The 72,089-nt window shown below is 40.5% G+C and overlaps 1 long non-coding RNA gene across 2 annotated transcripts; it reads right to left on the bottom strand.

Annotated features, from left to right (window-relative positions):
- Positions 1-16,327: 16,327 nt before the first annotated feature.
- On the bottom strand, positions 16,328-48,356 carry LOC309868006. Of its 2 annotated transcripts, none has more exons than XR_014313448.1 (4): positions 48,135-48,356; positions 47,584-48,031; positions 16,720-16,839; positions 16,328-16,629 (listed from the first exon to the last, which is right to left on the bottom strand). It is a non-coding gene; the product is annotated as an uncharacterized lncRNA (long non-coding RNA). The 2 variants fall into 2 exon arrangements; XR_014313449.1 differs by having other exon boundaries at positions 47,633-48,031.
- Between the last annotated feature and the right edge of the window lie 23,733 nt (positions 48,357-72,089).

Raw genomic sequence — 72,089 nt, 5'->3', positions numbered from 1 at the left:
ACAATCTGAGGGGTTTGAAGTGGCGTGGGGGTGGGAGGTTGGGGTACCAGGTGGTGGGTATTATAGAGGGCACGGATTGAATGGAGCACTGGGTGTGGTGAAAGAATAATGAATACTGTTTTTATGAAAATAAATAAATTGAAAAAAAGAATCTCAAATGCTACATACAATTAAAAAAATAATAAAAGGGAACTACAGACCAATATCCTTGATGAACACAAATGCAAAAATTCCCACCAAAATACTAGGCAATAGGATTCAACAGTACATTAAAAGGATTATTCACCACGACCAAGTGGGATTTATTCAAGGGCTGCAAGGTTGGTTCAACGTCTGCAAATCAATCAATGTGATACACCACATCAATAAAATAAAGAACAATAGCCATATGATACTCTCAATAGATGCTGAAAAAGCATTTGACAAAGTACAGCATCTTTTCCTGATCAAAACTCTTCAAATTGTAGGGATAGAGGGCACATACCTCAATATCCTCAAAGCCATCTATGAAAAACCCACCGCAAATATCATTCTCAATGAAGAAAAACCGAAAGCTTTTCTGCTAAGGTCAGGAACACAGCAGGGATGTCCATTATCACCACTGCTATTCAACACAGTACTAGAGGTCCTAGACTCAGCAATCAGACAACAAAAGGAAATTAAAGGCATCCAAATCGGCAAAGAAGAAGTCGAACTATCACTCTTCACAGATGATATGATACTATATGTGGAAAACCCAAAAGACTCCACTCCAAAACTGCCTGAACTTGTACAGGAATTCAGTAAACTGTCAGGATAGAAAATCAATGCACAGAAATCAGTTGCATTTCTCTACACCAACAATAATACAGAAGAAAGAGAAATTAAGGAGTCAATCCCATTGACAATTGCACACAAAACCATAAGATACCTAGGAATAAACCTTCCCTATTACCCAGCCATTGCACTCCTGGGTATTTACCCCAAATATACAGATGTAGTAAAAAGAAGGGCCATCTGTACCCCAATGTTTATAGCAGCAATGGCCATGGTCGCCAAACTGTGGAAAGAACCAAGATTTCCTTCAACAGATGAGTGGATAAGGAAGATGTGGTCCATATACACTATGGAGTATTATGCCTCCATCAGAAAGGATGAATACCCAACTCTTGTAGCAACATGGACGGGACTGAAAGAGATTATGCTGAGGGAAATAAGTCAAGCAGAGAGAGTCAATTATCATATGGTTTCAATTATTTGTGGAGCATAACAAATAGCATGGAGGACATGGGGAGTTAGAGAGGAGAAGGGAGTTTGGGGAAATTGGAAGGGGAGGTGAAACATGATATTCTATGTCTCTGAAAAACAATCTGAGAGTTTTGATGGGGCAGGGGATGGGAGGTTGTGGTACCACATGGTGGGTATTAAATTAATGAATACTCTTATGCTAGAAATAAAAAATAAATTATAAAAAATTATTACAAAAAAATGGAACAAGCATCAGATGAACAAATTCATGCCAATATATCTTCTAATTGTAATCAGGAGACAAGCAATAAACTTAAACTCTCAGAAATGAAGAACCAGCATCTTGGCATATTGTGAATGCAGATCCGTGATAAAAAAATAAACTGTCACAAGGTTTAGATAGAATATTTTATAAATTTCTTGTAATCATGTGTACCAGAGGTGTTATAGGGTGAAGTTCACCAAGACCATATTATTAAATCAATCCTGTCCTTGTCATTTCTATCCTGTAGGATGGGGACAAATCATAAAAAGCCTCCCCATACCTGGCTGGTCCTGGAAGGATGGGAGGAAAATGATTCAGAGCAGGAATTCATGGAGATCCATGCATCCTGAGTCCACCACAGGAACAAAAATTTATCTGCAGAAGAAGCCCTCAGAAGAAACATCCTAGGGTCACAGGTGGAGCCCCATAGGATCTGAGATGGGAACAGATGTCACAATCTCAGTTCTGTTGAGGACTACACACACTTTTCACATGGAATGAAAACCTTAGTCTTCAGGGGAAAGTAGAGAAACAAGAAGCTGGGGACACCCAAGACCTCTGGAGCTATGGGGGGGTGGGACAACCGGGAGGAAGAGAATAACTGTGTACCCAGAGACAGGCAAGAATACATGGACTTGGACCACTGGTGGAGGAGGCAGTGACACATGCAGGACTCCCCCGGCCGAGGTTCCTGACAGCACCCGAGGCTAAGGCTACATCATCAAGTCAGTGTTCTTGTAGTCTGAAGGCTTCCACCACATTAGCGACTGTCACCTGAGTAGCAGGTGAGTACTGGAGAGTGGAAGTAGATTCTACATGGGGGAGCTCAAGGCGATCATGGTGCTGATCAGGGAACAGAAACAGATCTCTGGAGGAATCTGAACTCTTGTGTGGCTACAGCAAAGACACATTTCACTGCTGCTACCAAGACAGCCCGTCTTCCAGTGGGTACAGGAAGAGAATCACACACTCCACAGTGTAGGCCTCACAAAGAGAGGGTATGATCTTCTACAGGAAGCATAAAACATAACAATATGATACCAAGTGCCCTTTTATGGTAGACATTTATGAAACCCCACCATAATTCCAGGGGCTCTGTACTGTTAGGGAACCTCTCTGTTCCACTCACCCCTCTATTCTCTTGTGGTTCAATTCCTGGATGTGCAAGTTTGGCGACAGCAGCTCCATGTACAAATCATATTGAAATTTGTCAAAGCTGGGTCAATCTCTTGTATTTGGTAATTCAGAGCTGCTCCATACATCATCAGTGAATTTAACTCCCCCCAAACACCTTCACTACCAGGAATGTTCACGTGTAAAGGACAGAATAGGATGACATATCTGTCATATTTTGTCATTGCTCTAATCAGTGCCACCACCCTGGGAGCATCCTCGGTGAACCATCATCACTCCCTGACACATTTGCAAAGTGGTGCCTTCTCTTGTCCTGCAATGACACTTCACACCTATGTGACAGGGGCACACCTGTGTCCTCATCACTGCACTCCCTGATTTAGATCAGTGCTCTGTGAAGACCCTTCTCTCAGTATCTTCATGAATAGAGCTGTGGATGTAGGATCTTGTCTCCTGGCTCCCCTGTAGGTTGTAAATGTGAATTACATAATAAATACACTACCAGCTTGATAGAGGCATTGAAGACCATGAGTAGTTGGCGGATCCAGTTATAAGGACATATCTGGATGTTGTGTTAGGGTCTGGAAGAGGGGACTGACCAGCTTGGCGACTGCAGAGTGTAAAAGACATGCACAGCACCGATGTTCATGGGAGTCTCAAACTCACGGGTGTTCTCTGGGCTTTTAATCTGACCAGACTGATGTCAGTGTCCACCCTTTCTCCAGGGTGTGTGTGGACCTGGATGGAGACCAGCTGACTTCACTACTCAGAGGGAAGGAAAGAAACAGGAGTGATCATATTTTTGTGAGTGTGGGTGAGTTCCTATGGTTTTCCTATGGTTTTCTCATCACCAAGAACAAAACACCTGGCATGTGGGGGTCACAGGTGTCTGTGACGACATTGTCAATGACAACTCTGGCTGGATACTGGGACGTGTTCAAAGACCCATTTAGAAAAGGCTTGCATCAAAATCTGAGAGAAGAACACAGATAGTAACCTCTTAGATCCTCATATGCAGCAACCTCTTGCAAGGTGGGTCTCTAAAAGCAAGGAAAACAACCAAAAAGGAACTTTGGGGACTACACCAAGATAAAAATCTGCAATGAAATATAAACAGTCAACCAAACTAAAAGATAACCTATGGAATTGGAGAAGCTACTTGCAAATGACACTACAGACAAGGGGTTGATATCCAATATCAATAAAGAACTTACCAGACTCAACACCAAAAAAACAAATAATCCAGTCAGGAAATGGGCAGAAGACATGAGTAGACACTTCTCTAGAGATACATACAAATGGCCAACAGACATATGAAAAAATGCTCCACATCTCTTGTCACCCTGGAAATATAAATCAAAACCACAATGAGATATTAACTTATATGAGTTAGAAAGGCTAAAATTAATAATACAGGGAAAAACAAATTATGGAGAAGATGTGGAGAAAGAGGAACACTCTTACACTATTGTTGGGAATGCAAGGTCATACAACCACTTTGGAAAACAGTGTGTAGGTTCCCCAAAAACTTAAAATATTACTTTCCTATGACTCAGCAATCGCACTATTGGGTATTTATCCCAAAGATACAGATGCAATTAAAAAGGGGGCACATGAACCCCAATATTTACAGGATTAATGTCCACTATAGTAAAACTGTGAAAGGAGCTGAGGTGTCCTTTCACATATGAATGGATAAAGAAGATGTGTTCCGAGAGGGGGGACAAGATGGCAGGGAAGTAAGAGGAGGCGCCTTTTCAATTTGTACCTCAAAGTGAGCTGACTACCTACCAAAGAACTCCAATCACCCATGAAATCAGCCTGAGATCAGAATTATACACGTCTGGATCTCTACATGGGCAGAAGACACCAGTGGGCAGGTAAAGCGGTGCGGGAACACGGACTGATATCAGAAGATAAACAAAAGGCGGGGAGCCACCAGAGGCGACCAGTTGCAAAGTAATACCCCAATACGAGCTAGAGTCCCTGTGTCTGGGGACCAGCATTAACTTGGAGACTGGTTGAAAGCACTCCAAAAGAGCAAAGGATAGTGGGCGGAAATTGTGGGAATCGGGACAGCTGGGACAGGGGCTTAAGTCTCCAGTCCCAGGACAGCCTCCCCTGGCACTGAGGCACAGAGAGTGCGGCGGAGAAACCAGATCTTGGTCCCTAAGCTACCAGCGCGCCTGAGAGCGTGCGGGGTCCATGGGGTCAGTTTCCTGTGTGGGGATGGGAGCCACGCTGGGCGGCAGAATGCCAGAGCCCTGCTATAGAGCCTGAGATACTCCACTGAGAGAGGTATAGATACCCAGCCGGTGCCCTTTGATATGCGCCTTTGTTTCAGAGCCTGCACCAAACTCTCCCCCCAGAGAGGTGTGTGAAGGCCCAGCCTGGTTCTCTCGGACCTGCACCCCATTCTCAGAGCCTGAGACCCGCGCGCGAACCTCAGCCTCCCCTGAAATTGGTGCCGGCAAGCCAGGCACTCTTAGACCCAGAAAGACCAGGCACTTCCAGCCCGGGCTAGCAGGAAAATCTCAGTGTGCACTTGCTGCTTGGAACCTCTCTGGCAGTCTGGAGCTGCCCAGACAGCCGCCACTGCCTTGGCTTTGGGTGCCCCCAGGGACCAAGACTTGGAACCTGCTCTGCCAGCGGCCAAAGGGGAACTTATTTAGGCTCTGCAGCCAGACTGAGGCTTCTCTCTGAGAGGGAGATCAGGGTGTGGTTTGTTTTCCTCTAAAACTACAAAAACCATCAAAAGCGGTCAAAGTGAGAAAAAAAAAAAAAGTGAACAAACATAAAAACCACCAGAGAAAAAAAGCCTGAAAAAAAAACAAAACAGATTCCTCAGACTTAAGTAAGGAACATCATAGACTGGCAATCCATGTGGCAGTGGCAGGCCCCTCCCCCAGAAAACAAACCAAGAAAGAAAAAAGAAAAAAAGAGGAAAAAAAAAAGGACTACAAGATAACAACCACTACTTCATAGGAAAAAATATTTTTCATTTATTCCCACTATTCTGGTTCATTTTTTTTAATATATAGGTAATTTTTTTAAACTAATAACCATCACAGCGAGCTGTCTAGTACAACAAATTCCATAATAACCTTCTAACCTGAACTTTTTGATACATTCACATATTTTTTTTTTGCATGTCTATTTTTTGAATTCCTTCTTTTTTAAAAATGTTATTTTATTTTTTAAAATTAAATTATTTATTTTCAGGAAAACAGTATTCATTATTTTTGCACCATACCCAGTGCTCCATGCAATTCGTGCCCTCTATAATACCCACCACCTGGTACCCAACATCCCACCCCCCCCTTCAACCTCCTCATATTGTTTTTCAGAGTCCATAGTCTCATGATTTACCTCCCCTTCCAATTTACCCCAACTCCCTTCTCCTCTCTAACACTCCTTGTCCTCCATGCTATTTGTTATGCTCCACAAATAAGTGAAACCTATGATAATTGACTCTCTCTGCTTGACTTATTTCACTCAGCATTATCTCTTCCAGTCCCATCCATGTTGCTACAAAAGTTGAGTATTTGTCCTTTCTGATGGAGGCATAATGCTCCATAGTGTATATGGACCACATCTTCCTTATCCCTTCGTCCGTTGAAGGGCATCTTGGTTCTCTCCACAGTTTGGCGACCGTAGCCATTGCTGCTATAAACATTGGGGTACAGATGGCCCTTCTTTTCAAGACATCTGTATCCTTTGGGTAAATACCCAGGAGTGCAATGGCAGGGTCATAGGGAAGTTCTATTTTAATATTCTTGAGGAATCTCCACACTCTTCTCTAAAGAGGCTGCACCAACTTGCATTCCCACCTCTTACACTGTTTGTGGGAATGCAAGTTGGTGCATCTTTTTTTTTTTTAACTTTAGTTTAGTTTAGTATAGTTTATTCCTTTTTATTTTTATCCTCTAATATTCATGTAGAGTTAAACTTCAAAGTAATCCTGCTTCCCCAATCAATACTACCCCTATAGGTAAACTAATTTTTAATCCCCCTTTATCTTAGAAAAGTTGAGTCCTTTAACAAAGATATCAAGATACATCCAGGAAGAATCAAAACAACCTTCCTCCCACACACTGAGAATTTATAACCACTCTCCCATCTTTTTCTTCCACAAGTGTTTCTGTGTTTGTCCCCATAGTATATAAATCATACACTTGGGGTCCTTTTTGACGAGGTTCTTCCTTTATTTGCATATATTTTTTTTTTCTCTTGTCATATACATTTATCAGTCTTTTTGTTTGTCTGTTATTGTTTGTCTACTTCATAAATCTTTCCCTGGGGCCCATTTGGGCTGAACCTTCTTTTTCATCTTCCGTCTCTTTCCTGTCTCTCTCTCTCTCTCTTTTCTTTTTCTTTTCTTTTATCTCTCATTTGGTGGGGAATCCTGATTGCTCAGAAGTGTTTCCGGGTGCACCTTGACTGCACCACGGTTGATACATCCAGCTACATCTGTTCAGTCATCTCCCACCAAAATGACTAGGAGGACAAATGCCCAACAGAAGAAGAATACGGGGAATGGACCTTCTGCAACAGAGCTAACAAATATCAACATAGACAATATGTCGGAAAGAGAATTCAGGCTAATAATCCAGGCAATAGCTAAGTTGGAGAAAGCCATGGATAACCAAACATAATGGATTAGGGGCGAGCTGAAAGTGACCAGAGTGGATGTTCACAGTGTTAGGGTGGAGATTAAAGCTCCCAGGGAGGAGGTTCACAATGCTCTCAATGAGTTCCAATGTAATCTAAACTCTCTCAAAGCTAGGGTACTGAGACAGAAGATAGAATTAGTGATCTGGAGGAAAAACAGATAGAGAGAAAGGATCAGGAGGAAGCCTGGAACAAACAGCTTAGCAACCACGAAAACAGAATCAGGGCAATAAATGATGCCATGAAATATTCCAACAGCAGAATTATTGGAATCCCTGAAGGGGAGGAGAAAGAAAGAAATCTAGAAGATATAGTGGAACAAGTCCTTCATGAAAATTTTCCCAATCTCGCGAATGAAACCAGTTTTCATGGACTAGAGTTTGAACGGTCTCCACCCAAGATTATACATTCCAAAAAAAAATCATGACACCTGATAGTCAAATTGAGGAATTATAATTGTAGGTGTAATCTCTTGAAAGCCGCTAGGGGAAAGAGGCTCCTTACTGACAAATTGAAGCCCATCAGAATAACATCAGACCTGTCCACAGAGACGTGGTAAGCCAGAAAAGGCTGTCAAGATATATTCAGGGAACTAAATGAGAAGAACATCCTAACAAGAATACTTTATCCAGGAAGACTGACATTCAAAATGGATGGAGAGATATAGAGTTTCCAATACCGGCAAGGATTAAAAGACTATGCAACCACCAAGCCAAAACTGCAGTAAATATTAAGGGTGTTCTATAAAAGAGGAAAAATCCTAAGAAAAGCATTGAACAGAAATAAAGAGACAATCTACAGAAAGAAAGACTTCAAAGGTAACATGATGTCAATAAAAACGTATCTATCAATAATCACTCTCAATGTGAATGGCCTAAATGTGCCCATAAAATGGCACAGGGTTGTAGATTGGATAAAACGACAGGACCCATCCATATGTTGTCTACAAGAGACCCATTTTGAACCTAAAGATACACCCAGACTGAAACTGAAGGGATGGAGAAGCATTTTTCATGTCAATGGGCCTGAAAAGAAGGCTGGGGTAGTGTTTTCATATCAGAAAACTTAGATTTTAAACTCAAGACTGTAATCAGAGATACAGAAGGACACTACATAATCCTTAAAGGGTCTATCCACCAAGATGATCTAACTATTGTAAATATCTATGCCCCTAATATGGGAGCAGCCAATTACATAAGAAAACTGTTCATCAAGATAAAGAGTCATATTGATATGAATACAGTATCGTAGGAGATCTTAACACACCACTCTCAGAAATATAAGATCTTTGAAGCAGAAAATCAATAAAGAAACAAGAGCATTGAATGACACAATGGGCCAGATGGACCTCATTGATATATTCAGAACATTCCACCCAAAATAACAGAATATTCATTAGTCTCAAGTGCACACAAAACCTTCTCAAGAATAGATCAAATACTGGGTCACAAATCAGGACTCAACCGATAACAAAAGACTGAAATTATTCCCTGCATATTCTCAGATCACAGTGCTTTGAAACTGGAGCTTAATCACAAGGAAAAGTTCAGAAGGAACTCAAACACCTGGAAGCTAAAGCCCACCTTGCTTAAGAATGCTTGGATAAACCAGGAGATCAAAGAAGAACTGAAACAATTTATTGAAACCAATAAGAATAAAGACACGTCGGTCCAAAACCTATGGGATACAGCAAAGGCGGTCCTAAGGGGGAAATACAGAGCCATCCAAGCCTCCCTCAAAAAATTGAAAAATCCAGAACACAGCAGCTTTCTCTACACCTTAAAGAACTGAAGACACAAGAACACATCAAGCCAACTCCGCACATAAGAAAAGAAATCATCAAGATTAGAGCTGAAATCAATGAGGTAGAAACCAAAGATACAGTAGAACATAAAATGAAACTAGAAGATGGTTTTTTTAAAGAATCATTAAGATCAATAAAACATTGGCCACACTAATCCAAAAGAAAAGAGAGAAATACCAAATTCATAAAATTATGAATGAAAAGGGAGAGATCACAACAAACAACAAGGAAGTAGAAACAATCATCAGAAGTTATTATCAATAGTTATATGCCAATAAGCTTAGCAACCTTGATGAAATGAATGCATTCCTGGAAAACTATAAACTCCTAAAATTGAACCAGGAAGAAATTGCCAACCTGAATAGACCAATATCTAGTAATGAGATTGAAGCAATGATCAAAAACCTCCCAAAAACAAGAGGCCAGGACCTGAAGGATTCCCTGGGGAATTCTACCAAACTTTCAAAGAAGAAATAACACCTATTCTCCTGAAGCTGTTTCAAAAATTGAAGCATAAGGAAAACTTCCAGACTCTTTCTATGAAGTCAGCATTACCCTGATCCCCAAAACAGGCAAAAACCCTACCAAAAAGGAGAATTTCAGACCACTATCACTGATGAATATGGATGCTAATATTCTCAACAAGATCCAAGCAAACAGGATCCAACAGCACATTGAAAAGATTATCCACCATGATCAGATGGGATTCATTCCTGGGCTACAAAGATTGTTCAACATTCGAAAATCAATCAATGTGATAGAAAAAATTAAGATGAGAAGAGAGAAGAACAACATGGTCCTCTCAATTGATGCAGAAGAAGAATTCGACAAAATCCACCATCCGTTCCTGATTAAAACGCTTCAAAGTATAGGGATAGAGGGAACATTCCTGAACTTCATAAAATCTATCTATGAAAGACCCACAGAAATATCATCCTCAATGGGAAAAAGCTTGCAGCCTTCCCGATGAGATCAAGAACAGACTATGATGCCCAATCTCAACACTCTTGTTCAACATACTATTAGAAGTCCTAGCAACAGAAATCAGACAACAAAGAGAAATAAAAGGTATCCTGCTTTGTCGAAGATGAGTTGACCGTAGAGTTGAGGGTCTATTTCTGGGCTCTCTATTCTGTTCCATTGATCTATGTGCCTGTTTTTGTGCCAGTACCATGCTGTCTTGATGATGACAGCTTTGTAATAGAGCTTGAAGTCCGGAATTGTGATGCCACCAACGTTGGCTTTCTTTTTCAATATCCCTTTGGCTATTCGAGGTATTTTCTGGTTCCATATACATTTTAGAATTATTTGTTCCATTTCTTTGAAAAAGATGGATGGTACTTTGATAGGAATTGCATTAAATGTGTAGATTGCTTTAGGTAGGATAGACATTTTCACAATATTTATTCTTCCAAACCAGGAGCATGGAACATTTTTCCATTTCTTTGTGTCTTCCTCAATTTCTTTCATGAGTACTTTATAGTTTTCTGAGTATAGATTCTGTGCCTCTTTGGTTAGGTTTATTCCTAGATATCTTATGGTTTTGGGTGCAATTGTAAATGGGATTGACTCCTTAATTTCTCTTTCTTCTGTCTTGCTGTTGGTGTAGAGAAATGCAACTGACTTCTGTGCATTGATTTTATATCCGGACACTTTACTGAATTCCTGTATAAGTTCTAGCAGTTTTGGAGTGGAGTCTTTTGGGTTTTCCACATATAGTATCATATCATCTGTGAAGAGTGATAATTTGATTTCTTCTTTGCCGATTTGGATGCCTTTAATTTCCTTTTGTTGTCTGATTGCTGAGGCTAGGACCTCTAGTACTATGCTGAATAGCAGTGGTGATAATGGACATCCCTGCCATGCTCCTGACCTTAGCGGAAAAGCTTTCGGTTTTTCTCCATTGAGAATGATGTTTGCAGTGGGTTTTTCATAGATGGCTTTGATGATATTGAGGTATGTGGCCTCTATCCCTACACTTTGAAGAGTTTTGATCAGGAAGGGATGCTGTACTTTGTCAAATGCTTTTTCAGCATTTATTGAGAGTATCATATGGTTCTTGTTCTTTCTTTTATTGATGTGTTATATCACATTGACTGATTTGCGGATGTTGAACCAACCTTGCAGCCCTGGAAGAAATCCCAGTTGGTCATGGTGAATAATCCTTTTAATGTACTGTTGAATCCTATTGGCTAGTATTTTGTTGAGTATTTTCGCATCTGTGTTCATCAAGGATATTGGTCGATCACTATTGGGTATTTACCCTAAAGATACAAACGTAGTGACCCAAAGGGGCACGTGCACCCAAATGTTTATAGCAGCAATGTCCACAATAGCCAAACTATGGAAAGAACCTAGATGTCCATCAACAGATGAATGGATCAAGAAGATGTGGTATATATACACAATGGAATACTATGCAGCCATCAAAAGAAATGAAATCTTGCCATTTGCAACAACATGGATGGAACTAGAGCGTATCATGCTTAGCGAAATAAGTCAAGCATAGAAAGACAACTATCATATGATCTCCCTGATATGAGGAAGTGGTGATGCAACATGGGGGCTTAAGTGGGTAGGAGAATAATCAATGAAACAAGATGGGATTGGGAGGGAGACAAACCATAAATGTCTCTTAATCTCACAAAACAAACTGAGGGTTGCTGGGGGGAGGGGGTTTGGGAGAAGGGGGTGGGATTATGGACATTGGGGAGGGTATGTGCTTTGGTGAGTGCTGTGAAGTGTGTAAACCTGGTGATTCACAGACCTGTACCCCTGGGGATAAAAATATATGTTTATATATAAAAAAAAAGAAGGGAATCTTTCTGCCCTTCAACAGATGAATGGATAAGGAAGATGTGGTACATATATACTATGTAGTATTATGCCTCCATCAGAAAGGATGAATATCCAACTTCTAAAGCAACATGGATGAGACTGGAAAAGATTATGCTGAGTGAAATAAGTCAAGCAGAGAGAGTCAATTATCATATGGTTTCACTTACTTGTGGAGCATAACAAATATCATGGAGGACATGGGGAGTTGGAGAGGAGAAGGGAGTTGGGGGAAATTGGAAGGGGAGGTGAACCATGAAAGAATATGGACTCTAAAAAACAATCTGAGGGGAATGAAGTGGTGGGGGTGTGGGAGGTTGGGGTACCAGGTGGTGGATATTATAGAGGGCACAGATTGCATGGAGAACTGGGTGTGGTGCAAAAATAATGAATACTGTTATGCTGAAAATAAATAAATGTAATTTAAATAAATAAATAATTAAATGAAAAAAAAGAAATAAAAGGTATCCAAATTGGCAATGAAGAAGTCAAACTCCCTCTCTTCACAGATGACGTTGTTCTTTATATGGAAAACCCAAAAGTCTCCACCCCTAAATTACTGGAACAGTACAACAATTCAGCCACGTGGCAGGATACAAAGTCAGTGTGCAGAAAGCAGTGGCTTTCTTATACACTAACAATGAAAATAAAGAAAGGGGAATTAGAGAATTGATTCCATTTATCATAGCACCAAGAACCATAAGATACCTGAGAATAATCCTAACCAAAGAGGTAAAGGATCTGTACTTGAGGAACTACAGAACACTAATGAAGGAAATTGAAGAAGACACAAAAAGATGGAAGACCATTCCATGCTCTTTGATCAGAAGAATAAACATTGTTAAAATGTCTATACTGCCTAGAGCAATATATACTTTTAATGCTATTTTAATCAAATTTCTTCAGTATTCTTCAAAGAGCTGGAGCAAATAATCCAAAAATTTGTATGAAATCAGAAGAGACCCCAAATCGCTACGGAAATGTTGAAAAACAAAAATAAAACTGGGGGCATCACGTTACCTGATTTCAAGCTTTATTACAAAGCTGTGGTCACCAAGAAAGCATGGTACTGGCATAAAAACAGATACATAGACCAGTGGAATGGAGTAGAGAGCCCAGATATGGACCCTCAACTCTTTGGTCAAATAATCTTCAACAAAACAGGAAAAAATATACAGTGGAAAAAAGACAGTCTCTTCAAGAAATGGTGCTGGGAAAACTGGGCAGCTATATGTAGAAGAATGAAACTTGACCATTCTCTTAAACCATACACAAAGATAAACTCAAAATGGATAAAAGACTTCAACGTGAGACAGGAATCCATCAGAATCCTAGAGGAGAACATAGGCAATATTCTCTTTGATATCAGCCACCGCAACTTCTTTAAGATATGTCTCCAAAGGCAAAGGAAACAAAAGCGAAAATAAACTTTTGGGACTTCATCAAAATCAAAAGTTTCTGCACAGCCAAGGAAACAGTCAGACAACAAGGAGGCAACCCACGGAATGTGAGAGATATTTGCAAATGACAGTACAGACAAAAGGTTGATATCCAGGATCTATAATGAACTCCTCAAACTCAACACACACAAAACAGGCAAACATATAAAAAATGGGCAGAAGATATGAACAGAGTCTTATCCAATGAAGACATATAAATGCCTATCAGACACATGAAAAAATGTTCATCATCACTAGCCCTCAGTGAGATTCAACTTAAAACCACATTGAGATATCATCTTACACCAGTTAGAATGGCCAAAATTAACAAGACAGGAAACAACATGTGTTAGAGGGGATGTGAAGAAACGGGAACCCTCTTCCACTGTTGTGCAGCCTCTTTGAAGAACAGTGTGTAGATTCCTCAAGAAATTACAATCTGAGGGGTTTGAAGAGGTGGGGGGGGGTCTGATGTTGGGTACCAGGTGGTTGGTATTAGAGATGGCACGGATTGCATGGAGCACTGGGTGTGGTGAAAAAAATAATGAATAAAGTTATGCTGAAAATAAATAAATTAATAAAAACAAGAAATTAAAAATAGAACTTCCCTATTACCCTGCCATTGCACTCCTTGGTATTTACCCCAAAGATACAGATGTAGTGTAAAGAAGGGCCATCTGTACCCCAATGATTATAGCAGCAATGGCTACGGTCGCCAAACTATGGAGAGAACCAAAATGCCCTTGAACGGATGAATGGTTAAGAAAGATGTGGTCCATATAGACTACGGAGTATTATGCGTCCATTAGAAAGGATGAATACCCAACTTTTGTAGCAACATGGACGGGACTGGAAGAGATTATGCTGAATGAAATAAATCAAGCAGAGATAGTCAATTATCATATGGTTTTACTTATTTGTGGAGCATAACAAATAGCATGGAGGACATGGGGAGTTAGAGAGAGAATGGAGTTGGGGGAAATTGGAATGGGAGGTGAATCATGATAGACTATGGACTCTGAAAAACAATCTGAGGGGTTTGAAGTGGTGGGGGGGTGTGGGAGTTTGGGGTACCAGGTTTTGGGTATTATAGAGGGCATGGAAATCATGGAGAACTGGGTGTGGTGCAAAAATAATGAATACTGTTATGCTGAAAATAAACATATTTAATAAAAAAAAGATGTGTTCCATATATACAATAGAATATTACTCAGCCATCAGAAAGGTTGAATACCTACCATTTCATCAACTTGGATGGAACCGGAAGGTTTTTTGTCAAGTAGAATAAGTCAAGCAGAGAAAGATATTTATCCTATGGTTTCACTTCTATGTGGAACATAAGGAATAGTGAAGAGGACCACAGAGAATTCAATTATACGTTTTACTTACTTGTGGAGCATAAAGAGTAACATAGTGCATTAGGAGAGGGAAAGGAAAAGTGAATTGGGGGAAATTGGAGGGGGATATGAAACATGAAAGACTGTGAACTATTAGAAACAAAATGAGGGCTCTGGAGTGGAGGAGGGTGGAGGGATGGGTGAGCCTGGTGGTGAGTATCAAGGAGGACACGTATTGCATGGAGCACTGGGTGTGGTGCATAAACAGTGAATCTTGGAACACTGAAAAATGAAATTAAATTAAAAAAAAAAAGAAATCACAGAGGGAGACAAACCATGAGAGCTTCTGGATTCTGGGAAACGAGGATTACAAAAGGGAGGGTGGTGGGGGATGTGGTAGTCAGATGATGAGTATTGAGGAAAGGTGATGTGATGAGCACTCGGTGTTATACACAACTAATTCAACTTTGAACTCTACATCAAAAACTAATGGTGTAATATATGTTGGCTAATTGAACATTAAAAAAGAACAAAGAATTTTTTTCAGGTTTTTAAAATTTCGTTTTAGTGTTCCAGAATTCATTGTTCATGCACCAAGGAAATAAGGGCTTTGAATGACACTGGACCGGATAGATCTCTTTATTATTGGGGGGGGGGGCACTTTATCTTTTATTTTGATCAAGTTAAGTAGAGGATTCTCAGGTGTATTGTGTTTTTTCCCCCAAAGTATTACGGGGCGTGATGAGCACAAGGTTTTATACTGACCAGAAGGTATAGTGAATATTACATCACAAATCAATGATGTACTATACCTTGGCTAATTTAATTAAAAAAAAAAAGAATCAGACCCGGTTTATTTGATCCATTCTGTGTTTCTTAGTTTCTATATAGTCTCTTTCTGCTCTAATCTTGCTATTTCCTTCCTTCTGCTCTATGTAGAATTCAGTTGCTCTTTCTCTAGCATCTTATAGGTGTAATGTTAGGTTGTTTATTTGAGATTCTTCTTGCTTCTTGAGGTGTTCCTCTTTGAGGTGTATTTTTGTCTTAGGGCCACCTTTGCTGCAAAGAAATGACAGGATGGTGATAAAGGTTTTCTACTATTTTCTTAAATTTCATTTTATTTTTTTCAGTGGAGGTTTTATTCCCGTGTGTGTGTGTGTGTGTGTGTGTGTGTGTGTGTGTGTGTGGTCTTCTGGCTCCACTGGAGGTTCTTGTTATCCATCGTGAGTGTCACTGAGATTCTTATAAAGGTCTTATTGACCTGCATCAGGATATTTTTAATTTATTGGTATTTAAGGACAAGAGGAAACTAATGTAACTGACTCCTTTTTTTTTCTTTTGCATGTTAATATATATTTCCTCCTGTTACACCTAAGTATCTAAGTCAGAGAGGGAATAGGTAAACACAGAATAATGTCAAGGAGGCTTCTTTGGGGAAACTGCTCTATGGAGAGAAAACCCCAGACCCTGGCAGGAAATATGTCATAGACTCCATCTGCACCTGCTCCTGGGATTAAAGACATAATTGGTTAGGAGTGTGCACCCTCTGCTGGTATGATACCCTTGTAGTTTGAGGTTTGTGTCTGGGCTCACACTGAGGGCCCCTCACTGTGTCTCTCGCACAGTAATACACGGCCGTGTCCTCAGCTCTCAGGTTGCTCATATGCAGATGCAGCGTGTTCTTGCCGTTGTCTCTGGAGATGGTGAATCGGCCCTTCACAGAGTCTGCATAGTATATGCTTCCAACACTGTTAATATATGCAACCCACTGCAGCCCCATCCCTGGAGCCTGGCGGACCCAGTTCATTTCATTGTTACTGATGGTGAATCCAGAGGCTGCACAGGAGAGTCTCAGAGACCCCCCAGGCTTCACCAGATCTCCCCCAGACTCCACCAGCTGCACCTCACACTGGACACCTGCAGACACAAGACATCCTAGTCACATCCATGGTTTCTCTCACTCACATCCACTCACATCCTCAAAGTTTTTTGTTCTCAATAAATTACCTTTTAAAAGAGCAAGAAGGAAAACCCAGCCAAGCACAAATCCCATGGTGAATTCTCTGTGTTGTCCTGCTCAGTGAATGTAAACACCTGGAAATTACAAGACTGGGGCTCCTCTCCCAGCTGCATGGTCTGGGCTGGGCTATTTTATTCAGTGGAGGGAAGACACTATTTGCATGTCCTCTGAGTATATAGTTAGCTCCAGACACAGATTCAATTCTTTACAAGTTAAAAACAAAGATTGCATTGTTTGTAGATCACTTTTTTAGATGGCACTTTTACAATATGTAGTATTCTTTTTGTTTGTTGGTTTAAAAATTCATTTATTGGGTTGAGAGGTATGAATTTAGTGCCATTGCATTGCCTGTAAGATGACTGTTACTGTATATTGTCTCTGTTCCTTTCTGATCTACCACTTGTAGGCTCTCTCTTTGCTTAGAGGACCCCTTTAAATATTTCCTGTAGAGCTGGGTTGGTGTTTGCAAATTCTTTCAGTTTTTGTTGGTCCTGGAAGCTTTTAATCTCTCCTTCTATTTTCAATGATAGCCTAGCTGGATATAGTATTCTTGCCTGTATGTTTTTCTCGTTTAGTGTTCTGAATATATCATGCCAGCTCTTTCTGGCCTGCCACGTTTCTGTGGAAAAGTCTGCTGCCAATCTAATATTTTTACCATTGTATGTTACAGACTTCTTTTCCTGGGCTGCTTTCAGGATTTTCTATTTATCACTAAGACTTGTAAATTTTACTATTAGGTGACAGGATGTGGATCTATTCTTGTTGATTTTGAAGAGGGCTCTCTGCACCTCCTGGATTTTGATGCTTGTTCCCTTTGCCATATAAGGGAAATTCTCTCCAATAATTCTCTCCAGTGTACCTTCTGCTCCTCTCTCTCTTTCTTCTTCTTCTGGAATCCCAATTAATCTAATGTTGTTTCATCTTCTGGTGTCACTTGTCTCAAATTCTGCCTCTGTGGTCCAGTAGCTGTTCCTCTTTTGCTCAGCTTCTTTATTCTCTGTCATTTTGTCTTCTATATTGCTAATTCTTTCTTCTGCCTCATTTTTCCTAGCAGTGAGAGCCTTCATTTTTTATTTTATCTCATTAATAACTTTTCTGGTTTCAACTTGGTTAGGTTTTAGTTCTTTTATTTCTCCTGAAAGGGCTTTTATATCTCCCGAGAGGGTTTCTCTAATATCTTCCATGCCTTTTTTGAGCCCGGATAGAACCTTGAGAATTATAATTCAGAACTATAGATATGACACATTACCAATATCTGTATTGACTAGGTCCCAAGCCTTCGGCAATGCCTCTTGTTCTTTTTTTGTGGTGAATTTTTCCGCCTTGTCATTTTGTCCAGAAAAGAGTATATGAAGGAGCAAGTAAAATACTGAAAGGGTGGCAATGACCCCAGGAAAACATGCTTTAACCAAATCAGAAGAGATCCCAAATCGTGAGGGGGGAGAAAGGGGATAAAAAGAGGTTCAGACACACACAGAACAGACAATCATATAAAAAAATGGGCAGAAGATATGAAAAGTCACCTCTCCAATGAAGACATACAAATGGCTATCAGACACATGAAAAAATGTTCATCATCACTAGCCATCAGGGAGATTCAAATTAAAACTGCATTGAGATATCACCTTACATCAGTTAGAATGGCCAAAATTAGCAAGACAGTAAACAACATGTGTTGGAGGGGATGTGGAGAAATGGGAACCCTCTTCCACTGTTGGTTGTAATGGAAGATTGTGCAGCCTCTTTGGAGAACAGTGCGGAGATCCCTCAAGAAATTAAAAATAGAACTTCCCTATGACCCTGCCATTGCACTCCTGGGTATTTACCCCAAAAATACAGATGTCGTGAAAAGAAGGGCCATCTGTACCCCAATGTTTATAGCAGCAATGGCCATGGCCGCCAAACTGTGGAAAGAACCAAGATGCCCTTCAACAGATGAATGGATAAGAAATAGGTGGTCCATATACACTATGGAGTATTATCCCTCCATCAGAAAGGATGAATACCTAACTTTTGTAACAACATGGTAGGGACTGAAAGAGATTATGCTTACTGAAATAAGTCAAGCAGAGAGAGTCAATTATCATATGGTTTCACTTATTTGTGGAGAATAACAAATAGCATGGAGGACATGGGGAGTCAGAGAGGAGAAGGGAGTTGTGGGAAATTGGAAGGGGAGATGAAGCATCAGAGACTATGGACTCTGAAAAACAATCTTAGCGTTTTGAAGGGGGCATTGTACATCGGGATACCAGGTGGTGGGTATTATAGAGGGCACGGATTGCATGGAGCAATGGGTGTGGTGAAAACATAATGAATACTGTTATGCTGAAAATAAGTAAAATATTTTAAAAAATGAATAAAGAAAAATATAAAAATGTAAAAAATAGATATATATTAGATAAACTTTTTTAAAAACCTTAAAAAATGAAAAGGGTAAATGTTAAAAAAAATTAAGCAGAAAAAGAGAAAAAATTGAAAAAGAAAAAAAAATTAAATTAACTGCAAGATTAAATAATCATTGGGAGAAAGCCATGAGTTCAGTACTTTGCTTTCTTCTCCTCTGGAATTCTGCTGCTCTCCTTGGTATTAAACCTGGACTCCTTGGTAAGTGAAATTGGTTCTGACTGTATTTTTTATTGATCTTCTGGAGGAGGGGCCTGGTGTAGTGATTCTCACGTGTCTGCCCCAGGCGGAATTGCACTGCTCTTACCAGAGCTGGGCTGAGTAATCCATTCGCATTTGCTTTTGGGAGCTTTTGTTCCTTGAGCACTTTCCGTAAAGTTCTGGAGGACAGGAATGAATTTGGCGGCCTCCCAGTCTCTGGCCCAGAGGAAGCAAATGCTTAGGCCCCACTCCTCAGTGCGTCTTCGGAGAACAGCCCCCATGTACTCCCATCTGCCTGGGCTCTGGCCATGCTCCAAGCTCACCGAGCCTGAGACTGGCTCAAGGTAACTCCAAGCTGTGAGCTCACTCCTCGTCTCCATCTCTGCAACCGGCTTCCCCGTTCTAATACCTGCAAGCTATGTGACACTCAGCCATCCCCGATCCTTCTGTGACCCTGCGGGACCTGAGGCCATGCTGACCCCACGTGGGCTTCACTCCAGCTTAGCCTCTAGAGCGATGTCCCTCAGCGGAACAGACTTTTAAAAGTCCTGATTTTGTGCTCCGTTTCTCCTCTGCTTGCTGGGACCCGGCCCATCCCCAGTGGTCTATCTTCCTTTCTGTTTGGATTCACTTCTCTGCTAGTTTTACCTTTCAGAAAATGGGTGATTTTCTGTTTCTAGAATTGCTGTTCTTCTTCTCTTCCCTCTTCCATTGGATTTGTAGGTGTTTGCAATGTTTAGATAAGCTATCTAGCTGATCTCCTGCTACCTGAAGTAGTCTAAGCCTGCTACTTCTCCACCATCTTGACTCCTCCCGGGCCACATCATCTTTATCCATTTATCTGTTGAATGGCATCTCAGTACTTTCCACAGTTTGGCAACTGTGGCCATGTGACCAACTGATATGAACATTGGGATTATGTAGTTGTTTTTTGAAGCTCAGTTTCACAGATGGGAATTAGTATTTATTTATTCATTTCCTTCAGAGTGTTATGTTTAAGTATTAGTGTTTGAGTTAGGTTTAGATTACAGGAGTAGGGGATAGGGACTAAGAGTTAGGGCTCAGTACAAGTTCCGGGTATTTTGAAGTTTAGAACATCCCTAGAAAATAAATCTCAACCTTTCTTAAGATAAGAATGGTCCTAGAAGCCATCTACTAAACTGAGTAAGAAGGGGATTTGGTACTCTACATGTTTTTTTAAAATGTTGATTCTAGAGGGGGGCAAGATGGCAGAGGTATAGGGGACCTTATTTAAATTGGCCCCCTCAATTGAGCTGGTGACATACCAGAGTATTCTGAACACCCACAAAATCAATCTGAGATGTAAGAGGATATATCAGGATCTATACCTACAGAATATCTACGGTTGCTGATTTTGAGATATGAAGTGTGGAGCCATGATTCTGTGGGTAGATAACAGAAGATAAATGGAAGGGGGAGGAAGCTTCAAAGGTCCGGCAACCCTGGAGTGCAAAATTTTCCTGTGCTGCTGGTAGCGCACAGACTTACAGACAAGTAGTAGCAGAGAAAGGACTTTAGGGTAGGCGCCTTTCTGAAATATGGAGCTGCAGTGTCTTACATGCAAACTTGGGATGACTGGTTGTTTTAGAAGCACAATGGGTAGAGATGTTCCTGGACTTTGTAGCAAGAGCTAGGAATGCAGGTATGGTGTGCACAACCCAAGACACTGTTGTTTTTAGCAGCATAGACAAAAATAGAGTCATTGTGAGAGATTGAGATCTCTCAGTTCTGATACGGAGGCTGAATACAGTTATTTCTGCTTGACTCTCTGAAGAGACACAGAAAGCCACCATGAAAACTTTGAGAGAACAAAAGTCCCCCAAAACCAGCTTTGAGCCCATTCACCCCCAAGAGGCAGATCAACCCTGCCCAGTAAAGGTTGCCTGAGTAATGCTGCTGCAGATCCCTTCTCCAGAAGACTGGGTGAAAGAACAAGAGGCCTACAACCCTAAGGTCCCTATAAAACAAGTGTATTTTGCTTGGGTTGTATTCAATAACTTGGGCTTTTTATATTCCCTCAAGCCACTCAACAGAATGACTAGGACAAGGAATATTAAACAGAGGAAAAATTTGGAGACTGTGACCTCTGCCACAGAATTAATGGTTATGGATATAGGCAAGATGTTGGAAATACACTTTGGTGTAACCATTATACAAACAATGGCTAGGTTGGAGAGATCCATTAATGGCAACATAGATTCTCTCAGGGAATAAGTCAGAGATGATCTGGCAGAACTTACAAATGCTGTCAGTAAGATCTATTCTAATCTAGATACTCTAACAGTCAGGGTAAATGAAGCAGAAAAATGGGTTAGTGATTAGAAAACAAACTCATAGAAAAGAAGGATCAGGAGGAGGCCTGGAACATACAGCTTAGAATCCAGGAAAACAGGTTTCAGGAAATAAATGAACCCATGAAACATACCCATTTATACCTATGTTTCATACATAGGTATTGTATGAATATATAATTATTGGGATATATTAGGGGGTGGAGAGAGAGAGGGGGGAATAGAATATATATTTGAGCCAATCCTAGATGAAAACATCCCTATTCTGGGAAATGATATAAGCACTCATGTCCTGTATACAGAGAGGACCCTTTCAATAATCACTCTCAACATGAACGTCCTAAATGCTCCCATAAAATGGCACAGGGTTGCAGATTGCATAAGAAGATGGGACCCATCCACATGCTGTCTACAAGACTCATTCTGAACATAAACATACATCCAGACTAAAAGTGAAGGGATGGAGAGCCACCTTTCATGACAATGACTGCAAAGAAAGCTGCAGCCATTCTCATATCAGACAAATTAGATTTTAAGATAGACTGTAAAAATTGATGCAGAGGGACACTACATTGTGCTAAATGTGTCTATCCACCAAGAAGATCTAACAATTGTAAATATCTGTATCCCCAACATGGGAGCAGTCAACAACATAAGCCAACTGTTAACAACAACAAAAAGACATATTGTTAGTAATACCCTAATTATAGGAGACCTCAACACTCCATTATCAACAATAGACTCACCATCTAAGCAGAAAATCAACAAAGAAGAACTTTGAATGACCCACTAGACCAGTTGGACCTCATAAATATATACAGAACATTCTACCCTAAAACAACAGAATATTCATTCTTTCAAGCACTCATGGATGTTTCTCCAGAATAGACCACATACTGGGTCACAATTCAGGTAACTGATAACAAAAGACTGAGATTACTACATGCATATTCTCAGACCATAATGCTTTAAAAGGAGCCCAATCACAAGAAAAAGTTTGCAAGGATTCAAAATCTTGGAAGCTAAAGACCATCCTACTCAAGAATGTTTGGTTCAAACAGGAAGTCAAAGAAGAACTTAAGGAATTCATGAAAACCAATGAGAATGAAAAGACATCAGTCCAAAATCTATGGGACATGGCAAAGGTGGTCCTAAGGGGAAAATACATAGCCATCTAAGCCTCACTCGAAAAATAACTAACTAACTAGATAAATAAATGGAAGAAGAAGAAAGAAAGAAAAATCGTAAATACACCTACTATGTTTACACCTGAAGGAACGTAGAATCAACAACAAATTAAGCCTTGCCTATGCACTGGAAAGGGAACAATGAAGATTAGAGCAAAGATCAATAAATTAGAAACCAGAAATACAGTAGAACATATCAAAGAAAGTAGAAGCTGGTTCATTTAAATAATTAATAAGATCAATAAAACACTGGCCAAAGGAAAAGTGAAAGGACCCAAATTATTACCTTATGAATGAAAGGAGAGAGATCATGACTGACTCCAAGAAAATAGAAAGAATCATCAGAAATTTTTATCATCAGGTATATGTCAATAAGTAAAGCAACCCAGAAGAAATGGTTGCATCCATGGCAACCTATAAACTTCCAAGACTGAAACAGGAAGAAATTGACAACATGAGTACATCAATAACCAGTAACAAGGTTGCAGCAATGATCAAAAACTTTCCAAAAACAGGAGTCCAGGACTTGCTGGTTTCTGTGGGGAATTCTACCAAATATTCAAAGAAGAAATAATACCTATTCTCTTGAAACTTTTTTAACAAAATAGAAACATATGAAAAGGTTTCAGACTCATTCTTTGAGGTCAGCATTACCTTGAGTCCAAAACCAGGCAAAGACCCCATAAAGGGGAGAATTTCAGACAAATATCCCTAATGAATATAGATTCCAAGATTCTCAACAAGATCCTAGCTAATGACATACAATAGTACATTAAAAGGATTATCCATGACAACCAATGGGATTTTCTTTGAGCTGTGAGATCCATTCAACACCTGAAAATCAGCCAATGTGATAGAACAAACTAATAAGAGAGGAGAGAATAACATGTTCCTCTCAATTGATGCTGAAATAGCATTCGGTAAAATACAGCATCCTCTCCTGATTAAAACTCTTCAGAGTGTAGGGATAGAGGGAGAATTCTTCAATTTCATAAATTCCATCTGTGAAAAACTAACAGAAAATATCATCCTTAATAGGGAAAAGCTGAGAAATTTCCCCTTAAGATCAGGAGCATGACAAGGTTGCGCCCATTTGCCACTTTTGTTCAACATAGTACTAGAAGTCTAGCAACATCAATCAGACAACAAAAAGAAATAAATATATGGTATTATAGAGGGCACAGATTGCATGGAACACTGGGTGTGGTGAAAAAATAATAAATACTGTTATTCTGAAAATAAATAAATTAATTTAATTTAAAAAATAAAAAAGAAATAAATATATGATCAAAGAGTTGAACTCTCTCTTTTTGCAGATTACATGATACTTTATGTGGATAACCCAAAAGACTCCACCCCCAAACTACTAGAACTCATACAGCAATTCAGTAATGGGGCTGGATACAAACTCAATACAAAGAAATCAGTGGCTTTTTTATAAACTAACAATGAGCCCATGGAAAAAGAAATTAGAGAATCGATTCCATTTACAATCGCAGTGAAGATCATAAGATACCTTGGTATAAATGTAACAAAAGAAGTAAAGGATCTATACTCAAGGAACTACAGAACACATATGAAAGAAAGAAGATAGAACAACATTTCATGCTCATGGTTCAGAAAAATAAATATCATTATTATATCTATGTCATATAATATATCTATGTAATAATATGCTGTCAAGAGCAACCAGTACTTTAAATGCCATCCTGATCTAAATACTATTAGCATTTTTCAAAGTGCTGGGAATAATAATCTGAAAATTTACATAGAACCAGAAAAGGTCCTCAATCAAAAAGGAAATGTTGAAAAAAGGAAAACAAAGCTGGGGGCATCACGTTGCCTGATTTCAAGCTTTACTACAAAGTTGCGATCACCAAGTCAGCATGGTACTGGCATAAAAACAGACACATAGACCAGTGGAACAGAGTAGAGAGCCCAGATATGGCCCATCAACTTTACGGTAAAATAATCTTTGACAAAGCAGGAAAAAAATATCCAGTGGGAAAAAGAATGTCTCTTCAATAAATAGTGCAGAGGAAATTGGACAGCTATGTGTAGAAGAAGGAAACTCGACCATTCCCTAACACCATACACATAGATAAGCTCAGAATGGATACAAGACCTCAACGTGAGGCAGGAATCTATCAAAATCCTAGAGGAGAACATGGGCAGTAACCTCTTTGACATTGGCCATAGCAACTGCTTTCACAATGTCTCCAAAAGCAAGGAAACAAAAGAGAAAAATAAACTTTTCGGACTTCATCAAGATCAAAATCTTCTGCACAGCAAGGAAGACAGTCAACAAAACAAAGAGGGAAACCACAGAATTAGAGAAGATATTCACAAAATACATTACAGAAAAAGAGCTAATACCCAAGATCTATAAAGAACTTCTCAAAATCGGCACCCCCCCCCAAAAAAAAAACAAAACAAAACAGATAATCTTTAAAAAAAAATGGGCAGAAGACAGGAAGAGACTTCTCCAAAGAAAACATACAAATGGCTATCAGACACATGAAAAATGCTCATCCTCATTACCTATCACGGAGATTCAAATGAGAACCACATTGAGACATCACCTTACACCAGTTAGAATGGCCAAAATTAACAAGACAATAAACAACATGTGTTGGAGAGGATGTGGAGAAAGGGGAACGCTCTAACACTTTTAGTGGGAATGCAAGTTGGTGCAGCACTTTGGAAAACATGTGGAGATTCCTTGAGAAATTGAAAATAGACTCTGATCACCCATGAAATCAGTCTGAGATCAGAATTATACACGTCTGGATCTCTACAGGGGCAAAAGATGCCAGTGGGCAGGTAAAGCGGAGTGGGAACAGGGAATTGATATCAGAAGATAAACAAAAGGGGGAGAGAGCCACCAGAGGCGACTGGTTGGAAAATAATACCCCTAATATGAGAGACAGTGCCCTGTGTCTGGGACCAACATTAACTTGGAGCCTGGTTGAAAGCACTTCAAAAGAGCAAAGGATTGTGGGGGGGGGATTGTGGAAATTGGGGCGGCTAGGGACAGGGGCTTAAGGCCCTGATCCCAGGACAGCCTCCCCTGGCGATGAGCCAGAGAGAGTGCGGCGGAGAAACTAGGTCTTGGACCCTAAGCCACCAGCGCGCCCGAGAATGCATGGGGTCCGGCTCCTGTGAGGGGCTGGAAGCCTCACCAGAGGACAGAACATGCATGCCCTGCTATACAGCCTGAGATGTGTGCGCCCCTTATTCTCTCATGAAAGAGGTACACAAAGGCCCAGGCAGGGCTCTGTGACCCACGCCATTTTTTCAGAGCCTAAGCCGTGCGCCCCAAACTCTCCCCTGAAAGAGGTGCACGTAGGCACAGACTGGTGCTTTCAGACCTGCGCCCTGTCTCAGAGCCCGAAATGCGTGCATGACCCACAACCTCCCCTGAAAGAGGTGTGTGCAAACCAGATGCTCTTAGACCCAGAAAGACAGGCACTCCCAGTCCGCGCCAGTAGGAAAATCTGTGTGCGATCCTTGCTTGGAACCTCTCTGGCAGTCTGGAGCTGCCCAGACCGCCACCAATGCCATGGTTTTGGGTACAGGCAAAAGATCCTGCGTCCCCAGGGACCTCGACTTGGAACCTGCTCTGCCAGCGGCCACAGTGGGAACTTATTTGGGCTCTGCACCCAGACTGAGGCTTCTCTCTGAGAGGGAGGTCAGGGTGCAGTTTGTTTTCCTCTAAAACTACAAAAACCATCAAAAGCAGTCAAGGTGAGAGAGAAAAAAAGTGAACAAACATAAAACCCGCCAGAGAACAAAAGCCTGAAAAAAAAAAAAAAACAGTTTCCTCAGAGCCCACCCCCTTGAGGGGGTCAGGGGACTTAACTCAGGAAACATCATTGACTGAAAAATCACGTGGCAGGCCCCTCCCCCAGAAAACCAACAAAGAAAGAAAAAAAAAGACTACAAGAGAACAACTACCACTACTTCTTCATAGGACAAATTTTATTTTTAACTAGTTCCCACTATTCTGGTTCTTTTTTTTTTATATATATAGATAATTTTTTAACCTATTTACCATCACAGTGAGCTGTCCAGTACATCAAATTCCATAATAACCTTCTAACCTAAACTTTTTGATACATACACCTGAGTTTTTCTTCTAGATATCTATTTATTTTTGAATTTTTCTTTTTTTTTTAATTTTAGTTTAGTTTAGTCTAGTTTATTCTTTTTTATTTTTATCCTCTAATATTCCTATAGGGTTAAACTTCAAAGTAATCCCCTTTCCCCAATCAATACTACCCCTATAGGTAAACCAATTTTTAATCCCCTTTATTTTAGGAAAGTTGAATCCTTTAACAAAGATACAAGATACATCCAGGAAGAATCAAAACAACCTTCCTCCCACACACTGAGAATTTATAACCACTCTCCCATCTTTTTCTTCCACCAGTGTTTCTGTGTTGTTGTGTTTGTCCTGATAGTATATAAATCTTACACGTGGGGTTCTTTTTGACGAGTTTCTTCCTTTATTTGCATATATATATTTTTTTCTCTTGTCATATGCTTTTATCAGTCTTTGTGTTTTTCTGTTTTTGTGTGTATACTTCATAAATCTTATCCTGGGGCACATTTGGGATGAACCTTCTCTTTCATCTTCCCTTTCTTTCCTGTCTCTCTCTCTCTCTCTCTCTCTCTTTTTCTTTTCTTTTGTCTTTTGTAAGGGCGGGGAATCCTGATTGCTCAGAAATGTTTCCGGGTGCACCTTGACTGCACCATGGTTGATACATCCAGCTACATCCGTTCAGTCATCTCCCACCAAAATGAATAGGAGGAGGAATGCCCAATAGAAGAAAAATACAAAGGATGGGCCTAGGCAACAGAGCTAACAGCGATCAACATAGACAATATGTCGGAAAGATAATTCAGGCTAACAATTATCCAGGTAATAGCTAGGTTGGAGAAAGGCATGGATGACCAAACAGAATTGATTAGGGCTGAGCTGAAAGCGGCCAGAGAGGATGTTCAAAATGTTAGGGTGGAGTTAAAAGCTCCAATCTAATATAAATTCTCTCAAAGCTAGGGTAACTGAGACAGAAGATAGAATCAGTGATCTGGAGGACAAACAGATAGAGAGAAAGGATCAGGAGGAAACCTGGAACAAACAGCTTAGAAACCATGAAAACAGAATCAGGGAAATAAATGATGCCATAAAACATTCCAACATCAGAATTATTGGAATCCCTGAAGAGGAAGAGAAAGAAAGAAGTCTAGAAGATATAGTGGAACAACTTCTTCATGAAAATTTACCCAATCTTGTGAATGGAACCAGCATTCATGTACTAGAGGCTGAAAGGTCTCCACCCAAGATTCTACATTCCAAAAAAACATCAAGGCACCTGATAGTCAGATTGAGGAATCATAATTGTAGGTATAATCTCTTGAAAGCCACTAGGGCAAAGAGACTCCTTACTTACAGAGAAAAGCCCATCAGAATAACATCAGACCTGGAAGACAAGATGGTGGGGGAGTAGGAGGAGGCGCCTTTTCAGCCGTTACATCAAAGTGTGCTGATTACCTACCAAAGAAGCCCATTCACCCATAAAATCAGCCTGAGATCAGAATTATACGCGTCTGGATCTCTACAGGAGCAGAAGACACCAGTGGGCAGGTAAAGCGGAGTGAGAAGGCTGACTGATATCAGAAGATAAACAAAAGGGGGAGAAAGCCACCAGAGGCGACCGGTTGGAAAGTAATACCCCAATACCAGCGAGGGTGCTCTGCGTCTGGGGACAAGCATTAACTTGGCGACAGGTTGAAATCACTCCAAAAGAGCAAAGGATCGCGGGGGAAAATTGTGGGAATCAGTACGGCTAAGGACAGGGGCTTAGACAGGCTTAAGTCCCTGGTCCCAGGACAGCCTACTTGCTCTGAGGCAGAGAGAGTGCAGAGGAGAAACCAGGTCTTGGTCCCTAAGCTGCCAGCGTGCCTGAGAATGCGTGGGTTCTAACTTTTGTGAGGGCTTGGGAGCCACGCCGGTGGGCAGAACACACGAGACCTAATACAAAGCATGAGATACGCGCACACGTCCCTCATGCTCCCCTGTGAGAGTTACAAAGGCCCGGCCAGCGCTCTTTGACCCGCACCATTGTTTCAAAGACTAAGCCATGCACCCCAAACTCTCCCCTGACAGAGGTGTGCAAAAGCCCAGCCTGGTGCTTTTGGACCTGCACCTTGTTCTCAGTGCCTGAGACGCGCTCATGACTCATAGCCGCCCCTAAAAGAGGTGCACATGAGCCGGGCACTCTTGGATGCAGCAAGACCAGGCACTCCCAGCCCAGGCCAGCGGCAAAATCTCAGTGTGCGATTGCTGCTTGGAACCTCTCTGGCGGTTGTGAGCTCCTAGACAGCCGCCAGTGGCTTGGCTTTGGGTACAAGCAAAAGATTCTGCATCCCCAGGGTCTGCAACTTGGAACCTGCTCTGCCAGCGGCCAAGGGGGAACTTATTTAGGCTCTGCACCCAGACTGAGGCTTCTCTCTGAGAGGGAGATCAGGGTGCGGTTTGTTTTCCTCTAAAACTACAAAAACCATCAAAGGCGGTCAAGGTGATAGAAAAATAAGGTGAACAAACATAAAAACCGCCAGAGAACAAAAGCCTGAAAAAAACCAGTTTCCTCAGAGCCCACCCCCTTGAGGGGGGCAGGAGGACTTAACTCAGGAAACATCATTGACTGAAAACCCACGTTGCAGGCCCCTCCCCAGAAAACAAACCAAGAAAGAAAAAAAAAAAAAGAGGAAAAAAAAAGACTACAAGAGAACAACCACAACTTCATAGGAAAACTTATATTGTTCACTCATTGCCACTATTCCAGTTTTTTTTTTTACACGTAAGTAATTTTTTTAACCTATTTACCATCACATCGAGCTGTCCAGTACATCATATTCCATAATACCATTCTAACCTGAACTTTTTGATACATACACCTTTGTGTTCCTTTTGCATTTTTATTTTTTGAATTCCTTTTTTTTTTAATTTTAGTTTAGTTTAGTCTAGTTTATTCCTTTTTATTTTTATCCTCTAATATTCATATAGAGTTAAACTTCAAAGTAATCCCCTTTCCCCAATCAATACTACCCCTATAGGTAAACCAATTTTTAATCCCCTTTATCTTAGGAAAGTTGAGTCCTTTAACAAAGATATCAAGATACATCCAGGAAAAATCAAAACAACCTTCCTCCCACACACTGAGAATTTATAACCACTCTCCCATCTTCTTCTTCCACCAGTGTTTCTGTGTTTTTGTGTTTGTCTTGATAGCATATAAATCTTACACGTGGGGTTCTTTTTGATGAGGTTCTTCCTTTATTTGTGTGTTTTATAATATATATATATAATTTTTTTCTCTTGTCATATATTTGTATCAGTGTTTTTGTCTCTTTTTGTTTGTCTACTTCATAAATCTTACCTTCGGGCCCATCTGAGCTGAACCTTCTCTTTCATCTTCCCTTTCTTTCCTGTCTCTCTCTCTCTCTCTCTCTTTTCTTTTCTTTTCTTTTTCTTTTCTTCTGTCTCTCGTTTGGGCGGGTAATCCTGATTGCTCAGAAGTGTTTCCGGGTGCACCTTGACTGCTCCATGGTTGATACATCCAGCTACATCTGTTCAGTCATCTCCCACCAAAATGACTAGGAGGACGAATGCCCAACAGAGGAAAAATACAGACGATGGACCTTCTGCAACAGAGCTAACGGCTATCAACATAGACAATATGTCGGAAAGAGAATTCAGGCTAACAATTATCCAGGCAATAGCTAGGTTGGAGAAAGCCATGGATGACCAAACGGAATTGATTAGGGCCAAGCTGAAAGCGACCAGACAGGATGTTCACAATGTTAGGGCGGAGCTTAAAGCTACCAGGGAGGAGGTTCACAATGCTCTCAATGAGTTCCAATCTAATCTAAACTCTCTCAAAGCTAGGGTAACTGAGACAGAAGATAGAATTAAGATCTGGAAGACAAACAGATAGAGAGAAAGGATCAGGAGGAAGCCTGGAACAAACAGCTTAGAAACCATGAAAACAGAATCAGGGAAATAAATGATGCCATGAAGCGTTCCAATGTCAGAATTATTGGAATCCCTGAAGGGGAAGAGAAAGAAAGAAGTCTAGAAGATATAGTGGAACATGTTCTTCCTGAAAATTTTCCCATTCCAATCTCGCGAATGGAACCAGCATTCATGTACTAGAGGCAGAACGGTCTCCATCCAAGATTATTCATTCCAAAAAAACATCACAACACCTGATAGTCAAATTGAGGAATTATAATTGTAGGTATAATCTCTTGAAAGCCTCCAGTGCAGAGGCTCCTTACTTACAGTGGGAAGCCCATCAGAATAATGTCAGATCTGTCCACAGAGACCTGGCAAGCCAGAAAAGGCTGGAAAGATATATTCAGGGCACTAAATGAAAAAATCATGCAGCCAAGAAAACTTTATCCAGCAAGACAGATATTCAAAATGGATGGAGAGATAAAGAGTTTTCAAGACCAGCAAGGCTTAAAAGATGTGCCACCACCAAGCCAACATTGCAGGAAATATAAAAGAGGGTTCTATAAAAGAGAAAAAATCCTAAGAATAGCATTGAACAGAAATATAGAGACAGTCTACAAAAAAAAAAAAAGACTTCAAAGGTAACTCGATGTCAATAAAAATGTATCTATCAATAATCACTCTCAATGTGAATGGCCTAAATGCAACCATAAAATGGCACAGGGTTGCAGATTGGATAAAACGACAGGACCCATCCATATGTTCTCTACAAGAGACCCATTTTGAACCTAAAGATACACCCAGACTGAAACTGAAGGGATGGAGAAGCACCTTTCATGCCAATGGGCCTCAAAAGAAAGCTGGGGAAGCGATTCTCATATCAGATAAATTAGACTTTAAACTCAAGACTGTAGTCAGAGAGACAGAGGACACTACATAATCCTTAAAGGGACTATCCACCAAGATGATCTAACAATTGTAAATATCTATGCTCCCAATATGGGAGCAGCCAATTACTTAAGAAAACTGTTAATCAAGATAAAGAGTCTTACACTAATTGTAGGAGATCTTAACACACCTCTCTCAGAAATAGACAGATCATCGAAGCAGAAAATCAATAAAGAAACAAAAGCATTGAATGACACATTGGACCAGATGGACCTCATAGATATATACAGAACATGCCACCCTAAAACAACAGAACACTCATTCTTCTTAAGTGCACACAGAACCTTCTCCAGAATAGACTACATACTGGTTCACAAATCAGGACTCAACTGATAACAAAAGACTGAGATGATTCCCTGCATATTCTCAGATCACAATGCTTTGAATCTGGAGCTTAATCACAAGGAAAAGTTCCGAAGGAACTCAAATATCTGGAAGCTAAAGACCACCTTGCTTAAGAATGCTTGGATCAGGGGCGCCTGGGTGGCTCAGTGGGTTAAGCCGCTGCTTTCAGCTCAGGTCTTGATCTCAGGGTCCTGGGATTGGGTCCTGCATTGGGCTCTCTGTTCAGCAGGGAGCCTGATTCATTTCCTCTCTCTCTGCCTGCCTCTCTGCCTACTTGTAATCTCTCTCTGTCAAATAAATGAATAAAATATTAAAAAAAAAGAATGCTTGGATCAACCAGGAGGTCACAGAAGAACTGAAACAATTCATGGAAACCAATGAGAATGAAGACACTTTTGTCCAAAACCTACGGGATATAGCAAAGGCTGTCCTAAGGGGGAAATACATAGCCATCCAAGCCTCCCTCAAAAAAATGGAAAAATCCAGAATACACCAGCTCTCTCTACACCATAAAGACCTGGAGAATCAGCAACATATCAAACCACTCCACACATAAGAAAGTAAATTATCAAGATTAGAGCTGAAATCAATGAGGTAGAAATCAGAGATACAGTAGAACATATCAATGAAACTAGAAGTTGGTTTTTTGAAAGAATCAATGAGATCGATAAACCATTGGCCACACTAATCCAAAAGAAAAGATAGAAAGCCCAAATTCATAAAATTGTGAATGAAAAGGGAGAGATCACAAAGAACACAAATGAAGTAGAAACAATCATCAGAAGCTATTATCAACAGTTATATGCCAATAAGCTTAGCAAGCTAGATGAAATGGATGCATTCCTGGAAAACTGTAAACTCCCAAAATTGAACCAGGAAGAAATCAACAAACTGAATGGACTGATATCTAATAACGAGATTGAAGCAGTGATAAAAACCTCCGAAAATACAAGAGCACAGCACCTGATGGATTCCCTGGGGAATTCTACCAACTTGCAAAAAAGAAATAACACCTATTCTCCTGTAGCTGTTTCAAAAAATTGAAGCAGAAGGAAAACTTCCAGACTCTTTCTAGAAGCCAGCATTACCTTGATCCCCAAACCAGGCAAAGACCCTAACAAAAAGGAAAATTTCAGACCAATATCACTGATGAATATGGATGCTAAGATTCTCAACAAGATCCTATCCAACATGATCCAACACCACATTAAAAAGATTATCAATTATAATCAGGTGGGATTCATCCCTGGGCTAAAAGAATGGTTCAATATTAGCAAATCAATCAATGTGATAGAACAAATTAATATGAGAAGAGAGAAGAACCATATGGTCCTCTCAAATCATGCAGAAAAAGCATTTGACAAAATCCAGCATCCGATCCTGATTAAAACGCTACAAAATATACGGATAGAGGGAACATTCCTGAACCTCATCAAATCTATCTATGAAAGACACACAGCAAATATCATCCTCAATAGGAAAAATCTTGCAGTCTTCCCGTTGATATCAGGAAAAAGACAAGGATGCCCACTCTCACCACTCTTGTTCAACGGAGTATTAGAAGTCCTAGCAACAGAAATCAGACAACGAAGAGAAATAAAAGGTATGCAAATTGGCAATGAAGAAGTCAAACTCTCTCTCTTCGCAGATGACATGATTCTTTATATGGAAAACCCAAAAGACTCCACACCCAAACTACTAGAACTCATACAACAATTCAGCAACGTGGCAGGAGGCAAAGTCAATGTGCAGAAATCAGTGGCTTTCTTATACAGTAACAATGAAAATACAGAAAGGGAAAGTAGAGAATCGATTCCATTTACTATAGCACCAAGAACCATAAGATACCTGGGAATAAACCTAACCAAAGAGGTAGAGGATCTGTACTCGAGGAACTACAGAACACTCATGAAAGAAATTGAAGAAGACACAAAAAGATGGAAGACCATTCCATGCTCTTGGATTGGAAGAATAAACATTGTTAAAATATCTAAACTGCCTAGAGCAATCTTTACTTGTAATGCCATTCTAATCAAAATTCCACAAAGAGCTGGAGCAAATAATCCAAACATTTGTATGGTATCATAAGAGACCCCGAATTGCTAAAGAAATGTTGAAAAACAAAAATAAAACGAGGGGCATCAAATTACCTGATTTCAAGCTGTATTACAAAGCTGTGATAACAAAGACAGCATGGTACTGGCATAAAAACAGACACATGGACCAGTGGAACAGAGTAGAGAGCCCAGATATGGACCCTCAACTCTATGGTCAATTACTCTTCGACAAAACAGGTAAAAATATACAGTGGAAAAAAGACAGTCTCTTCAATAAATGGTGCTGGGACAACTGGACAGCTATAAGTAGAAGAATGAAACTCAACCATTCTCTTACAGCATACACAAAGATACATTCAAAATGGATAAAAGACCTCAGCGTGACAGGAATCCATCAAAATCCTAGAGGAGAACATAGGCAGTAATCTCCTCGATATCAGCCACAGCAACTTCTTTCAAGATACGTCTCCAAAGGCAAAGGAAACAAAAGCGAAAATAAACTTTCGGGACTTCATCAAAATCAAGAGCTTCTGCACAGCAAAGGAAACAGTAAAAAAAAAAAAAAAAAAAAAAAAAAAAACAAAAAAAAAAAAACAAAGAGGCAACCCACGGAATGGGAGAAGATATTTGCAAATGACAGTACAGACAAAAGATTTATATCCAGGATCTAATATCAAAATGTGCAGAAGATATGAACAGGCACTTCTCCAATAAAGACATACAAATGGCTAGCAGACACATGAAAAAATGTTCATCATCACTAGCCCTCAGGGAGATTCAAATTAAAAACACATTGAGATATCACCTTACACCAGTTATAATGGCCAAAATTAACAAAACAGGAAACAACATGTGTTGGAGGGGATGTGGAGAAAGGGGAACCCTCTTACACTGTTGGTGGGAATGCAAGTTGGTGCAGCCTCTTTGGAGAACAGTGTGGAGATTCCTCAAGAAATTAAAAATAGAACTTCCCTATGACCCTGCCATTAGACTCCTGGGTATTTACCACAAGGATACAGATGTCGTGAAAAGAAGGACCATCTGTACCCCCAATGTTTATAGCAGCAATGGCCACGGTCACCAAACTATGGAAAGAACCAAGATGCCCTTCAACGGAAGAATGGATAAGGAAGATATTGTCCATATACACTATGGAGTATTATGCCTCCATCAGAAAGGACGAATATCCAACTTTTGTAGCAACATGGACGGGACTGGAAGAGATTATGCTGAGTGAAATAAGTCAAGCAGAATCAATTATCATATGGTTTCACTTATTTGTGGAGCATAACAAATATCATGGAGGACAAGGGGTGTTAGAGAGGAGAAGGGAGTTGGGGTAAATTGGAAGGGGAGGTGAATCACGAGAGACTATGGACTCTGAAAAACAATCTGAGGAGTTTGAAGTGTCGGGGGGGGGGGTGAGAGGTTGGGGTACCAGGTGGTGGATATTATAGAGGGCACGGATTGCAAGGAGCACTGGGTGCGGTGAAAAAATAATGAATACTGTTTTTCTGTAAATAAATGAATTGAAAACATTTTTTAAAAATAAAAAAAATAAAAATACCTTTTTACAGGTAAAATTCTGTAAAAATTCTGTAAAATTCCTTTTACAGAAATAGAAAAAAATTACCTTATACATATAGAAATACAAAGCACAAGTCTGTGACAACACAATCATGAGACTCCTTGGGACATAATATTCTTTCTTTATAAATATAGTGCAGAGGTATATTATCTACAATGGTCTATGACTAGCATACAATCATACTCATAGGCAGTACAGTGGATTACAGAGAAAAGAAGTGAATGTGTTCATATACAGTCAGCATAGTCCCTGCAAGTTATTTAAGAAAACACAGGGGAAAGGGTATTCTCTATAACAAATAGTTTTGGACATCCACATGCAAAATCATGGCATTGGGTCCTCATCTTATTGCATACAGATATATAGATCCAGAAACTCTCACAGTGGATTAAAGACTTAAGTGAAAAACCTGACCCCAAAACCCCCATCAGAAAACAAAGGGGAACAAATATAATGACATTTGCTCAGCTATGGTTTATTTGTTATAAAAGTGAAATCACAGAAAACAAGAGCAAAGACAGACAGGTGGGACTGCATCAAACTACAAAGTGTGCAGAAAAATGTTGACAGGGCAAGAAGGCAGCCTATGAAATGGGAGACGGTGCTCAACCAAATATTGAGAAGGAGTTAACATTACAAGATGAAACTGCAGGAAATATTAAGGGGGGTTCTATAAAAGAGGAAAAATCCTAAGAATAGCATTGAACAGAAATATAGAGACAGTCTACAGAAAGAAAGACTTCAAAGGTAACTTGATGTCAATGAAAACGTATCTATCAATAATCACTCTCAATGTGAATGGCCTAAATGCAACCATAAAATGGCACAGGGTTGCAAATTGGATAAAACGACAGGATCCATCCATATGTGGTCTACAAGAGACCCATTTTGAACCTAAAGATACACCCAGACGGAAAGTGAAGGGACGGAGAAGCATCTTTCATGCCAATGGGCCTCAAAAGAAGGCTGGGGTAGCGATTCTCATATCAGATAAATTAGATTTTAAACTCAAGACTGTAGTCAGAGATACAGAAGGGCACTACGTAATCCTTATAGGGTCTATCCATCAAGATGATCTAACAATTGTAAATATCTATGCTCCCAATATGGGAGCAGCCAACTGTTAATCAAGATAAAGAGTCATATTGATATGAATACACTAATCGTAGGATATCTTAACATTCCTCTCTCAGAAATAGACAGATCATCAAAGCAGAAAATCAAGAAAGAAACAAGAGCATTGAATGACACATTGGACCAGATGGACCTCATAGATATATATAGAACATTCCACCCTAAAACAACAGAATACTCATTATTCTCAAGTGCACACAGAACCTTTTCCAGAATAGACCACATACTGGGTCACAAATCAGGACTCAACCAATACAAAAAGACTGAGATTATTTCCTGAATTTTCTCAGATCACAATGCTTTGAAACTGGAGCTCAATCACAAGGAAAAGTTCAGAAGGAACTCAAACACCTGGACGCTAAAGACCACCTTGCTCAAGAATGCTTGGATCCACCAGGAGATCAAAGAAGAACTGAAACAATTCATGGAAGCCAATGAGAATGAAGACACTTTTGTCCAAAACCTACGGGATACAGCAAAGCTGGTCCTAAGGGGGAAATACATAGCCATCCAAGCCTCCCTCAAAAAAATTGAAAAATCCAGAATACACCAGCTGTCTCTACACCTTAAAGAACTGGAGAATCAACAACATATCAAACCAACTCCACACATAAGAAGGGAAATCATCAAGATTAGAGCTGAGATCAATGAGGTAGAAACCAGAGGTACAGTAGAACATATCAATGAAACTAGAAGCTGGTTTTTTGAAAGAATCAATAAGATCGATAAACCATTGGCCACACTAATACAAAAGAAAAGACAGAAATCCCAAATTCATTAAATTATGAATGAAAAGGGAGAGATCACAACAAACACGAAGGAAGTAGAAACAATCATCAGAAGTTATTATCAACAGTTATATGCCAATAAGATTAGCAACCTAGATGAAATGGATGCATTCCAGGAGTTAACATTCAAAATACAGAAGGGACTCCTTAACCTCAACAGGAACTTTCAAAAGCACATCAATAAAAATTTACAAATTACAATATTAAAAATTTGGGCAAGGATGGAGCATTTGAATGACTCAGTAGGTTATGAGCTAACATTTGATTTCTTTTCAGGTAATGACAAAGGTCCTGGGATTGAGTCCTGTCACAGGCTCTGTGTTCATTGGGAATCTATTGGACATCTTCTCTCTTCTTCTCCATATGCTCCTCTTCTCATGTTTTCTTTATTTCACATATATAATATATTTCAAAAAATTTGGGCCAAGGTCTTCCATATTCATTTTCCTATAGAAGATTTAAAAAAAAAATGGTGGCTGCTAGGTGACTCCATTTATTAATTATCTTCTTTCAGCTCCAATTACGACCTGGAATTGAATTCCACATTGGGCTCTGCCATAACCTAGGAATCTGTTTCACCCTCTCTTTCTGCCCCTCTGTGCACTTAATGAATTTCTGTCTGTCCCTAATATTAAAAAAAAAAATCTTAGGAAGAGAATACAACCAAATGTCTATCAGTGATCAACATCACTAATCATCAGTGAAACCCAACCCTACACCAGTGAGATAGCACCCCACAACTCTTAACAAGTCTATGAAAAAAACAAACAAACAAAAAAAATGAGAATGGACCAAGTGTTGTTGATGATGTGGAAAACAGCCAACCCTGGAATACACTTTAAAAAAAAATTCAGTGTTCCAATATTCATTGTTTATGCTCTACGCACAATGGTCCATGCAATACGTATCCTCCTTAATTCCTACCACCAGACTCACCTAACCCTCAATCCCATCCCCTCCAAAACCCTCAGTTTCTTTCTGAGAGCCCACAGTCTCTGATGGTTCAACTCCCCTTTTGATATCCCACAATTCAGTTATCCTTTTCTTCTTCTAATGTCCTCCATGTTATTCCTTATGCTCCACAAGTAAGTGAAACCATATGATAATTGACTCTTTTCTGCTTGACTTATTTCCTCAGCATAATCTCCTCCAGTCCCATCCTTGGTGATACAAAAATAGGGTATTCATCCTTTCTGATGGAGGCAAAATACTCCATAGTGTATATGGACCACATCTTTCTTATCCATTCGTCTGTTGAAGGGCATCTTGACTCTTTCCATAGTTTGGCGACCCTGGCCATTTCTTCCATGAACATTGGGGTACAGATGGCCCTACTTTTCACGACATCTGTATCTTTGGGGTAAATACCTAGTAGTGCAATTGCAGGGTCATAGGGAAGTTCTATTTTTAATTTCTTGAGGAATTTCCACACTGTTCTCCAAAGAGGCTGCACCAACTTGCATTCCCACCAACAGTGTAAGAGGGTTCCCCTTTCTCCACATCCCCACCAACACATGTGGTTGCCTGTCTTGTTAATTTTGGCCATTCTAACCGGTGTAAGGTGATATCTCAATGTGGTTTTTATTTGAATCTCCCTGAGGGCTAGTGATGATGAACATTTTTTCATGTGTCTGATAGCCATTTGTATGTCTTCACTGGAGAAGTGTCTGTTCATATCCTCTGCCCATTTTTTTGATATGATTGTGTTTTGTGTGTGTTGAATTTGAGGGGTTCATTATAGATTCTGGATATCAACCTTTTGTCTCTACTGTCATTTGCAAATATCTTCTCCTATTCCCTGGGTTGCCTCTTTGTTTTCTTGACTGTTTCCTTTGTTGTGCAGAAGCTTTTGATCTTGATGAAGTCCCAAATTTTATTTTTACTTTTGTTTCCTTTGCAATGGGAGACATATCTTGAAAGAAGTTGCTGTGGCTGATCTTGAAGAGGTTACTGCCTATGTTCTCCTCTAGGATTCTTTTGGATTCCTGTCTTACATTGAAGTCTTTTATCCATTTCGTGTTTATGTTTGTGTATGGTGTAAGAGAATGGTCGAGTTTCATTCTTCTACATATAGCTGCCTAGTTTTCCCAGCACCATTTGTTGAAGAGACTGTCATTTTTTCCACTGTATATTTTTTCCTGTTGTCAAGGATTATTTGACCATAGAGTTGAGGGTCCATATCTGGGCTCTCTACTCTGTTACACTGGTCTATGTATCTGTTTTTATGCCAGTACCATGCTGTCGTGGTGATCACAGTGCTGTAGTAAAGCTTGAAATCAGGTGACAGGATGTCACCAATTTTATTTTTGTTTTCAACATTTCCTTAGCGATTCGGGGTCTCTTCTGATTCCATACAAATTTTAGGATTGTTTGGCCCAGCTCTTTGAAAAATACCAGTGGAATTTTGGACAGAATGGCATTAAAAGTATAGATTTCTCTAGGAAGTAGAGACATTTTAACAATGTTTATTCTTATGATCCCAGAGCTTGGAATGGTCTTCTTCCATCTTTCTGTGTCTTCTTCAGTTTCTTTCGTGAGTGTTCTGTAGTTCTTCGAGTATAGATCCTTTACCTCCTTGATTAGTTTTATTCCCAGTTATCTTATGGATCTTGGTGCTATAGTACATGCAATCAATTCTCTAATTTCCCTTTTTGTATTTTCATTGTTAATGTATGAGAAAGTCACTGATTTCTGTACATTGACTTTGTATCCTGCCACATTCCTCAATTGCTGTATGAGTTCCAGTAGTTTGGGGGTGGAGTCTTTTGGGTTTTCCATATAGTTTCATGTCATCTGCAAAGAGAGAGAATTTGACCTATTCATAGCCAGTTTGGAAACCTTTTATTTCTCTTTGTTGTCTGATTGCTGTTGCTAGGACTTCTAATACTATGTTGAACAAGAGTGGTGATAGTGGGCGTCCTTGTTTTGTTCAAGATCTCAAAGGGAAGGCTGCGAGCTTTTTCCCATTGAGGATGATATTTGCTGTTGGTCTTTCATAGATAGATTTTACAAAGTTCAGGAATGTTCCCTCTATCCCTATACTTTGAAGCATTTTAATGAGGAAAGGATGCTGGATTTTGTCAAATGCTTTTTCTTCATCAATTGAAAGGACCATACAGTTCTTCTCTCTTCTCTTATTGATTTTTTTTATCACATTGATTGATTTGCAAATGTTGAACCATCTGTATAGTGTAGGGATGAATCACACCTGGTCATGGTGGATAATCTTTTTAATGTGCTGTTGGATCCTATTCACTGGGATCTTGTTGAGAATCTCAGCATCCGTATTCATCAGTGATATTGGTCTGAAATTCTTCTTTTTCTTGGGGACTTTGCCTTGTTTGGGAATCAGGGTAATGCTGGCTTCATAAAAAAGAGTTTGGAATGTTTCCTTCTGCTTCAGTTTTTTGGGGTAAATTGGAAGGGGAGGTGAATCATGAGAGACTATGGACTCCGAAAAACAATCTGAGTGGTTTGAAGTGGTGGGGGGGTGGGAGGTCGGGGTACCAGGTGGTGGGTATTATACAGGGCATGGATTGCATGGAGCACTGGGTTTGGTGAAAAAATAATGATATTGTTATGCTGAAAATAAATAAATGAAAAAAAATGAAAAAAAAATTGAAACAGCCCCAGGAGAATAGGTGATATTTCTTCTTTGAAAGTTCGGTAGAATTCCCCAGGGAAACCATCACATCCTGGGCACTTGTTTTTGGGAGGTTTTGATCACTGCTTTAATCTCGTTATTAGATATCGGTCTATTCAGGTTTTCAATTTCTTCCTGGTTCAATTTTGTGACTTTATAGTTTTCCAGGAATGCATCCATTTCATCTCGGTTGCTTAACTTGTTGGCATATAACTGTTGATAATAACTTCTGATGATTGTTTCTACTTCCTTGATGTTAGTTGTGATCTCTCCCTTTTCATTCATAACTTTATGAATTTGGGCTTTCGCTCTTTTCTTTTGGATTAGTGTGGCCAATGGTTTATCGATCTTATTGATTCTTTCAAAAAACCAGCTTCTAGTTTCATTGATACGTTCTACTGTACCTCTGGTTTCTACCTTATTGATCTCTGCTCTAATCGTGACTATTTCCCTTCTTATGTGTGGAGTTGGTTTGATTTTTTGTTGATTCTCCAGTTTTTTTAAGATGTAGAGACAGCTGGTGTGTTCTGGATTTTTCAATTTTTTTGAGGGAGGCTTGGATGGCTATGTATTTCCCCCGTAGGACAGCCTTTGCTGTATCCCATAGATTTTGGATCAAAGTGTCTTCATTCTCATTGGTTTTCATAAATTGTTTCAGTTCTTCTTTGATCTCCTGGTGGATCCAAGCATTCTTGAGCAAGGTGGTCTTTAGCGTCCAGGTGTTTGAGTTCCTTCTAAACTTTTCCTTGTGGTGGAACTCCAGTTTTAAAGCACTGTGATCTGAGAATATGCAGGGAAAATGTTCAGTCTTTTTATGTTGGTTGAGTCCTGATTTGTGACCCAGTATGTGGTCTCTTCTTGAGAAGGTTCCATGTGCACTTGAGAATAATGAGTATTCTGTTGTTTTAGGGTGGAATGTTCTGTATATATCTATGAGGTCTATCTGGCCCAATGTGTCATTCAATGCTCTTGTTTCTTTATTAATTTTTAAATTGGATTATCTGTCTATTACTGAGGGATGTATATTAAGATCTCCTACTATTAATGTATTCATATCAATATGATCCTTTATCTTGATTAACAGTTTTCTTATGTAATTGGCTGCTCCCATATTGGGGGCATAGATATTTACAATTATTAGATCATCTTGGTGGATTGTACCTTTAAAAATTATGTAGTTTTTTTTGTAACTATGATTACAGTCTTTAGTTTAAAATCTAATTTTTTCTTTTTTTATTAATTAATTTATTTTCAGCATAACAGCATTTATTATTTTTTCACCACACCTTGTGCTCCATGCAATCTGTGTCCTATATAATACCCACCACCTGGTACCCCAACCTCACACACCCTGCCACTTCAAACCCCTCAGATTATTTTTCAGAGTCCATAGTCTCTCACGATTCACCTCCCCTTCAAATTTCCCCCAGCTCCCTTCTCCTCTCTAACTCCCCATGTCCTCCATGCTATTTGTTATGCTCCACAAATAAGTGAAACCATATGATAATTGACTCTCTCTGCTTCACTTATTTCAGTCAGCATAATGTCTTTGAGTCCCGTCCATGTTGCTACAAAAGTTGGGTATTCATCCTTTTTAATGGTGGCATAATACTCCATAGTGTATGTGGACCACATTTTCCTTATCCTTTCATCCGTTGAAGGGCCGCTTGGTTCTTTCCATAGTTTGGCGATTTTTCTGATATAAGAATCGCTATCCCAGCTTTTTTTTGAGGCCTGTTGGCATGAAAATGCTTTTTCATCCCTCACTTTCTATATATGTGTATCCTTAAGTTTGAAGTGGGTCTCTTGTAGACAACATATGGATGGGTCCTGTTGTTTTATCCAATCTGCAACCCTGTGTCATTTTATGGGCACATTTAAACCATTCATATTGACAGTAATTATTGTTAGATACGTTTTTATTGACATCATGTTACCTTTGAATTCTTTCTTTCTGTAGATTGTCTCTATATTTCTGTTCAATGCTATTCTTAGGATTTTTCCTCTTTTATATAACCTACCTTAATATTTCCTGCAGCGTTGGCTTGGTGGTCGCATAATCTTTTAAGCCTTGCTGGTCTTGGAAACTCATTATCTCTGCATCCATTTTGAATGTCAGTCTTGCTGGATAAAGCATTCTTGGCTGCATGTTCATTTCATTCAGTGCCCTTAATATGTCTTGCCAGCCCTTTCTGGCTTGCAAGGTTTCTGTGGATTGGTCTGTCATTATTCTGATGGGCTTTTCTCTGTACATAAGGAGATTCTTTGTCCTACTTGCCTCAAGAGGGCCTGTCTACAATTATAATTCCTCATTCTTACTATCAGGTGTCTCGAGGACTTTTAAGAATCTATAATCTTGGATTGAGACCTTCCTGCCTGTAGTACATGAATACTGGTTCCATTCGCCAGATTGGGAAAATTTTCATGGAGAATATGTTTCACTGCATCTTCTAGACTTCTTTCTTTCTCCTACCCTTCAGGGATTACAATAATTCTGACGTTGGAATGTTTCATAGTATCATTAATTTCCCTTATTCTGTTTTTGTGGCTTTTAAGCTGTTTGTTCCAGGCTTCCTCCTGATCCTTTCTCTCTATCTGTTTGTCCTCCAGATCACTAATTCTATCTTCTGTCTCAGTTACCCTAGCTTTGAGATAATTTAGATTAGATTGGAACTCATTGAGAGAGCATTGTGAACATCACCCCCGGTGGCTTTCAGTTCTTCCCTATTCAATTCCATTTGGTCAACCATGGCTTTCTCCAACCTAGCTATTTCCTGGATAATTGTTAGCCTGAATTCCCTTTCTGACACATTGTCTATGTCTATATCCATTAGCTCTTTTTCATAATTCCCACCCTCTGAAGATTTCTTCTGTTGGGCATTCCTCCTCCTAGTCATTTTGGTGAAAGAAGGCTGAATGGTTGTATCTGGATATATTGACCGTGATGCAGTCAAAGTGCACCCTGGAATGCTTTTGAACAATCAAGATTCCCAACACAGATGAATTAAGAAAGAAAGAGAGAAAAAAGAACAAAAAAAGTAGAGATAGAGAGAGAGACAGGGAAAAAAAAGAAATATAAAAGAGAAGGCTAAGCCCAAATGGACCCCAAGTTAAGATTTATGAAGTATACAAACAAAAACAGACAAACAAAAAGACTGACAAAAGTATTTGACAAGAGAAAATGTATATATACATATATATATATATGTATACACACACACACACACACATATATATATGAAATAAAAAAGAACCTCATCAAAAAGAACCCCAAGTATAAGATTTATATACTATTAGAAGAACAACAACAACAACAAAAACCCACACAGAAACACTGGTGGAAGAAACAGATGGGAGAGTGGTTATAAATTCTCAGTGTGGGCGAGGAAGTTTATTTTGATTCTTCCTGGATGTATCTTGATATCTTTGTTAAAGGACTCAACTTTCCTAAGATAAGTGGGAATTAAAAAGTGGTTGACCTATAGAGTTAGCATGGATTGGGGGAATGGGATTATCTTGAAGTTGAACTCTATATATTTTTTTTGAATATAATTTTATTTTCTAAGATTTTTCACTTATTTTTTCTTACTTGTTTCTTTTTTCTTTTTCTTATTTTTTATTTATTTTCAGCATAACAGTATTCATCATTTTTTCATCACACCCAGTGCTCCATGCAATCCATGCCCTCTATAGTACCCACCACCTGGTACCCCAACCTCCCACCCCCCCGCCATTTCAAACCCCTCAGATTGTTTTTAGAGTTCATAGTCTCTCATGATTTAACTCCCCTTCCAATTTCCCCCAATTTCCTTCTAACTCTATATTAATATTAAAAACTAAAAATAGAAAAGAATAAACTAAACTAAAATTAAATTAAAAATTAAAAAAAATAGAAAAGCAAAAGAAAAACACTGGTATGTGTATCAAAATGTTTGGGTTAAAAGGTTACTATGGAATTTGATGTACTGGACATCTCACTGTGTTGGTAAATAGGTTAAAAAATTATCTATATAAAAAATGAACCAGAATATTGGGAACAAATTAAAAATAAAGGTTGTATCTATGGAGGAGTGGTGGTTGTTCTCTTGTCGTCTTTTTTTTTTTTTTTAATCGCTGGTTGGCTTTCTGGGGGAGGGGCCTGCCCTGTGGGTTTTCAGGCAGTGTTCCCTGAGGCGCCTCCTCCTACTTCCCCGCCATCTTGTCTCCCCCTCACTACTATGTTTTAAATTTAATACTAAATAACTCCACAAATAATAAAATAATGGGAAGTGGGAATTATAACATCTTGAATGAAAATCCCAAGCAGATTATTACTTTAGATAGGTTTTTATAAGTTATATTGCATAGAAAATTCATCTGTTAAATATAATTATGTGAACTCTTTTTGGTTATAAAATATATTACCAGTTATGCAAGTAATTCCAATAATACTTCCACGAGTAGCAGAATCTAAAAATATACGGGTTTATAGTGAATAATTCATCAGAGGTTATCAGTAAATGAATAATACCAAGGATATTATGGAAAGAAGGATATGACAATTAGGCAATGCATCCAGACATTTTCTGCCAATGTTTTTATATTAGAACAGAAAGAAATGTATATATACCTCATAAGAAACACAGCCTGGGGACAGCCTGCTGATTATGCAGAGAAAAAACTGAGAGATGAGATTTGGGGAACAATGGAGAATACTGAAAGTCCACAGTTGTTCAAGAGAACTTGGTGGTGACACAGGTAAGTGAGAGAGTCTGTGAGGTTCTGCACACCTGGGACTCCTTGTCCAGGTTCATCTGGATCAGTGAACACAACACAAGGAGACTCACAGGAGGCCAGTACACTAGATTAGTAACTATTCTTAGACATCCCTGTAATGTATTAAATACACACACAGTACAGCTACCAACACACAGAAGACCCGCTAATGAGTTTCCCTCTTCTTGGGAACGACCATCCCAAGATGCTTCATGCTGAGGTGAGGAGTGGGCCTGGCCCTTCTCCAGCTACAGGCAAATAGACTCACCTCAGACACAGAAGAGGCATTCCATGCAGACCCCCCCCAATGTTACAAGAATAGAATGACTCTGAGTGGAAGGGCCATTCCTGTGACTCCTCTGATGTGCGGAGATCAGTACTGGTTTAACATGAAATCAAGAGAGCAAACAGCCCAAAAGATATTTATGAATTCTCTAGGGGAAATCCTGGCCAGTTCAATGGGACAAAAGCAGGGATATGAGAGGAAGTGACAATATTGTCTCATATAGTACCTGCTATATTATTTTATTTCTGGATCGTGATTTGAGCCATATATCCCCATTTCAGCCCCAATTTAGAGCCCTCCCATCATGGTAGACATTTATTATTGAACCTTTCTCCATATGACACTTGGTGAAGATCTGGACAGTGTAACAGGACACCAGTTCCATGGGGCTCAGGATACAGGACAGGTTGAGGGAGAAGTCAGAAGAAGGAGAGAATGAGGTTGGGGGGTGGTTTCTGATGGATATTCAAAGGATAGCACAGGGAAAGTAGGGATCTGGGACCTGCCAGCTGGACCTCAGGATTCTCATAAATTCCCTGTGTGGAAGCCAGGAAACATGTCTAAAACACAGTCACCAAAGATGCTCTCATGGACTATCCCCACCAGAACAGGACCCAGCAGGAAAGGGATGGGTTTCCTTCTCTGGATTGTCATCCCACCAGTTTCATGGGGGAAATCTGATAGCTCCTCATAGCAGGTGGGCTCCTTTTCCATTTAGGAAATGGAGCGGTGCCTACAGAAGGGCAGTTCCTGATCACCTGTGTCCGCCCACATGTACAATGAGCCAGAGGATACACTGGAGCCAGGAGGACTAGAACTGACTTGGGCAGTCATCTTGGGAAAAGCTCATAAACATGTGGGGACAGTGTGTGCCCCGCTGAGGGCAGAGAACAGGCATGCAGCATGCAGAGAGCCTGGGCTGTGCAGGTGTTTCTCAAGGACAATGGGAATTTGCAGCATGTGCTTCTGTGGAGAACGGAAATGGGACATAGAAGAGGTTGATGAAGGGAAGTTCCCCAGAGACTGAAGAGATCTCTGCTCTGTGGAGGCAAAGTTATATTCTTGTGGTTGGTTGCATGGAGAACACGAGGTATTAGAGATGAAAGGAAAAAAAAAATATCTCTCTGGACAGCTGAGAGTGTGGAGAGGAAATCCCTGATCTCAAAAGGAAGTCTTACCCCCCTGCACCTGCTCCTGGGTCTGATCTCTGCTGTGGATGCTAAGCACTCTCTGCTGCCCTGAGTGCCCCTGCAGCTCAGCACATCCTGTGTCAGTAGGGAGGATTCTGTCCTGGCGTACACTGAGGTCCCCTCACAGTGTCCTTCGCACGGTAATAAAAGGCCGTGTCCTCAGTTCTCAAGCTGTTCATCTGCAGATACAGTATGTTCTTGCCGTTGTCTCTGGAGATGGTGAATCGGCCCTTCACAGAGTCTGCATAGCTTGTGCTACTTCCATCATAGCTTATACATGTGACCCACTACAGTCCCTTCCCAGGAGCCTGGCAGACCCAATGCATGTAGTAGTTGCTGAAGGTGAATCCAGAGGCTGCACAGGAGAGCCTCAGGGATCCCACAGGCTTCACCAGGTCTCCCCCAGACTCCACCAGCTGCACCTCACACTGGACACCTGCAGACGGAAGACATCTTGGTCAGGAAACTATCACATATCCTGTTTTTCTCTCACTCTCATTCACTCACATACTCAATTTTTTTTTTTCTCCATAAGTTACCTTTTAAAGGAGCAAGAAGGAAAACCCAACCAAGCACAAATTCCATGGTGAGTTGTCTGTATTCTGTCCTGATCACTGAATGAACATCTGGGTATCCCGGGCCTGGGGCTCCTCTCCCAGATGCACGATCTTGGCTGTGCTGGTTAAATCAGCAGAAGGAAGGCCCTATTTTCATGTCCTCTGGCTATATATTCAGCTTGGATATCTATTCTGACAGAGAGGCTGTGACCCAAGCCATTATGAATACCTTTAATTTATTGCCAATGACAATTTTTGAAAAAAAAATATTATATAACTTTCCAGTGTGTATACTTGTGTTTGTAGGGTATCCATGAACATATATGGGGAGAGACTGACCCCAGGATCTAGGTCAGTGCTCCCCCCACAGGAATTGCTGCCCCCCACCCCGAATCATCTGCAGGACAGAGTGTCAGGATATGAGGCATATGGAACCCATCATGTAATGGAGATATATTGATTTAGCTTATTTTATACTTTACCATAAATATAGAGAAAATTAGCAGTGTGTAGGTGTGTTTTAATGTCTTTAACATTCTGATATCTCTATGTCCCTCCAGAATCACCTTTGCTATTACCTATAATTAAGTTCGATGTGTATACTCAACACAAGATCAACGGCCCACAAACGGAGTGTGTGATATGATAAACACAGGTGTTGCAATTAACATTACGGACAGTGAGCACACCAATTCTCCCTAAAATTTCCAGCATTTCCCCCTGGAATTTTTCCTTTCCTTTCCCTTGACCACCCTGTACCCACATAACTATTGTTCTTTCTCATGTCACTTTATACTACCTTTAATTCTGTAGAATTCATAAATAGGACATTGCACTCTCTGTGCTTTCTCTGTAGGGCTTCTTTGCCCCAGAATCAATCCTTGTGGACACAGTCATGTTGCTCTCTCTATCAGGAATTACTGGTTTTAATGACTAACAGCTCTGAAGGCATGAGTTGGAAGCACCAGCTGGAGGAAGATCTGAAAGAGCAGAAAGAAGCCACTTGCTTCAGCCTCATCCACACATCCTCTTGACCCAGGAGTTCTTTGTTCCAAAAAAGAGAACTCCTGTGTTTTTCAGGAACCGTTTATGCTGTCTGTGGAGAAGAGAACTAAAGACAACAAGAAGTGGACCAGAGAAGGTTGAGTTAGAAGCTCAGAAAGACCTGTCCATGGAAGCTGTGAGGCACCATGAGGAAGAACAGCATAGGGGAGCTGTCCTGCTGCACAAGAAACCTGTGCACAAACAAATCCGACACTCAGGCACCAGGCTGTGGATGTCATGTCAAGTGGCCAGCCTCTGACTATGCCCATAACTCCCATATTCTTCACACAGTTCCACTGCTAACCTCAGCTGTGACCTGCAGTCACCACATGGGAACAGCAGCTGCTCTTTTTCTCAAACTAGGAACCTTCTTTCCTTGTCACCATTGTATGGAGAGAACCCATTTCTGCAGCCACACCTGCCCACATTGCTACAGAGTGTACTGGATATGTGTGGAATCTCCTTTTGTTGTGAATTGTTTTCCTGCATTACTGAAGCTCATTAGGAAGCTCAACACATGCGTGTCTCCTACTGTTCCAAGAACTTACTTACATTGAGCCATCATGGATCTTGACTGTGGGTATTAACTGTGACTAGAATGTAATCTCTGTCAAAACACTGCAAATGTATTGCCACTCTGTCACCCTCCTGGTTTTCTATTTTAATCAGAATATAAGAACCAGTATGCTTTCCTGAAAACATGATCTCTTTTTAGATACTGTCTGTATCTTTGTACAAAGTGCATTTAGAACAAAGGAGTGGCACTCCAATGGGAATGCTTCAGGAGCTGCACAACCAGGAAGAAGACTGTGTTGACTCACATGGAGCCTCTCAGAAGCCATGTCATGCTTTGGGACAGAGCTGGTGTGAACCCACATTGTTCCTTGAATGTGCTGATGGTAACAGGGAACACCATGCTCTACACACATGCATCTGTCCTCCCATAAACTGGAGTGGGAGCTATATAGTTGATTCCCTTCTCTGATTTCTGTCTCCCCATGTTTTCAACTCTGTTAAGCCCCTTTATTGGTCACCTTTCCAGGGGGAAATGGTAGTTTCAGAGGAGGAGTATCCATGAGCATTGGAAAGTACAGGTACTGTTCTTAGAGGAATGTGTTCTATAAGGGTTTCCTGTCCTTGCTCGTTTTGTTAACTTCCTCCCAGGATCAACTTGGGAAGGCAACCATGTGTGCTAGGCTTCACACAATCTCTTCATTTTTTGGTCAATGTGCTTTTTCTCATCTGCTAGACATCGTCCTAAGCCTTGGTTCAGCTCAGGTAAAAACTTTCTCATAAATCCTTCCTTGACAACGTGGCCTCCTTACCTAAGATGCTCACTTACTTATTCATGGCTCCCAATGTTCCCCGTGTGCATCTCCCTCAGAACACGTATGTATACCACCATGGTACTTGTTCACAAGTTAGAAGAAGCACAGATGCCTACATTTTTCTTAGTCCTTAAAGACAAGAGTTATCTTCGTCACCTCTGCACTGTGTGTCATTGGTGCAGAATTCTTTCAGCCCATGTTGAATAGTGGTTTTCCTGCAGACTCGCCGTTGCTTAAGACCTCTACTCTTTACATGTACCTGCTCTTGTATGTGGGAACAAAACAGCATTCGTATTCTGTCCAGGCCAGTTCTTGGCACCATGTAATGTAGTCAACCTATCGGACATTCTTTCCACTAGTTCATGCAGTGAATGTTATGAAGAGGCCATTGTAGTCTCAGTGATGATGACCAAAAAAAAAAAAAAAAGAGAGAGAGAGAGACATGATTTCTGGACCCCGACCATTCTGAAAACCCACAAATGAATACAAAATGCAGATCCTTTATTCTTTACCCAGAAATCTAGTGTACTGTTCTATAACTGTTTGTGTAATTCACTAATGAATATTTACTTGGTTCTAACTGCACAAAGTATAGCCTTGCCTGGTCTCTGTGAATACAGCAATGAGTAGAAATAAAAGAACTTGCCTTCATGGGGCTTGCCTTTGAGGAGGGAAGACAAACCACAAACCAGCAACTACCCTCTCTTTCTCCACATGGTAAATGATTCTCTGGCTGCCTCTGGTGTGGAGAATAGTTAGGAGTGGGATAGGGACATGGGAGATTGGAATCTGGAAGGTGAGGAGATTCTTTTTTTTTTTTTTTTAAAGATTTTACTTATTTATTTGACAGAGAGAGATCACAAATTGGCAGAGAGACAGACAGAGAGAGATGAGGAGAAGCAGGCTCCCTGCTGAGCAAAGAGCCCTATGCGGGACTCGATCCCAGGCCCCTGGGATCATGACCTAAGCCGAAGGTAGAGGCTTAACCCACTGAGCCACACAGGTGCCCCAGGTGAGGAGATTCTTGATGGCAGCCAAGTGAAAACTGATAGGAGCCCAGTCCAGGGTGGCAGCAGTGAAGGGGTGAGAAATGGTTGATTTCTGGGTGTGTCCTGAACTTGTCACTGGTAAGACTTACTGAGTAATTGGCCATGGAGTGAGAGAAAGAGGCAGTTAATGGAGCACTCAGCTATCAGCCCCAGAGTTTAGGTCTCCATCCTTCATCCTGTGAGATGGCCAGATCCATTCTAGTCCTCTTATCTCTTGTGGATTCATGGAGGGTTTTTTCACTGCGTCTCATTATCTCTGGCTTTACTGTTTCTCCTTCTGTCCATGTTTTGTTCCCTTCTGTCTGTACTCTCTAGCATGCTCATCCCCATCCATCACCTTGTATTTACAGTTCTCTGTTGCATCACTGTCATTCATGTATTTCCATCTGGTTTAATTTTTGTAATATATTTTGCCAACTTTTTTGTATTTGGTTGATTCAGGTAGGAGAATAAATGCAGCCCTTATGTTGAGGGTGCTGGGAATAGTGTCATTGATAAGTATGATAGGAAGGATATTTCTACCCCATTCTCTCCATTCCAAACTATCCCCTCCAGACACAACCATGATGACATTGTCATGTGTGACAGTCCCAAGGGTTTACATTAGAGCAAACAGCTTAGAATTGAGACACAGGCATCCTTTGCCTCTTGCTTTCCATAGTCCTTCTGCTTCTGAGTTGCCATCTATGTCTCCCCATCATGTTCTGCCTAGAATTGGGTTCTCTCTCTCAGGACCACCTCGGATTACCTTCATTTATTGTGCAACCTCCCCTTCATCCTGAAGCTCAGAATCTGCATTTTTATCTACCAGAGACTGTCAAGGTCTTGTTCCTTCAGGCTGTATCCTAGAGGGAGCTTGTCTTGGAATACTCGGAGGTCATTCTGAAATTTTCCTGAGCAATAAGCATGTCCTTAATAGGAATTTAATAACTTTTCCTGAGAAATAATGTCTGTCACTCGATGCTCCATTTTTGCAAAGGTCCTAGCTCATGCACATATGTAGATTGTCAGAATTCCCACAATTCCTGGGAAGGACTCTCTGTTTTTCAATGTTGTTTTGACTTGGCCATGGTTTCCCCCTTGCTCATGGCGTTGTTCTTATTAACAACCTTGCAAGATGACTGTGCACTCTTATTGGTTTGTTCTTTTCTCTTATGTGATGGCTTGTTGCAAACTTGACTGCTGTTTTGTTCTATCCAGGGTTCTCCACAGTTTGTTCCTGCAACGTGGAGATTTGCTTGATAGACAGGACCTGATCCAGTGTTTAATGGAGAGGAGACCTGGACAACCCACTGGAACACAAGATAAGATGTCATTGACTAAAGTGAGACAGGAAAAGTACTGGGGGAAGTGTAGAGATTCCTGTTAGAGGTGTGATTTCAGTTCTTACAGTTCTTTCTTTCTTTTCTAAGTAAAAACTATTGAAGTACAATGCAGTTTTGAAACAATATAATGCAGACATTAAAAAAGAATTACTGGTTTTAATAATTAGCACCTTTCCAAAGAATGAACATAGCAGGATTTTAATTTTTTAAGAAGTTATTTGGGGTTCGAATAGTTTCCAGCATCTGATGTTGCAATAAAGTTGCTTCCCCCCTAGATATGCAGCTGAGGAGCTCAGAAAATGTATTATTTATGTGCTTTTCAGAAGAAACATGATCCTGAAGAAGATGCAAGTTTCTCTGCCCTGTTAAAATTCTGCTTTACATGAGTGTTTTTGAAAGATTATTGTCAATTATGGGAATATAAATAAAACATAATTAAAATGAAGTTTCTGTGAGGATGCTATAAGGACATGTGCAATATGTTTATGTAATACGTTTAAGGTATATTTTGAAAAGCTTGATGCCCATAATAACTACTCTAGGGTGTAACCATGGAGCAGAAATCTGGAGTAACATTTATAGCCATGGATTGAAGAATCAGCATATTATTCAAATACTTTTATTAAGGGGTTTTGTGAGTCTAATTTTATGTGGAAATAATATCAGCCTTGTGGGCACAATCTTATTTCCAATGTGGGATCTGTGTCTCTGTGGCAATGAGACGATTCTAGTCAGGGAAACAGGAGAAGGCCTTTTGGAACATTCATGATTCTCCTGAAGATACTTTCAGAAGAATCTCTCCCTTCTCCCAGTCCCTGTTTGGGTCTGCCTGTCACCTTTGGGAATGCTGCCACTATGTCCACCCATGATGGGGGTTACCTTGCATTGGGAAGTGCCATAAAATTGATTTTACATCAAGATACTGGAGGCAACCTGGATGTCATTTCTTTCAGATAATCTGCAGTCTCTCACCTCTTTGGTGTCACTAGGTGCTATCAAAGCCTGGTAGTTAAATGTTCTGTTGTAACATGGTGTGAATTAGAGACAAATAGGTTACAACCTCGATTCAGTACTTGGAAGGAAACTCAGAAAGAGAGTCAGAATATTTCCTTCTCGTGTGTCATCTTCAGCAGCAACTTTCTGGGGAACCTGAAAGGTGGAACATTGTGAAAAAACAGTCTTCAGGAGCCCACAGAACACAGGTAGATGACTTAATCCCATGTCCACCCTCCATGGCACATGCATATGTTTTATTTCTTGTATGTGCCCTTTCCTACATTGTAAAGTCATTCCTGAAGCAAAGCCTCCATTCCTTCCTGCAGATGAAAGTCTTATTGATTTGTGTTTCCATCCTGGGTTATACCAGCTTTTATATCCAATAGCTGAGGTTCACACCTGACAGCTGTCTTGGTGGGACAATGGTGCACGGTGTGGTTCAGAGTCAGATACCACAAGATCATCATACCTACAGTCTCCTGGAAAGCTTGAGAAAACAGCATCCTTAAAGTAAATTTACACAATATCTCAGAGATTCAGGGACTCTATTGTCCAAATATACTCCCACTGGCACTGATGGGTAGTGGTCAATGGACTCAAGAGTACATGCCTAATCTCCCTGTGACATAGTACCTGATGAGGCCATGCATTTAGGAATATTTCCTCCAATTCTAGTCTCTACCATATTGCATTCTGCTGTGGTGACATTTAAAAATTATTCATGTATCATACCCCTCAGTGGACAGGCAGACAAAATCAGTCTGCCTGTCCACTGTGAGTTTTTGATGATTCTTTGACTTTCTTTTTTCAAATACTTTTTCTCAGTGTTCCAAGCCCTTTGCCTTCCACTTAGTAAATTCAGTATAATGGGAGAGCAGTAAATAAGTAATTAAGTAAATAAATAAATAAATAATAAATGCTACCCTTCGACCTCTTAGAAGGATTTACAAGGACTGTTGACAATAGACGCAGCAGGGAAATTCAATTCCAATTCAACTTCAGGTTGCAGCTCTGATATACCTGTGTTTTCATTTTCTCAGATCAGACTCTTTGACCTTGCTGTATGAGTTCAGGACATCTGTTCTTCTCCACATCCCCCAGTTTCCATCCCTGAATGCATCATGTGCATCAGGAAGACTGCAAACTTGCCATGACATCCAAAATGCACCTGTGTTCACTGCACGGAGACATGGAATGGTGCTTGTAATATTCCTGCAATTCTTGTCCTTGGGGAGCCCCCTCACTACTTTCTCATAGCCCAGGGCTCACTGCCAAGAGGTGCACTCCTCTCTGAGTCTCCTAGTGAGGGAGGTTATGTATGTGGATGAAATATGTCAACCATTAATGCAAAATAATATAATAATTGCATAATATTTAATCAATTTGGTCATTCAAAGAGCAAGTGAACCATAAGACAACTGGATCAGAGCAAAGAGAGAAATAAATTAGGATATTCTGAAATAAAACACTGGATTTCAACTTTGAACTTCAGCATATACAGAGGAAGGATTGCTACAAGAAAATGTGGGATGGAGTAGATAGGATGGTGGAGAAGGGGTTGCTATGCTTGGATTTCTGGAACACAGCTATGTAGTCATTAAGTCATTCTGAGCAGCCAAGATGAAAATCAGAGGTCTGAGAGAACAAAACCCACTAGTCTTCAAATTAAAAAAATGACCTCGTTTTGTTATGTAACAGGTGCAGAGAGTTGTATTGGGACAGATAAAGCTGTGGGGGTGACATCAGGGATGGAGCCTGCTTCTGGAAGCTACCCCAATGTATTGTAGCAGCAGAGCACAAAATATGAACTTTTAGAAGTGTGCTACTTTGGGGATGTGGCTGGCATAAAGGTGCTGATGTGGCAAAGTGGGGCAGAATTCCAGGGTCTGAGGTCTGCTGAGGTACAAGAAGGATATGTGGCACCATTGTGATGCACAGATGCTGGGCAAAGAACCAGGAACCCGGTTGGACAGTGAGTCTAAGTGCGGGCTTTCTGCTCTGACTTGCCATAAACAGTGAACCACAATCTGGTCATGGGATGTCTTTCCTGAGACCTGTAGGAAAATGGAAACAGATATAATACTCTCCCCTGGAGCAATAGCATGGGTCCACACCATAGGAGTCCCTAGAAGTTTTGAAACTCTATCATGTGCCTGAGATACAGCAGCTCGGTTACAGGTAGGGTGAACATGGGTTTCAGATGGAAACATTGGAGAGAAAGGGGTTGATTGCTGTTCTGTGAGGGCTCACTGAAGAGTGGGGTGTATGTGAAATTTCAACCTCTCTCTGCTTGACTTATTTTACTCAGCATAATCTCTTCCAGTCCCGTCCATGTTGCTACAAAAGTTGGGTATTCGTCCTTTCTGATGGAGGCATAATACTCCATAGTGTATATGGGCCACATCTTCTTATCCATTCATCCGTAGAAGGTTTCACTTATTTGTGGAGCATAACAAAAAGCATGGAGGACATGGGGAGTTACTGAGAAGGGGTTGGGGGTAAATTGGAAGAGAAGGTGAATCATGAGAGAAAATGGACTCTGAAAAACAATCTGAGGAGTTTGAACTGGAGGGGGGGGTGGGAGGTCGGGGTACCAGGTGGTGGGTATTATGGAAGACACGGATTGCATGGAGCACTGGGTGTGGTGAAAAAATAATGAATACCGTTATGCTGAAAATAAATAAATTTAAAAAAAAAGAAAAAGAAATTTCAACCTCTGCCTAGAGAGAAGATGGCATATTCAACCTACCCATCAGTGCCATCAGGAAGCAAAACAGTGGCACCTAGTGGAGGCCAGACACAACTACAGGAAGCCCTGTCCTCTGCTCCCAAGATGTGCCTTTCCATGAGGGCAAAACCCCTGAGAATAATCATAGCAGGCACCTCCCCCAGAAGATCCTCAGAACAATTCCATCTCAGCAAGTTTAATGATCATAGAATGTGGCACACTTTCAGTTCCCAGGGAAATAGGCTTAGCTTTCATCTTTTTTTGTTTGTTTGTTTAAAACATTTTATTTATTTTTATTTTTTTTTAATTTTTTATTTTTTATAAACATATATTTTTATCCCCAGGGGTACAGGTCTGTGAATCACCAGGTTTACACACTTCACAGCACTCACCAAAGCACATACCCTCCCCAATGTCCATAATCCCACCCCCTTCTCCCAAACCCCCTCCCCCCAGCAACCCTCAGTTTGTTTTGTGAGATTAAGAGTCACTTATGGTTTGTCTCCCTCCCAATCCCATCTTGTTTCATTTATTCTTCTCCTACCCACTTAAGCCCCTATGTTGCATCCCCACTTCCTCATATCAGGGAGATCATATGATAGTTGTCTTTCTCTGCTTGACTTATTTTGCTAAGCATGATTCGCTCTAGTTCCATCCATGTTGTCGCAAATGGCAAGATTTCATTTCTTTTGATGGCTGCATAGTATTCCATTGTGTATATATACCACATCTTCTTGATCCATTCATCTGTTGATGGACATCTAGGTTCTTTCCATAGTTTGGCTATTGTGGACATTGCTGCTATAAACATTTGGGTGCATGTGCCCCTTTGGATCACTACATTTGTATCTTTAGGGTAAATACCCAATAGTGCAATTGCTGGGTCATAGGGCAGTTCTATTTTCAACATTCTGAGGAACCTCCATGCTGTTTTCCAGAGTGGCTGCACCAGCTTGCATTCCCACCAACAATGTAGGAGGGTTCCCCTTTCTCCACATCCTCGCCAGCATCTGTCATTTCCTGACTTGTTGATTTTAGCCATTCTGACTGGTGTGAGGTGATATCGCATTGTGGTTTTGATTTGTATTTCCCTGATGCCGAGTGATATGGAGCACTTTTTCATGTGTCTGTTGGCCATCTGGATGTCTTCTTTGCAGAAATGTCTGTTCATGTCCTCTGCCCATTTCTTGATTGGATTATTTGTTCTTTGGGTGTTGAGTTTGCTAAGTTCTTTATAGATTCTGGACACTAGTCTTTTATCTGATATGTCGTTTGAAAATGTCTTCTCCCATTCTGTCAGTTGTCTTTTGATTTTGTTAACTGTTTCCTTTGCTGTGCAAAAGCTTTTGATCTTGATGAAATCCCAATAGTTCATTTTTTCCCTTGCTTCCCTTGCCTTTTGCGTTGTTCCTAGGAAGATGTTGCTGCAGCAGAGGTCGAAGAGGTTGCTGCCTGTGTTCTCCTCAAGGATTTTGATGGATTCCTTTCGTACATTGAGGTCCTTCATCCATTTTGAGTCTATTTTTGTGTGTGGTGTAAGAAAATGGTCCAATTTCATTTTTCTGCATGTGGCTGTCCAATTTTCCCAGCACCATTTATTGAAGAGGCTGTCTTTTTTCCATTGGACATTCTTTCCTGCTTTGTCGAAGATGAGTTGACCATAGAGTTGAGGGTCTATTTCTGGGCTCTCTATTCTGTTCCATTGATCTATGTGTCTGTTTTTGTGCCAGTACCATGCTGTCTTGATGATGACAGCTTTGTAATAGAGCTTGAAGTCCGGAATTGTGATGCCACCAACGTTGGCTTTCTTTTTCAATATCCCTTTGGCTATTCGAGGTCTTTTCTGGTTCCATATAAATTTTAGCATTATTTGTTCCATTTCTTTGAATAAGATGGATGGTACTTTGATAGGAATTGCATTAAATGTGTATATTGCTTTAGGTAGCATAGACATTTTCACAATATTTATTCTTCCAATCCAGGAGCATGGAACATTTTTCCATTTCTTTGTGTCTTCCTCAATTTCTTTCATGAGTACTTTATAGTTTTCTGAGTACAGATTCTGTGTCTCTTTGGTTAGGTTTATTCCTAGGTATCTTATGGTTTTGGATGCAATTGTAAATGGGATTGACTCCTTAATATCTCTTTCTTCGGTCTTGCTGTTGGTGTAGAGAAATGCAACTGATTTCTGTGCATTGATTTTATATCCTGACACTTTACTGAATTCCTGTATAAGTTCTAGCAGTTTTGGAGTGGAATCTTTTGGGTTTTCTACATATAGTATCATATCATCTCCGAAGAGTGATAATTTGACTTCATCTTTGCCAAATAATAGTAGGGGACTTTAACACTCCCCTCACTGAAATGGACAGGTCATCCAAGCAAAAGATCAGCAAGGAAATAAAGGCCTTAAACGACACACTGGACCAGATGGACATCACAGATATATTCAGAACATTTCATCCCAAAGCAACAGAATACACATTCTTCTCTAGTGCACATGGAACATTCTCCAGAATAGATCACATCCTCGGTCCTAAATCAGGACTCAACCGGTATCAAAAGATTGGGATCATTCCCTGCATATTTTCAGACCACAATGCTCTAAAGCTAGAACTCAACCACAAAAGGAAGTTTGGAAAGAACCCAAATACATGGAGACTAAACAGTATCCTTCTAAAGAATGAATGGGTCAACTGGGAAATTAAAGAAGAATTGAAAAAAATCATGGAAACAAATGATAATGAAAATACAACGGTTCAAAATCTGTGGGACACAACAAAGGAAGTCCTGAGAGGAAAATATATAGTGGTACAAGCCTTTCTCAAGAAACAAGAAAGGTCTCAGGTACACAACCTAACCCTACACCTAAAGGAGCTGGAGAAAGAACAAGAAAGAAACCCTAAGCCCAGTAGGAGAAGAGAAATCATAAAGATCAGAGCAGAAATCAATGAAATGGAAACCAAAAAAACAATAGAACAAATCAACGAAACTAGGAGCTGGTTCTTTGAAAGAATTAATAAAATTGATAAACCCCTGGCCCGACTTATCAAAAAGAAAAGAGAAAGGACCCAAATAAATAAAATCATGAATGAAAGAGGAGAGATCACAACTAACACCAAAGAAATACAAACTATTATAAGAACATACTATGAGCAACTCTACGGCAATAAATTTGACAATCTGGAAGAAATGGATGCATTCCTAGAAACATATAAACTACCACAACTGAACCAGGAAGAAATAGAAAGCCTGAACAGACCCATAACCAGTAAGGAGATTGAAACAGTCATTAAAAATCTCCAAACAAACAAAAGCCCAGGGAAGACGGCTTCCCGGGGGAATTCTACCAAACATTTAAAGAAGAACTAATTCCTATTCTCCTGAAACTGTTCCAAAAAATAGAAATGGAAGGAAAACTTCCAAACTCATTTTATGAGGCCAGCATCACCTTGATCCCAAAACCAGACAAGGATCCCACCAAAAAAGAGAGCTATAGACCGATATCCTTGATGAACACAGATGCGAAAATACTCAACAAAATACTAGCCAATAGGATTCAACAGTACATTAAAAAGATTATTCACCACGACCAAGTGGGATTTATTCCAGGGCTGCAAGTTTGGTTCAACATCCGCAAATCAGTCAATGTGATACAACACATCAATAAAAGAAAGAACAAGAACCATATGATACTCTCAATAGATGCTGAAAAAGCATTTGACAAAGTACAGCATCCCTTCCTGATCAAAACTCTTCAAAGTGTAGGGATAGAGGGCACATACCTCAATATCATCAAAGCCATCTATGAAAAACCCACCGCAAATATCATTCTCAATGGAGAAAAACTGAAAGCTTTTCCACTAAGGTCAGGAACACGGCAGGGATGTCCATTATCACCACTGCTATTCAACATAGTACTAGAGGTCCTAGCCTCAGCAATCAGACAACAAAATAAATTAAAAGCTTTCATCCTTTTTATTCTTAAGTTTTTTATTTTTATTTTTGATTTCTTTTCCTTTTTTTTCCATTTATTTATTTTCAGCATATCAGTACTATTTTTTCACCACACCCAGTGCTCCATGCAATCCGTACCCTCTATAATATCCTCCACCTGGTACCCAGACCTCCCACCCCCCCCGCCACTTCAAACCCCTCAGATTGTTTTTCAGAGTCCATAGTCTCTCATGATTCACCTCCCCTTCCAATTTACCCCAACCCCCTTCTCTCTAACTCCCCATGTCCTCCATGCTTTTTTATTTATTTTCTGATTTATCTTTCTTTATGTTTTCTATTACTTCCTCCTTATTTTTTAGGTATAATTTTTATAAATACACATTCTTATTTTTTTCTATTTTTAATTTTTTCATTGATATATATTTTCTGTGTGATCTATATTCTATTTAAGAAGCATTCATTATGACAAATCCTCAATTTATTTGTCTTAATTTATTCCCTTCATCTTATTTTATTCTCCAGAAAAAAAAAAAAATATGAACGGATGATCAGACACTTGTGCCATGAAGACATACAAATGGCTAACACACATATGAAAAAATGTTCATCACCCTTAGCCATCAGGGAGATTCATATAAAAACCATATTGAGATACCACTTTACACCAGTTAGATTGGCTAATATTAACAAGACAGTAAACAACTTGTTTTGGAGAGGGTGTGTAGAAAGGGGAACCATCTTACACTGTTGGTGGGAATGCAAGTTGGTGCAGCCACTTTGGAAAACATTGTGGAGGTTCCTTAAGAAATTAAATACAGAGCTTCCCTATGACCCTGAACTTGCACTACTGGGTATTTACATCAAAGATACAGATGTCGTGAAAAGAAGGACCATCTTTACCCCAATGTTCATAGCAGCAATGGCCACATTTGCGAAATTGTGGAAAGAGTCAAGATGCCCATTAACAGATGAGTGGATAAAGATTTGCTCCATATATACAATGGGGTATTATGCCTCCATCATAAAGGATAAATACCCGACTTATGCATCAACATGGACACGTCAAGAGGAGATTATGCTGAGGGAAATAAGTCAAACAGAGAGAGTCATTGTTTGGTTTCACTTACTTGTGGAGTATAAAGAATAATATGGAGGATTTTTAGAGAAGGAGAGGAGAACAGAATTGGGCAAAATTGAGGGTGAGATGAATCCTGAGAAATTGGACTCTGAGAAAGAAACTGAGGGTTTTGGAGTAGGGGGTAGTGAGGGTTATGTGAGCCTGGTGGGGGACATTCTGGAGGGCACATATTGCATGGAGCCCTGGGTGTGGTGCATAAACAATGATAATTGGAGCACTGAAAAATAAAATAAAATTTTAAAAAAGAAGATATTGAAAAGAAATGAGAGAATGGAAAAATTCACCATAAAAGAATGAGTCAGATGTAGATTTCATTCCCAGATTTTTAATCAATACAAACATAAATATGAAGTCTGTACTAGAATTTAAAGTGGTGATTTTAAGTATACTAGCTGGCCTTGAAAAAAGGTTAGAAGACAATAAGAATCCCTTACTGCAGTGATACATGAACTAAAATTGAATCAGGTACAAATTAAAAACAAACAGAATGGTTAAAATTAACAAAACAGGAAACAACATGTGTTGGAGAGGATGTGGCGAAAGGGGAACCCTCTTCCACTGTTGGTGGGAATGCAAGTTGGTGCAGCATCTTTGGAGAACAGTGTGGAGATTCCTCAAGAAATTAAAAATAGAACTTCCCTATGACCCTGCAATTGCACTCCTGGGTATTTAACCCAAAGATAGAGATGTCGTGAAAAGAAGGGCCATCTGTATTCCAATGTTTATAGCAGCAATGGCCATGGTCGCCAAACTATGGAAAGAACCAAGATGCCCTTCAACTGAAGAATGGATAAGGATGATGTGGTCCATATACACTATGGAGTATTATGCCTCCATCAGAAAGGATGAATACCCAACTTTTGTAGCAACATGGACGGGACTGGAAGAGATTATGCTGAGTGAAATAAATCAAGCAGAGAAAGTCAATTATCATATGGTTTCACTTACTTGTGGAGCATAACAAATATGGAGGACAATGGGTGTTAGAGAGGAGAAGGGAGTTGGGGTAAATTGGAAGGGGAGGTGAATCATGAGAGACTATGGACTCTGAAAAACAATCTGAGGGGTTTGAAGTGACGGGGTGGGGGGGTGGGACGTCAGGGTACCAGGTGGTGGGTATTATAGAGGGCATGGATTGAATGGAGCACTGGGTGTGGTGAAAAAGTAATGAATACTGTTTTTCCTGAAAATAAATAAATTAATTAAAAAAAATAAAACAAGCTCTAAAACCAAAATACAATCCCAAGTGGAGGCCATAAAACATAAGAATGGATGGAGAGTAGCCAATTTGTGGTATACAAGACAAAATTATAGAAAATAATGACTGAGAAGATGATGGAATCCAAAATAATGGACCACAAAGGTAGACTTAGGGAACTCGGGGACTTTTTAAAACATAATAATTTTGGATCATAAGCATCTCTGGAGATGGACAGAGAGAAAAGGAGGGATTAGGTCTATTCTGTAAGATGATAGCTGAAAAGTTCTGTAATATGCAGAAGGACACAGACATCAAATTCCAGGAATTACAGGGAACTCTTGCTAGATTCAAGAAATTCTGGTGATCTCTAAAGCATATCATAGTAAAACTCATAAAATACAACACAGAGAAGGAAAGAATCCTGAAAGGAACTAGGGAACAAAAAAGCTTAACCTTTAAGGTTTTCAGTACAGCACAACTCTGTTATGTGATGATCAGAATCAAATCCCACAGAGTCATCACATCCACATCTTCTGGAAAGTTTGAAAAATCGTCACCCTTAAATGAAAGTTCCAGAAATTCTAGGAAACCCTGACTCCCTTGTACCAAGGTTCTCCTTGTGCGTGTCCACTGCATCCTTTCACAGAGCCCTGGGATAGTCAACTGGTTAGTCCTGTCTGTGGGAGGGAACATGTGACAAGCCCACTCTGAATCTCACTGAAGGAACTTATCAGGTACTTTTCACAACAAAAGCAGCAGAGAAACTCCAGAGCATCCGTGCTTGGGTTCATGTGTCACTAATGTCTTCATCTGTTCCAGCTGCTGTAACAAGGTACAAAGACTGAGTGACTTAAAACAACACACACTTATTTCCCACATTCTCTTCTGTAGTCTTGCAAGTCAAGTGTCAAGGTGTAGACAGATTTGGTGACTGGAGAGCCTACACATCTTAGAGTGTCCTTTCCCTGTCACCTCACATGGGACCAGGAGGCAAAGGTCTTTCCCAGTCCTGGTGTGCAAAGGCTCTAATATCATCATGAGATTGCTGTCTCTTGACCTAAGTGCTTCCCTGAGACCCCTCTTCCTCATCATCATCCCGTTACATTGTCGTTAGGATTACCTGTGATGGTAGAGGTCACACACATTGAGCTGACAGCAACAACTAAAGGATCAATTAGTTATTCCCTGAAGGTGGAAGGCCCCTCCAATCCAGTATCTCAATATGGTCTGGAGGGGCCTGGTCTCTGTGTGCACACAGGGAACACAAGACTTTCAGAACCACCTGGTGACCTTGGGGAGTGGACACCTCCCCCTGCAGACACTGGGTAGAGAACAGTCTACTTCTATCATTATCTTTTTACTGTGGTGCTTCTATGGATTATTCTAATTTTCCAAGGATTTGTACTATTTTATACTTAGAATGGTTAGTTTCCTCTTTTCTTCTTTCAGTTTCACACATGTTTAGTGAAATTAGTGCCTTCTAGGTCCTTGACCTTCATTCCTCTCTCTTTTATTTCTGCCTCACAGATGAAAAATCTAACAAGAAATCACCTGTTCTCCGTCCTTTCATGCAGATGGGAGTCTGACTCCACAAAAGCCCCTCTCATGAACAGGACCCCATCCCCACCACTGATCCACAGTACAAAAGTCCTTCACTGTCCTTCACTGACTCCTTCTATGGATTTATGTCTTGCTGAGAGACAACCCTTATCTCAAAAGACATGACTGTGAAGGTGATGATGGTTTTATACTCTTGTGTGAGTGTATGTGTGTGTGTGTGTGTGTACACATGTGTGTGTGTGATCTTTGACTCCACATCCACACCATGTCCTGGTGGGAGTCCATCAGTTTCCCACGGTGCTATTAACATTGCTGTAAACATGGTTCAAGACAGTGAACCCCATCTGAGACATTTCATCTCTTGCTTTGGTTTGTTGATACCCTTGTAGCCTCCTGTCCGGCATGCATGTTATTCCACTTTTGGCAACCTTGCACTTTGAGCTAGATGTTCCTATGATGCACAGTGTGTTCTGCTGGGTGATGTGCATGGAGACATTCATAATTCATTCCAGTGTAGGGTCAGGAACAAACAAGTGCAAGTGACACTGACTTCTGCACTTGTTACTATAGTAGTTCTTCAACTTTTCTTGTTTTTTATGTCTGAGAATGAATAGGTAAGCACATAACCATGTGTCCAGAGATGTTCCCTGAGGAAAACAACTACAAAGAGAGAGGAAGCACGAGATTCTGAGAGGAAACCTGCTCATAACCAATATCTGTATCTGCTCCTAGGGCTAAAGATAGAATTGATGAGTAGCGTGCACCCCCTGGTGGTCCATATCCCTTCCTACTATGAGGTTTGTGTCTGGGATCACACTGATGTCCCCTCACTGTATCTCTTGCACAGTAAAACACGGTTGTGTCCTCGGCTCTCAGACTTTTCATCTGCAAATAGAGCGTGCTCTTGCCATTGTCTCTGGAGATGGTGAATCAACCCTTCACAGAATCTGTATAGTGTGTGTAACTACCACCACTGCCAATATATGCAACCCGCTGCAGCCCCTTCCCTGGAGGCTGTTGGACCCAGTACATGTCATTATTACTGAAGGTGAATCCAGGGGCTGCACAAGAGAGGCTCAGGGAACCCCCAGACTTCACCAGGCCTCCCCCGGACTCCACCAGCTGCACCTCACACTGGACACCTGCAGACACAAGACATCCTCATCAGGACACTATCACACAGCTAGTATTTCTCTCATTCATACCCACTATCACACTCAAGGCCTCTTATTTTCTGTAAATTACCTTTTAAAAGAGTAATAAGGATAATCCAGCCAATCACAAGCTCCATGGTGAGTTTTCTTTATTCTCTCCTGATTAGAATATCTAATGGAAACATCTGGAAATATGGTGGCTGGGGCTCCTCTCCCAGCTGCAGGGGTAGGTTTAGGCTGCTTTAATCAGCAGAGTGTAGGCTCTATTTTCATGTCCTCTGAGTATATATTCAGCTTGGAGTATATGAACAGGAAGAACAGTTCCCAGAGCAAGTGTGATTGCATTTTAGATTTTTCCTAAAAATAGAGAGAATTAGTGTTTGTGTAGTTCTATTTTTAAGTCTCTAACATTTCACTATCTCTACGTTCCTCCCAAATAATCTCTGGGATTATCTGTAATAGCTGTGATGTGTGTACTTGACACAGGATGAAATGCACGTGTGTGGACTGTGTGATATGGTAAATCCTGCTGTCAGAATCAGCAATATCCAAAATATCCAAATCAATTCTCCCTAAACCTTCCTGTACTTCCCTTGGAATTCCTCCTTCCCCTTTCCTTCTTCACCCTGTCCCCACCTAGCAATTGATCTTCCTTATGGTCCTTTAGACTAGCATTCATTTTCTACAGTATGTAATTGTGTAATTGTGTTATATATAGTTTCATTTTAGGGTTTCTGTTGCTGAACAAAATACTTGAAATTACCACCATGGTTCTGTGTGTACCATGAACTGTAGCTGTCCCCCAGAAAAACATACTGCTTAAAATATAACCCATGAGAAATTTTACTAGCCATTAAGTATGCTTAGATGCAGCTTTAAGGAAAACATGTACTGGAGCGGGTCATACGTTGTCTGCTACATTTTTCCGTTATGTCCCCTACTCCAGAGAGTAATTGCAGTTAGTCAAACAATCCTTTTCTTTGGGCTTGGTCACTAAAGGTCATGTATTATGTGACCAGACATATTTCTCCATTCTTCTGACTTATCTACAAGACTTATGGTCAATGTGTAACCTATTCCATCTTCTTTGTTGGTTGTTACCTACTTTCTAATAAATATGAGACTGAGGAGTTGTTCAGGGCAACAGTCATTTCTACTGTTGCTCCCTGGTACCATTCTCTTGCAGCTGACTTGCTTATGGCTCATTCTTCTCCTATGCACCATCAGGAAGCTGCAATAAACTATTCTTTTAATGATGGGCAACATTTCAAAGATAACATAGAGCACAATGTGTCCATTTTTAAGCTGGTGATTGGGCTTGGGATCGTTCCCAGGTTTTTGTATTATGATACATCATGCCTCAGATTGGAGCTGCAAGAGCTAAGAAAATAGGACAAGCTGTAGATAAACAAATTTTAATAAGTCTACCAATAATTGTGGTCATGAGACAAATAATGAAATTAAACTCTGGGGAGAGACAAGTGCTTAGGGGGGATCGTGAACCACCATCTTAGCGTATTGTGGACACAGACTGCTGATGGCAAAAAAACTGTCACAAGATTTAGCTAGACTATGTAATGGGTTTCTTGACATTGAGTGTGCTATAGTGATATATTTTGAAGTTCTCAAGGACCACATCAATAATACATGCTTTTTTGTGTGAGATGGGGACAAATCCAAAAACACCTCCCAGTGGTTGTGGAAGAATTGGAGGAAGATGACTCAGAGCAGGAATGCATGGAGACCCATGACCCCTGTGTCCACCACAGAAATAAAGACTTTATCTGTAGAGGAAAACCCTCAGAAGTGGCATCCTGGGGTCACAGGTGGAACCTTGTAGGGTCCTGGAGAGGAACTGATGTCACCACTGGTTCTCAGTTGAGGACCAAACATGATTTTTACCTGGAATGAAAGCCCTAGTCTTCAGGGGAGGGTAGGAAAACAAAGCTGAGGACACCCAGGGACAAGTGGAGTTGCGGGAGGGAACCAAGGGGAAGAACAGAAATGACTGTGTACCCGGAGACAGGCAAGAATACATGGACTTGGATCTATAGCGGAGGAGCAGGGCATGTTCAAGCCTTTCCCAGACCTGGATTCCTAGTGAACACCGGAAGCTAAGGTGGAGTCATCAAGTCAGAGCATCCTTGTGGTCCCACCCCTTCCCCCACATTAACTATTGTCACCTGGAAAGAGCAGAAGTAGATTCTATATGGGAGAACTCAAAGGGATCACAGTGCCAGTCAGGGAACAGAAATGGGATTTCTGGAGGGATCTGGACTCTCGCTTGGCCACAGCAGAGACACATTTCACTGCTACTACCCAGACAACTCCAGCTTGGCAATGGAGCCAGGAAGAGAGTCACACCCAATACAGCAAAGGCCTTTCAAAGAGAGGACATGATCATCTATAGGTGGAAACAAAACCATAAAACTTAATAACAATCTAATACCAAGTGCCCTATGCAACTTCAGCATTTATGAAACCCCAGCACAAACTGGGAGCTCCACACTGCTGGGGAGCCTCTTTGTACTACTCCTTCCTCCATCCTTTCATGGTTCAAGTTCTGCATATACAAGTTTGGGGAGAGCAGCTATGTGTACAAATCCTGTTGAAATTTGTCAATGCTGGTTATTCCACTGCATCTGGTAAGTCAGAGCTGCTCCACTGCTCCACTGACTCACGTATTATGAATGGACTTCATCCCTCTGAAGCAGCTTCACCACCAGGTGCGTTCGTGTGTAGAGTAGCTAGTAGGATGGCAGGGCTGTTACATTTTGTCATTGCTGCAATCAGTGTCACCTCCCTGTAGTTTTCTGAGTGAACCCTTGTCTCTGAGTGACACATTTACACATTAACACCTTCTCTGGTTCTGCAATGACACTTAACATCTCTGTAACAGAGGTGGGTCAAACCCTTTAACCTGTGTACTCATCACTGCTCTGAGTGATTTAAAAATTTCTTGTTAAAGCCCTTATCACTGTGTCTTCATGAACAGAGCCATGGTTACAGCATCTTGTCTCCTGGCTCCCTGTATATTGTTAGTGTATATTTAATAATAAATAAAGTACCACATGATGAGTGGATTGGAGACCATGAAATGTTGGAATTTCCAATTATGATGACACATCTAGACCCTGTGTTAGGTCCTGGAAGACTGGGCTTACCTGCTGTGGGACTGCAGAGGGGAGGCGACCATCTTGACCTTCAAGTCCACAGGGGAGTCTCATACTCACTAGGTGTTCTCTGGAACTTAATCTGCACAGACAGAGGTGAGTGTCCACTCTGACTCCAGGGTGTGTGTGAACCTGCATGGAGCGCAGCTGACATCACGGCTCACAGAGAAGGAAATGTAACAGTTATTCTTATGTTTATGTCAGTGTGGATGGTTTTCTAGGGGTGCTCATCCCCAGGAACCAAACAACATGCATGTGTGGCTAATTGGGAGTCTGTGATTTTTGTGCACATTGCCACAATGTCTGGTTTGAGCCTAGGACATATTCCATGGTTAGTGCAGGAACCCATTAAAAAGGGGATTCCACACTAATAAAATGAATAAATTTCAACAGGTATTTGATGGTTTCCAGTAACAAACATGGCCAGGGAATCTACCCTCTCAATCTGATGGAGAATCACAGTACAACACCACTCTGTAAGGAGATGCTCAGACTCAAATCCCATAGACTTATCATGTCCACATCTTCTGGAACGTTTGGAAAAATCACATCCTTCAATGAAGTTTCACACTCTCTCCAAAACTGTGATTCCCCTATGTAAAAGTTCTTCTTCAGTGTGCACTGTGTCTTTTTCACAGAGTCCCTAGGATAGTCAATTGGTTAGTTCTACATTCAGGAGGGAATATGTGAGAAGTCTACCCTTGTCCCTATTGGAGGACCTTATCATGTACTTTTCAGAACAAACACAGCAGAGAGACTCTAGAGCATCCATGCTTAGGTTTACGTGTCATTTATGTCTTTGTTCAAGCTGCTATAACAATGTACACGAACTGGTTGGTTTTAAACAACAGACACTGATTTTATACAGTTCTGGATTCTGGCAAGTCCCAGGTCAGTGACAGACAGATTTGGTGTTTGGAGAGCACCCACATCCTAAGCTGTCCTTTCACGGTCACCTCACATTGGTTCAGAGTGCAGGGAGGATTCCCAGTACTGGTGTATAAGGACATCAATCTCATAATGAGTCTGCACCCTCCTGATCTAAGGTCTCACCTAGTTTCCCCATCATATCGACATCTAGGTTTCTACCTAGAGATAGTAAGGTCACACACAATGAGCTGATGTCAGCAATTGAAGGATCAATTAGCTATTTCCTGCAGGTGGAAGGTCCCTTCCATCCTGTAGGTCTACTTAAAGATTCTCATGGATCCAGCAGAAGCTGGTGTTTACATGCACATAGTGAACACATAATCTTCAGAACCATATGGTGACCTTATGGAGTGGACAGCTTCCACCTGGGACACTGGATAAGACCCCTGTCCACTTCTACTTTGATTGTATAACTTGGGCTGCTTCCCTATGAAATTCTTCTCATTTTCCAAGGATTTGGCCCATTGTCTACTTAGAACAGCAATCTCTCTAGTTTATTCTCCTAGTTTTCATCCCCGTTTAGTGGAGTCAGTCATCACGAAGTATCCTTGGATTATTGCCTGCAAGTTCCTTGACCTTCATTCCTCACTCTTCTCCTCCCACCTCACATATGGGAAATCCAACAAAAACCCCTGAGTTCTCCCTCCTTTGATGAAGGTGGGAGATTGGCTCTACAGAAGGGCCTCCAATGAGCATGACCCCGTCCCTGCCACTGACCCACATCACTCACAGTGAAACAGTGTCCTTCCCTGACTCATGAAGAATTTATGGCTTGCTGATAGGCCTTCCTTGTTTTCAGAAGACATAGTGGAGAAGGTGGTGAAGGTTTTATGTTCTCGTGCCTGTGTCGTCTGTGTGTGTCTCTGTGTGGTCTTTAGACTCCACATCCACACCATGTCCTGGTGGGTTTCTCTCTGTTTTGCCGGTGTGTCAATAATATTGATGCTGTGAGAATGATTCTAGGCAATGACACAGGGATCTTACTTCCCTTCTTTGGATTGTTTATGCCTCCGTAGCCTCATATCCTGTGAGAATGATTCTAGGCAATGACACAGGGATCTTACTTCCCTTCTTTGGATTGTTTATGCCTCCGTATCCTCATATCCTGCATGCACTTTAGGCTGTTACTAGCAAGCTTGAATGTTTAGCTGAGTGCTCCCTTGATGCATAGTGATTGTACCTGGAAATTCTGAAAATAGTCAGATGATGTGCATGGAGATGCTTGAAAATCATTGATATTTAGGGGGACAGGAACAAGCAAGTGTAAGTGACACAGACTTTTGTTCTTGTTAATACAATTGTTCTCCAACTTTTATTTATTTATTTTTTTAAGTCAGAGAGGGAAGGGGTAAGCATGGAATCACATGTCCAGGGATGCTCCCTGGGGGAAACATTGTAAATAGAGAGGAAACACCAGACCCTGACAGGAAACCTGCCCATAACCTCCATCTGCAGCTGCTTCTGGTGCTTAAAACAGAAAGGTGAGTAGTGTGCACCCCCTGGTGTGATCGGATCTCGTCCTACCATGAGGTTTGTGTCTGGGCTTACATTGGAGTCCCTTCACAGTGCCTTTTGCACAGAAATACATGGCTGTGTCCTCGGTTCTCAGGCTGTTCATCTGCAGGTACAGCGTGTTCTTTGCATTGTCTCTGGAGATGGTGAATCGGCCCTTCACAGAGTCTGTGTAGCTTGTGCTACCTCCACCAGCATCAATATTTGAGACCAACTCTATCCCCTTTCCCGGTGCCTGGCGGACCCAGCTCATTCCATAGCCACTGAAGGTGAAACCAGAGGCTTCACAGGAGAGTCTCAGAGAACCCCCAGGCTTCACCAGGTCTCCCCCAGACTCCACCAACTGCATCTCACACTGGGCACCTGCAGACACAAGACATCCTAGTTAGAAAATTGTCAAATACCACAGTTATCTCCATCCTATCCATTCTCATACTCAATGTCTCTTGTTCTCCACGAATTACCTTTTAAAACTGAAACAAGGAAAAGCCAGCTGAGCACAAACTCCATAGTGAGTTTTCTGTGTTCTGTCCTTATCAGTGAATGGAACACCTGAGAATACCAGGGCTGGGGCTCCTCTCCCAGCTGCATGATCTGGCCAGGGCTGTTTTAATTATCAGAGGGTGGGTCTTATTTGCATGACGTCTCACTATAAAGGAAATTTGGCAAGAAGCATCCTCAAGACGTCAGACACTCCAAGTAGGTGTGAGGATCCTGGCAGAATTTTATAGACATGATATCTTTCACAACATTGTCTTTCTCATGCAATTTTGATATTGTCATTTCATAGCAACCATTATATTTTTTATTTCCACTTACATCCTCCAATCATGTGAGAAAGG

Source organism: Mustela nivalis (genome assembly GCF_964662115.1).
Source record: "Mustela nivalis genome assembly, chromosome: 6".
NCBI classification, from domain to species: Eukaryota; Metazoa; Chordata; class Mammalia; order Carnivora; family Mustelidae; genus Mustela; species Mustela nivalis.
The sequence above is the reverse complement of the archived record's forward strand: the minus strand, read 5'-3'. Positions and strand labels throughout refer to the sequence as shown.